Source organism: Silene latifolia, chromosome X (genome assembly GCF_048544455.1).
Source record: "Silene latifolia isolate original U9 population chromosome X, ASM4854445v1, whole genome shotgun sequence".
In the NCBI taxonomy this organism is placed as follows: domain Eukaryota; kingdom Viridiplantae; phylum Streptophyta; class Magnoliopsida; order Caryophyllales; family Caryophyllaceae; genus Silene; species Silene latifolia.
Genome location: NC_133537.1, coordinates 219,068,664 through 219,140,752, shown reverse-complemented (window position 1 = coordinate 219,140,752; position 72,089 = coordinate 219,068,664). Strand labels below are relative to the sequence as shown.

General features: G+C 38.1%; 1 protein-coding gene and 1 non-coding gene across 2 annotated transcripts; both read left to right on the top strand.

The window, feature by feature from the left end:
• The first annotated feature begins 32,268 nt into the window (after nucleotides 1-32,268).
• LOC141626012 (small nucleolar RNA R71) lies at nucleotides 32,269-32,375 on the top strand. The gene has a single exon (XR_012535746.1). It is a non-coding gene; the product is annotated as a small nucleolar RNA R71 (small nucleolar RNA).
• Nucleotides 32,376-49,626: 17,251 nt separating this feature from the next.
• LOC141619345 (cytochrome P450 81Q32-like) lies at nucleotides 49,627-55,109 on the top strand. Its single transcript, XM_074436368.1, has 3 exons — nucleotides 49,627-50,289; nucleotides 51,207-51,257; nucleotides 54,469-55,109. Exons 1-3 carry the CDS (start codon nucleotides 49,627-49,629, stop codon nucleotides 55,081-55,083), a joined length of 1,329 nt encoding a protein of 442 aa, XP_074292469.1. The 3' UTR covers nucleotides 55,084-55,109.
• The last annotated feature ends 16,980 nt before the right edge of the window (nucleotides 55,110-72,089 follow it).

The following is a 72,089-nucleotide window of genomic DNA, read 5'->3' as shown; positions in this document are numbered from 1 at the left end:
ATCGCATTATTGTCGGAGGACACATATTCCAACAATCTCCCACTTGTCCTCGACAAGTGTGCGTCACCAATTCTCTTGTCCTATTACTATCTCCCACTCAATGCAAGGTGTCTTTCAGGTCGTACTTGCAAGTGATCATATCGAGAGTGGTTTCCTCGATCTGGAGAATAACTGATTGACCGGATTTATCTACCATGGATACAATCCGAGGGTGGCCACGCATTTCCAGTTCATTACTCCTCGAGTGGCCCTGAGATATTGTTATAACCCTGACTAGGGGTGGACAATTCCTGTCGCACTCATTCCCTTCGACTAGCCACAGCCATCATAACCCAAAATATGCCCATTTGACCCCATTTACGAAGGTCGTAGTAACACAAATCAAAGTTAATCAAACTGTGCCATCTTAGGCGAATAGTCTTTAGTCAAAAGAATCGACTCATTTGAATACTATAGCAGCTCTCGCCACGACCAGGCTATATAAATTTGCCAGAACTCTATAAGCGGTCATTAGGCCCGACAAAATGTTCCTAACAGTCTGCCTATGTGATCGACTAGTCATCTCACATGACTCTATGGCACTTGAACTTGCCATCAATCGCATCACACTCTAGTCACTTCGAGACGTCACCTCATACAAGTGACTATGGGCAAATACTATGTTAATCCGTGTTCACTTTAACGGGGTTCAATTGTCATTACAACCCGTTTGGATGTAACAATGTATAAATTAAAGATAAAAGACAAATGTGATTATGAACATGAACAAAACAACACTTTTATTTCATTTCAAAATCTAACATAGACTTGGTACACGTTTAAGTCCCATGGACGCCATATGTCCATCATGTTTAGCCTGCGATAAAGGCTTGGTGAGCGGATCGGCTATGTTGTCATCCGTCCCAACCTTACAAATCGCAATTTCCTTTCTTTCAATGAAATCTCTTATTACATGATATTTTATAAGTACATGTCTAGATCTATTACTAGACTTCGGCTCCTTAGCTTGGAAGATCGTCCCACTATTATCACAATAGAGAGTGATGGGATCATTGGCGGTAGGTACTACTTTTAGACCTTCCGTGAATTGCCTGATCCACACAGCTTCCTTAGCGGCCTTCTTCTCGATCCGCAATGTACTCACCTCCGTTGTAGAATCCGCGATTCTGACTTCCTTGAAGCTTCTCCATTTACGGCACCACCATTGAGCATGAAAACGAAACCAGCTTGTGATTTCAAGTCATCTCTATCTGTTTGGAAACTTGAGTCCGTGTATCCATTAACACGCAACTCAGTGTCTCTTCCAAACACTAGGATAGAATCCTTAGTTCTTCTCAAGTACTTAAGGATGTTCTTGACGGCTATCCAGTGACTCTCACCTGGATTTCCTTGATATCTACTCGTCATGCTCAAGGCATACGAGACATCAGGACGTGTGCATATCATGGCATACATGATTGATCCAACAGCGGAAGCATAAGGGATCGTCTTTATGCGTTCAACATCATGGGGTTCGGAGGGAGATTGAGTCTTGCTCAATATCGTCCCAGTTACCATAGGTACCAATCCCCTTTTGGATTTGTCCATGCTGAACCGTCAAAGAATCTTATCAACATAAGACTCTTGACTTAGTGCCAATATCTTCTTGGATCTATCTCTATGGATCCGGATACCTAATATGCGTTGTGCTTCCCCTAAATCCTTCATTTGGAAGTGGTTACCTAACCACTTCTTAACAGAAGACAACATTGGAATATCATTTCTAATGAGTAGTATGTCATCGACATACAAGATTAGGAACACAACATTGCTCCCACTGAATTTCATGTATAAACATGGTTCCTCAACACTTCGAGTGAAACCATTCTCTTTTATCACATGATTAAATCGATGATTCCAACTTCTAGATGCTTGCTTAAGACCATAAATGGATCTCTTTAGCTTGCACACTTTGTTAGGATTTTTAGAATCAACAAAACCTTCGGGTTGTATCATGTACACCTCCTCCTCTAAATGCCCATTTAGAAAAGCGGTTTTGACATCCATTTGCCATATTTCATAATCATGAAATGAGGCAATCGCTAACAAAATCCGTATGGATCTTAGCATCGCTACGGGGGCGAAGGTCTCATCATAATGGAGACCTTGGATTTGAGTAAATCCTTTTGCCACTAGCCTAGCTTTGTAGAGATCGTCATGTCCTTCTATGCCATTCTTGATTTTGAATATCCATTTGCATTGAAGGGGTCTTGCCCCTTTAGGTAAATCTACCAAGTCCCAAAATTGGTTTTCCTGCATGGAATCCATTTCGGACTTCATGGCTTCAAGCCATAAGGAGGAATTTGGACTAGAGATTGCGGCCTTGTAGGTGGCGGGCTCGTCACTATCTATAAGCAACACATCGAGTGTTCCATCTTCTTTGATAAGTCCCACATATCGACCGGGATGGCGAATAACTCGGCCCGTTCTTCTAAGAGGAGGAGGAATAACCGCATTAGACGACGAAGGAATTTCTTCTTGCGCCTCTATCTCGGTTTGTGGCTCTTGAACTTCATCAATTTCAAAATTTCTCCCACTCTGTCTCCTAGAAATAAAATCACTTTTTAGGAAGACAGCATCGCGAGACACAAATACTTTGTTCTCTTGAGGCTTATAGAAGTAATAGCCTAGTGAGGCCATGGGATAACCTACAAAAATGCATTTTTCGGATCGTGGTGCCAACTTGTTGTCATTTTTAATTTTGACATAAGCATCACAACCCCAAATTTTCATATGGGATAGATTTGGAACCTTTTCTCTCCATATCTCATATGGAGTCTTTTCAGTTGCTTTGGTTGGACTTACGTTCAAGGATTTTATTGCGGTTTGAATTGCAAATCCCCAAAACGAGTTTGGTAACTCGGTTTGACTCATCATGGATCGAATCATATCAAGTAGGGTTCGATTTCTCCTTTCGGCAACACCATTGAGTTGTGGTGTTCCGGGTGGAGTAAGTTGTGATATAATACCACAACCTTTCAAGTGTGAATCAAATTCAAGGCTAAGGTATTCACCACCACGGTCAGATCGTAGTGATTTAATCCTTTTGTTCAATTGGTTCTCTACTTCGTTTTGAAATTCTTTGAATTTGTCAAACGCTTCACTCTTATATTTCATCAAATAGATATACCCATATCTACTTAAGTAATCGGTGAAGGTAATAAAGTAGTCATAATTACCACGAGCGGTGATACTCATTGGTCCACATACATCGGTATGTATGAGTCCCAATAGTTCACTAGCTCGTGTCCCTTTACCACTAAAAGGATTACGAGTCATCTTGCCAAGTAGGCAATATTCGCATGTACCATATGATTGATAATCAAATGGTGTAATCACATTAGTCGAAATTAATCTTTTGATGCGATTCTCGTTTATGTGACCTAATCGACAATGCCAAATGAACGCTTCACTTGGGTCACTTGATTTGAGTTTCTTTGATTGAATGTTATAAATATCATTAGTCGGATTTGAGGTCTCTAAAATGTAAATGTCATTGATAGAGGAAGCTTGGCCTATAACCAAGTCGTTCCTAGAAATAGTACAATGATTGTTCTTAATGACAAAACAAAAACCGTCCATGTCTAGCATGGCGATTGAAATAATGTTTTTAGAGAGTGTAGGCACATAAAAACAATTATGTAAATACAACTCAAAACCGTTAGGCAAAGCTAAAACATAAGTTCCTTTGGATTCGGCCGCTACCCGAGCTCCATTTCCAAGGCGTAGATCCACATCTCCCTTGCTAAGCCTCTTCACATCTCTTAAACCCTGTAAATGATTACAAAGGTGAGAACCACAACCGGTATCTAGTACCCATGTCGTAGTGGAAGTTTAATTTATATCAATAACATAAATTTCCTTAGGAATTTTACCTTTTGGAGTGATGATTCCTTCCCTTATATTTCGCAAATATACGGGACAATTCCTAAGCCAATGTCCCATGCCATAGCAATAATGGCATTCATCATTAACTTGCTTGAAGTTTTTGATTTGCTTTCCCTTCTTCTTGAACTTTTTGCCCTTTGAAGCAAGAGCTTGATTGCTTGAGCTCCCACTAGCTTTGGCATCTTTATCTTCCAGAGACAAAGATCCTACAGATTGTATGAGGTAGTCTTCCTGAGACGGGCTCACACGAGATCTAGTAGTAGTGGGGGGTTTAGAAGAAGTGATGAAGTTAAGGTTTCCATCCGAACCTATCCCAAAATAAAGTTCTCTAGTAGTGTCGAAATCATTGTTGGAGCAAACGTCGTCAAGAACATTGTGGTAAGACTCAATAGTTATCGGCGCGGTAGCGTTTGATGGATTCATTGTAATGAACTACAAATATGGAGGAAAGAAAATATTAACATTTTGTCTTTTTAAATCATACTTGTAATTAAATTTAACAAGATATGAGCATTTATATAGTGACCTCTACCCAACTATATGAAATGATTCCAAGACCCAAATTCATATCAACTTAGGGCACGGTGTGCCGAAATACCCTTTATTAACATAACTCGGTGGATTAACCTTTTAATCGATTCTACTTTTAGAACTCTTGGTCGATGATATTTACATTAATATTCATCTCTAGCCCGAAACACATCCGGAAATCGTCGTGAATACTTTCGTTGAGTACAACCCAAATTTCGAATAAATGTGTCCATAATCCAAACCCATATCAACTTAGGGCACGGTGTGCCGAAATACCCTTTATTAACATGAATTCGGTGGATAGACATTCATCACCCACTTCCCCTACGTAACAAGGTTTGTACCCCGGTGTGGCCGAGTGCACTCCCTCGCGAAATAGGTTTTCATGGTTTCTACTATTTGGTAAGGCTAAGTCTAATTGATTGTTTTAGCGAGAGGTCATGTAAATTTATTATCTATCACGTTTTAAGTGAACTAAAGCGGTGAAGTACGATAATTTTAATTGACACGGTCGATGAACTCGATTAGATGAGGATGCATGTTTTAGTTATGGCGATTTAGCGATGCATGTGACATATAAATAAAATGCAAAGCATAAAAATAAATCCTAGTATGGCCTTCCTAAAATAGAAAAACTATTTAACTATTACAAATTCGGAAACCAACTCCATTGGTCCCTTGAACTTCGGTTGTGGCACGCATCTCGAGGTAACACCGTCTTTATGTATCGCCATCTTGAAGAAATCCGTCTTTGGGAACTCCGAAATGAATAAAATTACATAACAAATTACATAATTTTCTATTATACATTTGTAACTATAATAAAATAAATCTATTAAATTACAAGACGGTGATACGAGATCACAATAAAAATTACAACCGAATCGATATTCCCATACATTTCGGGAAATACCAATTAAAAACTAAGGCCATACTAAGTAAAAATTACATAATTCAAAAATTACATAAATTAAAATTATGACAATCATAAAGAAAATGCAGCATTATAATATGTATGAACATGCCCAATTTATGCTAAATCGCCTTTAATTAGCCAATATCGTATATTACTCAGTTTTTACGGATTTGCGTGATTTCAACATTTTACAATCACAAAAATTACATAAATTCATATTTATGCATAAGTCAATTACCCTAACCTCTTAGGACTCAAAATTTAGTCTTCACTAATTATTTGACCATAATTAACTCATATTTATAAAATTTGTTCATTAATGGACTTAAAATTATAAAAATAAGCTATAAACTTCAAATAAATCACAAAAATTTCAAATAAATTCAAATTTTGAAATTTAAACTCATGAACATTCTGGAAAAATACCATGACACTCATAATGTTCAAAAACTTAGGTTAAAAATTTTGAAATTTATCCGGAAAAACAATGTTGCGGATTATCGGTTTTAACTAAATAATCATAAAAACATGAGAACAATTATATTCATTAACTTTTCAATTTTAGATCTGAAAAAGATAATAAAATGCAACATTGGACGTTTTTCCTTAGTCATAGATTATGTTTTATTAATTTTTTCACTAATAATGTCACTATTTATGCTATTTTTCTTCAAAAATCCATAAATCATGCAAAAAGACTTCACTATAGCCTATTATTTTACACACATCTTGTAAAATTGCATGTGACAACATACTAAATTTCTATGACCAGATTCGAAATTTATCTCATATTAACCTATTTTTCACTTAAATCCGAATTTAACAATGAAAAATCCATTTTTCGAGCATAAGAAGTCCAAAAATTATGGAAATTTACAGGTTATCGCAAAATAATATATGTGACAACATATCCAAAAAGCACTGGAAAATTCGAAGTATAGCTAATTTTAGACCGAAAATGACATTTTTACTCATAAAATCATATTTAAATGCCATTATTGTATAATATGAACAATAAAAATCCGTAAATTAACCAAAATATCCTAAAAATATTTTAGGACCAAAAATTTAACATGCATAAATTAATTTCGTGATATATCATAATAACACAAATTATACAAGTTTTATATGTTAATCTTTATAACTCAGAAAAACTTTTAACCGATTTGCATGCAAACAACCATGGCTCATGATACCGATTGAAGGAAAAGTAGATCTATATACTTACATATTCATATATGTTTTAATTTAATTTGTCATAAAATTAACAAGTGATCTTATGCATGCAAACTAATTAACAAAAATAAAGAAGAAACTTTCATTCTTACATTGGAATTTCGGTTTAAATGGGCACAAAAGAGATCTCCTTCTCTTTTGTTCTTGAGCTTTCCTTTTGGATGAACAAAGACCCAAGTATAGGATCTCTCCCAAGGATTAATACCCAAGACACACTCTTAATAAAATTAATATAATGTATACTAGATAATATTAATTTTGTAAGAAAAATGACCCAAAAATATTTGGTATCTCACCCAAAACCGGTTGAGAGAGAGGAATGATAGAGGAAATTTTTTCTCTTTCTAAAACTCTTGTTTTTAGATTGTATGAATGAATAATAATCACTAGTATTTTTCAAAGTGAATATTAGATAAAATAAGAAGAAAAATCACAAGGATTTCTCTTCCCAAAACCGGTGGGAGTGGAGGAAAAATGGAGCCAATGCATGCCCATGGTTACCTTCACAAGAATATGTAGGTGTGCATGGCTAGCAATATGTTAACATAATTATGTTTTCCATTAACTTTAATCAACATAATATATATGTTAAATCCTCCCACTATTTCGGCCAAATGGAGATAAAATGGATTCCATTTTATTTTTGTCAATTGTCAATATGTCACATGTCATATGTTACATAAATTTGTTATGTATTTTTAACACATTAAAAATCAACGTATTAATAAAAATACGTCATATACAAAAATTGACTTAGTAATTCATAATTACTTGTACCAAAATATTTTACCAATTATAAATCACAACAAATTGTATTTATAATAATTCATTCAAATTCAATTGTTTCTTTAAACAATAATTTCATCTGAGCAATGATATAATTCGATTACTCAGACCGTATCTCATTTAATCAAATTTCAATGTGATACGTAAATTTTACTTCCAAAATCGTCCGTCAATTTTCAAGTAATTTAATTAACTCGTAACGTTATACGATTAATTAAATGATCAATTAAGAGTGTTATCCTTTAGGTATGACCTAGGGGATCAACTGATCACCACCGTCGCACGACAGTAATGTCAAACTCTAGTCAGCCAATCATTACCGATATATGTTGATCAGTTGACAGTAAATATTACTTCCCAATTGTATTCTTTAAAAATGAGATTTAAACATGTGATCATCATGATCAACAGTCGTGATCGCATTATTGTCGGAGGACACATATTCCAACACAAGCAAGGAAAGCTCTTCAAAGTCACCACTGGAGAAGGAGAGATGTTCAAAAGAGAACCTGAAGACAACGAATTTGAGTCAGAATCGGAGTCGGGAGTCGGAATCAGAGTCGGAGTCTAGAGAAGTCCTTAGAGAGTCTCCTCCTGTCGTCACTCCCAATCCCCTTGTTTTTCCTAGCATAACATCGAGTAGTAACAGTAGCTCGTGAAATGCCCCAGCAGCTGTCCCTTTACCGCCACCGACTACTGAACAGATGGCTTCTTTTTTTCAACTCTTTTCAAAATTTAATATGAATAAATTAGATTCTGCTTACTCTTTGTGTTATTTTGAATGCAATTCTATTTACGATGATAATGAGGATGATCCTGACCCAGACTCAATCGAATTACCTCCCTACATAGCTAAAGAAATATTACAAGAGGGGGAAGGGGCACCAGTTATAGAGAACACTGAACCCATCAACGTAGGAACGTAGGAACCGAACTAGAACCCCAAGAACTTAGGATAAAGACAACCTTAAACCCAACTGAAAGGGCCAATTTCATAGACCTTCTACACGAGTTCACGGACGTTTTCGCTTGGTCCTATAAGGACATGCCAGGAATCGACAGGGATATTGCAGAAAACGGAATTCCAATCAAACCAGGTTTCAAACCTGTAAAACAGAAGCTTCGTCGAATGAGGACCGAATGGGCTCTTAAAATCAAAGAAGAAGTTATAAACAATTCAAAGCCGGGTACATCAAAGTTTCCGAGTATTCAGACTGGGTGGCTAACATAGTACCCGTGCCCAAAAAGGATGGGCGAATCCGAGTTTGTGTTGATTTTAGAGACTTGAACAAAGCAAGTCCCAAGGACGACTTCCCTCTACCACACATCGACATATTGGTAGATAATACAGCAGATCACGCGTTGTTATCCTTCATGGACGGATATGCAGGGTATAATCAGATCAAGATGGCCATACAAGACATGCATAAGACCGCCTTCGTCACTCAATGGGGCACCTATTGCTATACTGTTATGCCATTCGGGCTAATTAATACTGGAGCTACATATCAACGCACTGCGACCACATTGCTACGTGACATGATGCATAAAGAAGTAGAAGTGTACGTTGATGATATGATTTTCAAGTCAAAGGATAGGAAGGGGCACATTGACAACCTTCGTATATTCTTCCTAAGATTGCGAAAGTACAACATGAGGCTCAATCCCCAGAAGTGTGCGTTCGGGGTAACATCAGGCAAACTCCTGGGATATGTCGTCAGTCAAAGAGGAATAGAAATTGATCCATCCGAGATTAAGGCTTTAATCGAAATGCCACAACCTCAAACAGAGAAGGAGGTTAGAGGATTTCTAGGCAAGGTACAATATATAAGCCGATTCATATCGAAGCTAAGTATGATCTGCGAACCCATTTTCAAAAAACTCAAGAAAACAGATCATACCATATGGGACGACGATTGCCAAAAAGCATTTGACAGAATTTAGGAGATACTAGCCAAGCCATCAGAGCTCATGCCTCCTCAACGAGATCAACCTCTTGGTTTATATATCACAGTGACCGAAACAGCCATGGGGGTTATGCTAGCACAAACTGTGGGGAAAGAAGAAAGAGCTATCTACTACCTTAGTAGGAAGTTCTTGGAGTATGAGTGCAAGTACACACCTCTCGAAAAGACATGCCTCGCTCTTGTGTGGGAAACAAAGAAGCTACGCCACTACATGCGTAGTTACTCTGTCAAGGTGTATTATAAAATGGATCCCGTCAAGTACCTCTTCGAAAAACCCGTTCTCAACGGACGCTTGGCAAGATGGACCTTAATGCTCTCGAGTTCGATCTCAAGTATGTATGTCTGAAGGTTATAAAGGGGCGCGCTGTTGCCGAGTTCTTCACAGAAAATCCTATCAACGACACCCAAGCAATAGACACGTGGTCATTTCCAGACGGGGCATACTATAAACTACCGTAGACTCTTGGGACCTTTATTTTGATGGAGCATCGAATTTAAGAGGATTTATAATAGGAGTGTTGCTCATTTCTCCTGAAGGTGGGCATACACCACTCTCTGTCAAACTCAACTTCGAGGTGACAAATAACGCATCAGAATATGAAGCTTGCCATATCGGGCTACAAGCGGCAGTAAGTTTAGGGATCAAGAATCTTCGAGTTCACGGAGACTCATCCTTGATCATCAACCAAATTACTGGATTTTGGAAGATTCGAAGTGAAAGTATAGCACCCTATCAGGCTAGGATAGATCAAGTTGCCCAATTCTTCGATCAGGTCACTTATCTACACCTACCTCGCGAAGAGAATCAATTTGGAGACGCTCTTGCAAAACTTGCATCTTTGATTAATATGCCAGATGACATGGTAGAAATGCCTTTATGCGTTGAACGACGGTCAAGACCAGCCTATGTGCACCAAATTACAGATGAGGAAGAAAATCCAGGGGAACCTTGGTTTCAAGCCATTCTAAACTTCAAGCTCAATGGTACATATCCACCAAATACGGATAAGAGGGGACAACGTGCCATATGCCTACTAGCCTCTCAATACCTCCTTATGCAGGGAGAATTATACAAAAGAACACCTCTTGGTATAGTCTTGCGTTGCCTTGATCGTTCGCAGGCACAAAAAATGATGGAAGAAGTTCATGATGGAGAATGTGGCCCTCACATGAGTGGACCAATGATGGCAAAAAAAATCACGCGTCTAGCATATTACAGGACCACGATAGAGTCGGATTGTATCAAATACGCCAGACATTGCCATAACTGCCAAATCTTCGGGAATGTGCAACATGTTCCTCCTTCACTACTTTATACCATGACATCTCCTTGGCCGTTTTCTGCTTGGGGAATTGACATCATCGGGAAGGTCACCCCAGCCGGAACAGGAGGCCACTGTTTCATTTTGGTAGCTATCGACTATTTTACTAAATGGGTCGAAGCGGCATCTTATACTAGTCTCACCGCCAAAAACATGGCAAAGTTCATACAAACCAATATCATCTGTCGATATGGTTGCCCACATGAAATCATCAGTGACAATGGATCACATTTCCAGGCTGAGACTGAGCAATTACTAGCCAAATACAAGATCAAACACCACCATTCCTCGCCTTACCGACCTCAAACTAATGACGCGGTAGAGGCAGCTAACAAGAATGTTGTCACTATCCTCAATAAAATGATCGAAAATTATCGCGATTGGCCAAGCAAGATACCATTCGCACTGTGGGATTATCGCACATCAGTTAGGGCCCCCACTGAGGCTACTCCTTTCTACTTGACATACGGCATGGATGCTGTACAACCAGTTGAACTAGAAATCCCGTCCTTACGCATTTTGCTTGAGAGCCAAATTCCAGAAGCTGATTGGAAAAGGGATAGATATGAAGAACGCGTCCTCTTGTATAAACGAAGGTTGCGCACATTGCATAATGTACAAACATATCAGGCACGTATCAAACGAGCCTTCAATAAATGGGTTAAGCCCAGAAACATCAAAGAAGGAGACTTAGTCCTCAAATCAGTCAGAGCTCTACTACCTGTCGATCCATGTGGAAAATTTAAACGCAACAGGGCCGGTCCATTCTTAGTCAAGTACATACTCTCTAGGGGTGCGGTTAGGATTACAGACCTAGATGGGAATGAATTTGCTAACCCAACCAACCTCGACCAACTGAACCGATATTATGCCTAGTATAGGACAAGAAACGCGCCTCGCGTAACACTTACGTGCCGCTCTGGCGACACAAAATAAAAATGGCCCGCGGCCCGCTGAAATAAAGCTCATGTCAATTTGCTCTTGCATTTTGACACTTCGTCATCCTCATATCATCAAATAAATTGAGTTGTATTTTAGGAGTAAGTAAAGCTCATGCTTATTTTCTAGTTCACTATAAGCTCTTGCTTAGAACAATTATTCTTTTACATTTATTCGAACTACGTGCAAGGGTTTGATTTTATTTTTTTAATGAATACGTAGGCAATCCTTCACAGGATACAACCCATTATTTTAAATGTAAATAGAAAAACATTTGCATTTGCATTTGAAATTCGACAAGAATAATAAAAGAAAATCACAGTAGTTTCCTAACTAATTAATCTTTTATTCATTTGTTCCATAAATAATAATAATATGCCACATAATATAAAATACCGAAAAATAAATGCTAGGCTAGGATTCTAAAAACCCCGCCGTTAACCAAGTGGTGTTAGTCCAGTGGTAGCCGGGTTAAACCTTGAAGTTTGCATAAATGCAGGAGTTGAGAGGTCCCGGGTTCGACTATTAGCTGGGGCGATGATCACTTGGCCACTGCAGCCCCCGAAAGGGGTGACTTACATGGTCCATGTGGTGGTGTGGGAATGCATGGGCCCGGGGGGGATTCAACCCCCTCGTCAAAAAAATAAAAATAAAAACCCCGCCGTTTATTACAAATAATAATAATAATAATAAATAGTACTACGACTAAGCCTACTCTTCCATCTTTCATTTGCCTTTATCATTTCTGTCATACTTCTTGTCTCGACCACGAGTCGGGCGCTCTTGTGCTATCTTTGACCTAATCACCAATGGTCTCTCTCGCGGTCTAGCCTTACCATTTCGATCCACGACCATCTCTACGATAGGAGCGGTCTTCGGTTTCTTCGACGGATAAACAACTCGGAATCCAACCTCTTCCTCCTCCTCAGTCAAGTATTTCTGATTCTCCTTTGCTACTTCGCGAATCTTATAGTCAACAGGCTCGTGCTTCCTCAATTTCTCACGCTCTTCAGAAGTAGCAGCCTTCCTCCATTGCAAGTATGAATCGGATACCCATAAGGAGCCAATAGAAGAAAGTATGAACCACATGTTCCTTTGAGCCCACTTGAGGGCCCACTCTCGACGAATCTCTGTAGTATGTGCCAATGCAGTCTGAGGAACGGTGTCAAGCTTTGGAATCTTTTGCTTAAGGCCCACTTGCCTCATCAATCTCTCCGGGAAGATGCAAATCATGAATTCCAAGCTAGGGATGCGAACTGACCGAGTAGGGTCCAAAGATGAAACTCCAGTGACTGACCTGAGATGCCACCATGGCACAATCCACCGGATCAAGGTACCTCCTTCACTCTTCAACTTGTTCTCCCAATAGTTGCAAACCCGAGTGAAATCCACCATATAAAGCCTAGTTCTCATCGCAATTGATTGAGCATGGTATCCTGGAACATTAACTGGGGTCTCGATCAACCGCAGACGCTCCATAAGCCAAACCTGCAAAGAAGACGGGAATTAATGCCCATATGCTCAACCAAAAAAAAAACAACAAAAAAAAAGAAACGGTTGGCACATGTATAAAAAAAGGAAAGAGGGTTCTTACCTGCAAAATGATAGGACTTCCCAGATAAGGAAGCTCGCGGTTGGCTTTTCTGTTGTCCAGCCCCAGAATGATCTCTCTTAAACAAAGGCATGTGTGGACATAGGCCACGGGGGCGCTTGGGAACAAGCGTTTGCATTTGTGGAGTCGCCACCAATTTATTGTGGAAAATTGGAAACCGTTCGAATACCTCGTGCCATGTCAAGACACAAAGTAGTGACATGAACACCAAGAACTCGTTACCCTTAGCATTCTATGTCTAGAATGAGTCTCGTGGATGCCAATGAACACAGATGTTCACAGAGATCTGGAGTAAGGGGTGAGGGTACGTATTAGGAAGCTCTTTTGATCGAACACCTAATCCCGCCCGCCTCGATAGCGGCCTCTACTAATGATTAGGGAAAATTGTCCATACTCGATATATTGTCGATTTATATGCTTGCAATGCAACATTCATTAGATTAATCCTAACATGTGAAGAATTAGACTAAGTCAGTAAACACGTAATTTAACATGCATTAATGTCGAGATAGAAATTTAGGTTAATTGCATGTGAATGTCAAGTAAATAAATCATACATAATAAATACAAATACGAAATAAAGAAATAAATTATAATTGATAAACTTGAATTTACGTCATAAACATGCCCAAAAGTGTTTTAGAAATAAAATAAAAGAATAAATGAAAATTGGAAAATTGAAAAAAATAAGGAAATTGGAAATTGATTTAAATTAGGAAAATTGGAAAATAAGGAAATTTGAAGAAAAAGAAAATTTGGAAAATAAGGAAAATTTGGAAATTTGGAAAATAAGGAAATTTGGAAAATATGGAAATTTGAAAAATAAGGAAAATATGGAAATTATGGAAATTATGGTGATAATAAGGAAAATATGGAAATCATGGAAAATAAGGAAATTTGGAAAATATGGAAATTATGGTGATAATAAGAATAATGGTTAATTAAAATCTTAATTAGAAACCCTACGTCAAAACGAGAAGAGTTCAGAGGCAGAAAACACCTCAGAACAGGCGCAGCATCTGCTGCGTCCTCTGGAAGAGGCGCAGCACTTCCTGCGTCTGTTCTTGAGTTGGGTTCTAACTGTGAAAGTCAGACTCGCGGTTTGTTAATGATCGTTGGTTAATTTACATTGATTTATTGATTGGTAACTCGAGTATAAGTGATTAATTGATTTACATGCATCTAGGATCGTCATGAAGTAAAAGAAAACAATTTAAAACGAATTATTATAAGCTGGATATTATTTACGATGTTGGAATTGATTTATTTACAAACTTGAAGTTGATGGTGGAAACAAAAGATTACGAATTGATGAAGAAAACAGATTTAAAACATGTATCAAAGACGAAATCAAGGGACTTGATATGAACGAATCGAGTCTCTAAAATCCGAGTTTGAATTTGTGACGAAAACCCACAAATATTAATTATAAGGGATTTAAGTCGAAAATTATTGAAATGGATAAAAACTAATTTGAAAATTATTAGGTGAAATAAGGGAAAGAACGAAGAAAGAAAAATAAAAGACGAAAGAAACAAAAACCCGAGGAAGAAGAAGAAGTGCATCTTCCAGAAGGCGCATCAGTTGATGCGATTCTTCCCCACGTCAGATCTGTGTTACTTCCATAAAAAGGGTTTTAAAAGACGGTTTCGAGCATGCTTATGACATAAATTCTTTACATTAATTATAATACAGAAAATAAATACATTAAATAAAATACATTAAATAAAATTGTGATTTTACACCCACGGACTTACATGTTAGCGTCGCGAGATTTAACTAAATCGGTTTTTAGTGGTAACTCGACTCGATTTATAATGCAGATATGAAAGTGCCCTTGAAAAAGGATTTAAAAGCAAATTGAATTGATTAATTGATTATGGTGTAGTGGAGTTGGTCAAATTGGTAGGTCATGCAAAACGAGGCTGGTACTCAGAAAGATCCGAGCTTGCGTGGTCGAAAGTTCAAGCACGTAGGCGCCAATAAGCAAGAGCGTGGTCTTAGAATGCAAAGGGAGAAGAGAAGGGCGGACACTCGCGGGAGAAATATGTGAGACCAAAGGTCTCTATTTATACTAATCACACGACGGAATTATGGTAAGACTAGGATACGGACGGAAAGATCCGGAAACAACCGACTTAGGTTAAACACGGAAACTTGGACAAAAAGAAAACCTTGAGGAACAGGCGCAGCAAGTGCTGCGTCCCTTGGGAGAGGCGCACCACCTGCTGCGTCCTTTCCTCAGCGGGTTCCTCCTGTGCAAGAAAGCGCGTTTGAGAGCCTGTCGTATTTTAGGCATAACTTTCTCTACAAGACTCGGATTAAGTTTATTTTTGTGGCGTTGGAAAGCTAAGAAAGAGATCTAGAACTTTCTGTGAAATAGGCCTGACCTAAAAAAGTCGTTATCACCTCGTAAAACGGGCCTAAAGGTCGGGTTGTCATTTTAGCTAAATGAAATGCACATTTTGTAATATAAACTTTAAGTTTAGCCCAAAGAAGTGACATGTGACTCAAAATGAGATATACCCACAACATTTTATGACATCCTAACCTTAGGTAGACAAGCCCATTGCTTTGACTCGGGATTTGACGGTTTTAAGAAATAAAGACAGTTTTTGACCCGGACTCCAAATGTACCCTAATTACTGCCAAAACGACCGTAATGACACCTAGATGACGACCATGAGGTAGACACAAGTGTTTGAGTTACCTTTTATTAACCGATTTATGAAACGTCATAAAATCACAACATATGCTAAACATGCGGCCCAATCATCACTGGGTATTTGGCGGGAGGTGCAGAAACGAGGTGTCTACAGAGCCCCCACTTTGACTGAGGCTTGGATAAGGCGAAAGTCAAATTATAGCCATCAGGTCAATCGAAGATTACAACCTGACGACTATGGCGACACGAGGCGGTTCAAGAGGTCTGAACCAAGGACCTGTCGTCGGGAACATTTTAGAGTCTGTCGACTACCGGGGAGGGTCGTTTAAAGTCCATTAGACTACGTAAGGAAGCTCGCCAGCCATAAGAAGAGACCATACCTTAGACTTCTTTCTCGAGACGTTTCCGGAGTTACGTAGGAGCTAAGGTTAAGCGTAAGAGCTAAGGTTAAGCGTAGGAGCTAAGGGTAAGCATAGGAGCTAAGGGTAAGACATAAAAGTTATGTAAGGATTTGTGCTAGGGTGTGGGCCCTAAAGGAAAACATCGATGGGAAGGAGGCCAAATATAAGTTCAACTTAAGGGGTAATCAGGGTTTGAGTGTAGGAACTCTAAGGAAGTGATGATCCTAAAGGAATATGATCCTAAAAGGAAGAGGTGATCCTAAAGGAATATGATCCTGAAAGGAAAAGGTGATCCTAAAGAAATATGATCCTAAAGAGTATAAGTATATGAAATCTAGGGAGTTTGGGAACCTAAAGAGCTAGGTTTATGAACATGGGTATATGAACCTAAAAGGACGGCTGGTATGGGAACTTAAAGGCTTATGAACCTAAGAGGAATTGGGATCCTAGGGTTAAGTTTTAGGAACTTACTGGGTTACTAATTCTTGTTTTAAACGCGTGCGCTTAAGCTTTTTGAGGTATGAGAACTCCAACAGAATTTATGGGTTTTTGAACCTAAGGTCGTTGGTGTGGGAGCTTAAAGGTTTATGAACCTAAAGGAAGCCATTTTGGGATCTAAGAATCTAGGGAGTAAGAATCCTACTTTGGGTTTACGAACCTAAGGAAGGAGGCTCTGGTTTGGGAACTTCTAGAGAATGACACCTTTGCCGAACTCTGTGAGGAAACAAAAATGTTGAGGGTAGCAGGACGTCGGTAGAAACTGCCGGGAGAAATCTGCTTGGGTCGTCTTCAAACAAACTTTGATAAGCCTTGGGGTTGATGTTGATCTCCACGTATTGAGAGGGATGATTGTCTGTCCGTGTACTCTCGCTGAGGGAACATAATCGGGAACTGATCTCCATGTCTCGAGAGGGGCGATTGGCTGTCCATGTACTCTCGCTGGGGGAACATAATCGGGAACTGATCTCCATGTCTCGAGAGGGAATGTCTATCCGTGTACTCTCGCTGGGGGAACATAATCGGGAACTTGTCTCCATGTCTCGAGAGGGAATGTCTGTCCGTTTACTCTCGCTAGGGGAATAGAATAGAGGTGTGTTGAAACACCTGTCAAAGAATATTCGCTCGTTGTGGCAAGCGTGGTCTTGATAAAGTACTGCTTCTGATACTTACCTGCATGGTTAGTAGCCACACAAGAATGCAATCTAATATATGCACGTAAGCGATTATCACGTGGACACATAGGTTTTGCAAAAGTCGTTTCTTTTATAGAAGTTATTTAAAACTTGTTCAAAGAAGTTTGTCGTTTGTAATGCGTTATGCATATTCAAATGGGCTTTAGACATAGGACTTGACATGACACAGACCTACTAGGACGCGACGCGAAATGTAGACTTAGGTTTGACGCGACACATAGATGACTTTGACAGACTTTGCTTAAGTATGCACAACCCCCAACCAAGTGTGGATGACAATGCGTATCTGTTCCAAAAGGTAGAATAATTGCAAGAATGATGAAGGAATATAAAGGCAAGGCATGAGGCATAGACCATCTATCTAATAGAACTTCTTTCGCCACCGATTGCTATAAAAGAGAGCCCTCTTGAGGTACGATAACTTGGAGAATCGATCTAAGACCTTGCCATTGTCCGGACCGAGCACTAGCTTAGACTTAAATAAGAGAGGAATAAAGGAAGGGTGGCATCTCAGAAGAGAAGCCCCCAGGATGAGAAGATGACTCTGGAATTTTGGTAAAAAGGGAGACTGGGCGACAATAAGGAGCCCCCAGTATAGAGGTGTTGGTTGTGTAAGGGATGTTAATTGAGGCTGGAAGGTTGAAATAGAGATTGAAAGTTGATGGTTGATAATTGAGGTTGAAAGTTGGAAGTGGGGATGGTTGTGTCCTTGAGGAGTGCCTACGTATTCACGTGAAGTGAAATCAAACCAGATCGTAGTTCTGAGGTTTGATTAATTTTGTTTGGGTGTTGTGGTTGTATCCTTCTTGTGTAAGAAAGGACTGCCTACGTATCCACCTGAAAAGGTGAAATCAAACTAGATCGTAGTTCAGGTGTGTGCCTAAGCTTATGATGTTAGGACCTTAAAGTGCATGGGTCAGGAGAGTATATTCCTTTGGTGACTCGAAGAATCGATTTGAGATAACTCCCTCTGATCATAGACCAAAGAGGTATAACTAATTTTGTATAAATTCTCTTGTCATGTGAGCACACCTAAAAGTGGACCCTAAGGATGAATATGGGTATGTCCCGTTCTCGGTAGCAAAGTATTTGAAGACTCCGTGTATGGGTCAAGGTGAAACTGGATTGGATATTTGGAATGTGGAGCTCGGTAATAAGAGACTTTTATGAACAAATCTCTGGAGCTTGATTTTGTGGAGTTAAGGCTTAATGGGGTTATGTCTTATAATATGGCTTGGAAATGGAGTCTCTTGGCTTGATGTAGCCTGAGCACATAAAGGTAGGTTAAAATGACGTGGGATCAAGTTTCCATGTCTTGGCCCTAACGGATGGGTATACTTGACGAGCTTAAGAGGATTCTCAAAATTCCTAACTATCTCCCTATAACGGTCTCGAGAAGGAGTTAGGGTGTATGAAATGTGAAAGGCTAAGTGAGGGTGCTAGCTGACCATCTTCATTGATGTCTTGATTCTTTATAGACTTCAGCAGTATTTCGTATTTGATTTTAGGTTTGTTCTTGATTCAGATTCAGATTCTTAGTCTAGAACATATCTTGGATTTTTGCTCATATTTTTGATTCGGTTTTTTGAGGATAACATTGACTTTCGATATTGACTTGACTTGCATGATTGAGCCTTCTTCTTTTGACTCTTTTGTCTTGGATTACGGGCATAACCGCGCCCATGGATATTGATCTCAGTTTCTCTTGATTGAGCCTTTTGTCTTTCATCATAGCTCGTATCGTCTTGGAAGGACTTGGGTCAGACTAGCACCTTTAGTGTGAAACGGGTTGGTCTTTAGTAACACGGGTTGTCTCGTCCTGGGACTGTGCCAGCTCGCGCTCCAGGTCTCGCTCCCTCTGCAAGTGATAAAGAAATGCCTCATTTCAATCATTTCAATCAATCATTTCAATCAACCATTTCAAACAAACGCGAGAAATTGCAACAAAATTCAAAGTAAAGGGAATGAGGGGTTTATACCTGTCGTCCTCGGCCACCCGCAAGTGCCTCGATGGCCGTGGCCCGTAGCCGGTTGGCCACCCTCCACAACGCCACATGCTGAGACGGCGCCACCATCTGAGACGGCGCCACCTGCATTTCAAAAGGTCTTCAAAAAGAACGAATGCATTCTTATGCAATGAAAACAGCGAAAGACAGCCGAAGCTGGGGGCTTACCCTCCTCACTAAGTGCTGCCACTCCTCCAGGCCAGCATCCGTCACCTCCTCGCCGAAGTCACGGATCTCGGAGATCGACGTCATCCCCGCCGCGTCAGTGTACTCAAAGGTCTCTGGGTAAGCTGGGGGCTTGACGCCTGCCACCTCGATCTCCTGCAAAGTTCAAATGAATTCTTTATTCGACGATCATTCGTCAGTTTGTCAAATCAATTCAAAAAAGGAAAGTAAAATACTTACCACGATCGGCCAGTACGTCAGCCTCCGGCGAACAAACAGAGAGTACTCCTCACCAGGAAGGAGAAGGGCGTCGCCACCAACATCCGCCAAGTCAGCCTCTCTCTCAGCATCCGAAGGCTCCCTAAACATCGTTCGGGGAGGATCGACGGGAACTGTGAAAGTTTCACGAGAGCATTGACGAGTCAAACGCTCGCCTAGGTACCACTGGTCCCATGGACCTCCACAACAGCAACCGACTTGAGCTCCTGGGTCGAAGGACCTCATCCACAAAGGCCGGAGCGTCGGGGTAGTCCACCCAAGGTCTGGGCACCCACTAAGACAATCAAACGAAAGGTCATTCCTATGATCGGCTCTAAACGGGAAAGGGGATCATTCCTATGATTGCTCCTAAATGAAAATAACAATGAAGAAAAGTAATTGAAGATACTTACATCGCTCAACTTCATGGCATTCACGCCCCGTCGACAGACGTCGTAAGAAGAACGCTGGCTCTTCTTACGACACACCACCCAGTCCCTCACGACCGGGTAATCCCTCGGCTTAGGCTCCGTCCTCTTGGGCGCGAAGCCCGGAAAGTAGGAGTACACCCACGCCTGCAAAACAAGACAATCGATAATGATCTTTCACAATTCGATAGCAAAGAAGAAATAATAATCTTTCATGATGCAATAAAGGTTCATACCTCCAACAACAGTCCAGGACCGACAGTAGTAGGAGAAGTCCCCTTCTCCATCAACTCAGGACGAACCATGGCCCTCATGTAACGAGTGAGGACCGCAAAGCCAGGAGTGACCCAGTCCCACCGACCCAGGTCACTCAAGTAAGAAAGGAACGGAAGAAGCGTCGTCGACAGCCTCTCCCCCTTGTCTCCGAGGTAAAGCGAAGACAAGAACCACCAGAGCCACAGACGAGCCCTCTGCTCCGCAGTACAAGCAGGAGGAGCCATCTTTCTCCCATCCATCATTACCATCGCCGGGGTCCTACCCGCAAAGTAGTCCCTGACATAAGTACTCGGCACCAACCCGGGAACGGTGGCAGCACCCGCTGCCAGGTTCCAGCCGATCAGCCTCCTCGCCTCGGCCGAGTACACTCTCATGGTCGTTAACGGCCACACCACAGCCACCTCTCCATACGGCAGACCAGAAATCATGCCGTATTCCTCCAGAGTAACCCCGACCTCCCCGAAAGGCATGTGAAAGGTCGAGGTCGTATCCCAGTACCGATCGAGGAAAGCTCGAATCAGGCAAAGGTTAGCCCGAATCTTCCTCTCCTTGATCACCCTCCACGCTCCCACCAAGGCTCTGAAGGCTCCCAGCTCGATGATGGCCTTCTCCTCCTTCATCAGTCTCTCGTAGGCCTCCATCATCGTCGTATAGCCGAAAAAGGACCTCATGTTCCCGGCCTCCTGTATCTATTCGATGCAAAGCTATCTTTAGCACGAAGCAAACGAGAAATGAAACGGCAAGTGAATAAAGAAAGAAAATGGCAAGTTCGAAATTTACCAAACTCCTCGCCGTCCTGTAAGACAGGTGGCTCTCTGCTGCCCAAATGAGATGTCGACCATCCTATTTCTTAGCCCACTCAGGTGCCCCCACTAGATGGCGTCCACCTCGTCCGACGTTGGCCCACCTCGGGACCTCCTCGACGACCTCCTCAACAACCTTCTCGACCACCTCTTCAAGAATGAGAGAAGGGTCGAAGTTGAAGTCCACGTCTATGGGAGCCCTCCTCGATGTAGAAGCAACGTCACCTGCAAAATTAAAGTAAATTAGGCCGCGTCAAATGACGACAAGCCACGCTGAGGTTTGTTTCAAGCCTTTTTAGCCCCGAAAACGGCCTTTTCTCGCCATCTTTGGCCATTTCTTTCGAAACCTGACCACTCATGTGGTAAATTGGGCCAAGTCAAGTCTAAGCCCAAGCCTAATCACGCGTTTGAGTCGAAATTTCGGCAGCATTTCGCTATAATGGCGATTATGCCCTAAAAAGTGTCCTAAAAAAGCTGTCACAAATCAAAAATCCGACAAGTTAGGAAGTTCACCCATTACACAAGGATTCCAAAAACCAAGTTTCATCAAAAATAGGCAATCCTAAGGCCATTTTCGAAGCAATTTCGAAACAGCTGAGAAACCGTCTCAATTTCACTCAAATGCTCAATACTTGACGAAAATTCAAAAAGAATACATGATTATAGTCCTAACATTGCCAATTATCCATTTCTAATGTCAATTTTACAAGGCAAATCCGTTTGGGGGAAAAGCCCCAAATTTTCGAAATTTTGGGTATTTAAAACCCTAATTTTTCCAATCAAAATCAAGAAAATACAAATATAAAAGCAAGAATGTGACACATATCTCGATTTAGTCATGATTAATGGAATTATTTGATCAAATTTTGATGGATTTTGGTTGGAATTTGACAGTGTTTAAAAAGAATTTGTGTTTTGTTATTATGAATAAAACACGAATTCTGTCGAGTTTTTACTCAGACAGGGACGAACTCGGAAAAGGACGCAGCACCTGCTGCGCTTCTTAAAAGAGTCGTGGCTCTTGCTGCGCCTCTTCCCCAGCTTCCCTCCAGCTCAATTTTCAAAAGTTCGTTATAAGCTCGTTATTTGTGGGCCCATCTTTGGTGCGCCTCTTCTCCAACACCATATATCATATATTTGGTCTATTGGGCATTTATTTTTCTCCGGACCAGTATTTTATCTTCGAGCAGACTGCGAACCGTCGCAGCATTTTATCTTCAAGTAGACTGTGAGCCGTCACAGTATTTTATCTCCTAGCAAGGATCTTTCATGAGGACTTCGCTTGCAGCAACGAGCGAATTTCCGAAGGTGTTTCGACACGCCTCCATCAAGACCTTATTATTTTCCCAGCGAGAGTTCATGACAGCCGATTGTACTTCTCGATAGATAAAGTTCGCTTGAGACCGACGCAAGCAGATCTCTCCAGCAGTTTCTACCGATGTCCTGCTGCCCTCAATATTTATTTTGTTTCCACTTGGAGTTCGGCAATGGTATCGTTCTCCGGATGTTCTCATATCAACCTTCTTTTAGGTTCCCAAACTACCCTAGTCTCCACCTATAGGATCATAATCCTTTAGGACCACCTTTCTCCGGGTTCATACGCCCAAACCACGGTTACCCTTAGGCCGCCTTCTCGCTGATGTTTTCCTTTTAGGGTCTCACACCTTAGCATAATCCATACATATCTTTTAGGTCCTAGGCTTAGCTCCTACGCTTAACCTTAGCTCTTACGCACCTCCGGAAGCATCTCGAGAACGAAGTCCAGGTATGGTCTCTTCTTATGGCTGGCGAGCCTCCTTACGTAGTCTAATGGACTTTAAACGACCCTCCCTAATGGTCGACAGACTCTAAAATGTTCCCGACGACAGGTCCTTAACTTAGACCCCTTGAGCCGCCTCGCGTCGCTATAGTCGTCAGGTTGTAATCTTCGATTGACCTGATGGCTATACTTTGACTTTCGCCTTGTCCAAGCCTTAGTCAAAGTGGGGGCTCTGTAGATACCTCGTTTCTGCACTTCCCGCAAGCTACCTAGTGATGATTGGGCCGCATGTTTGGTACGCGAAACGATTTATGACAGTTCATAAGTTTATCATCAAGTGATAGCTCAAATACTTGTTTCTACCCCTTGGTCGTCATCTACGCGCCGATAAGGTCGTTTTGACAGTAATTAGAGTTCATTTGGAGTCCGGGTCAAAAATAACTTCATTTTCTAATAAACCATTTTAATGTCGAGTCGGAATGTTCTAGAATATTCGGATATTTTTATTCCATAAGATAATTTTATATCCTTTTGGTAAAATATATCCTGAAAAAATCTTATTTTAAGGAATAAGTGATCGGAGCCATTTGGTGTTCACAATTAAGCATATGTGGTCGTTGGTCAATGGTCGATACAAAACACAATTTATACTTCACAAACAACTCTACAATTAGTAAAGAGGCAAGTAAAGGTCGGATCCCAAGGGACGGGTATTGAAATGAAGATTCTATTGTAACTAGCGGTGTCTAGGGGTGTCACAAATTGGGTTGATGTAGAAGGTTACTAAACTAAAATAGCAATGAAAATAAACTATTAAGGTGAATGAAATAAGGGTGTAAACAATTGATTAAAAGCACTAGGGTGTCATGGGTTCATAGGGGAATCATGGGATATGATCATACAAACATGTTCTCAAATTATAAGCAAGCAATTATTGTTGTGATGGATTGAGTTGGGTTATGTCTTACAATCCTAGGAAAGTTTGGGTCCCGGAGCCGAATCTCTTGGATTGTACAACACCTACAAGTCGACTTAATCTTCCCTACTTAACACATGCATGGTCTAACAAGACTCGAGTTGGGTTATGTCTTACAAGTCAAGTTGAAAGGATAGAAGATGATAGTAAATGCAAGGATTCATAGGCTTAGCATTTCATCAAATATAACATGTGCATGCATTAAGATCAAAACAAGCAAGCAAATAAGATATGAAAGCATATTAATTTAAGCATGAATCATTCCCATGTTGGTTTCCCCTAATCACCCATTAAACCCTAGCTAAGAGACTACTCACTCATTATCATATTGATCATGCTAGAAAGGTTGTCAATCATACTAACATAATGAAACATGATGAATAAATGAAAATAATTAGCAATAATTAAAAAGGGATTAAGAGATTATACCTACTAATGATTCCAATAATAAAGCAAGAATAATAGAAGTACTTGAATCCTAGATTGAGAGGTTGTCAATCTCCCAATAATAACCCAAATAATCTTCAATTACCCAAAATAAAGTAAGAACAAGAGAGAGATTAAGGAACTAAAACTTGGATTAAAACTTGATTAATATTTGATTACAATATTGAAGAGAGATTTTATTGATATTAACTACACTAATTATTGATAAGAAGAACATGCTCCTCTAATTAGACTAATGGGGTATTTATAGTGAGAATTAGGGAGGATGCATTAGGGTTAACTAAGGGCTAAACTAGTAATTACACTTTTTAAGTTGAGCAAGGAGCCTCCGGGATTGTCCGAGAGAAGGGCTTCTTCATTTCGTAGCTTGAAGAACGAAACTGTGCTGTGCTGTGATCCGTGCGGCTGGGAGTCGGGACGGCCGGATCTGGGATGGACAATCCGAGCGGATCAAGGAACAAGACGCACGGACTGGGCATGGGCAATCCGAGCGGATTCCTGGTGAGGACGCTCGGATCGGCGCGAGGACGGACGGATTCTCTACAATCCGTTCGGATTGTAGCTCAGCAGCTTTCCTTCTTCTTTTTCTTCCCTTTTCTTCATGAATTCCTTGGGGATTTCCTTGGGGACTCAAGGATCCTTTTCTCAACAATGCTCTTCTACTATGCTATGTACAAAGGCCTTCTAGTCTTGTCTCTCCTTGATGCTTGGTCATTGAATATGATCAATTTAGCCTTGTTTTGCCATGAAAATGCAAGATTCTTACTCCTTTCCTACCAAGGGATCAAAATCTCAAAGAATATGCAAAACAAAGATCTAAAGATAAGAAATGACCCAAATAGGCACTAAAAAGCATAGAAACAATGGTAATTCGGGGGCTAAATATGCGCCAATTATGGTCGCATCAAATATCCCCAAACCGAACCTTTGCTCGTCCCGAGTAAAGAGGTGACAAAGACTAGGACCAATACTAACCTAACCTAATAATAATAGCCGATATGAGACAATTAGCGGGTCTCACTCCGCCCCTTCAACTCACAACAAGACAACCATGAGGTAGGATGCCTTCTTGCAAGGCAAGGTGGGTCTTGCCAAAATGGCGACACATCCAAACATTAAGCACACAAAATCACATAATGGATGCATCTACAAAAATAATAGCCACTTTCCTCATCTAAGTGGCGGAAATTATCTACAAGGGAAGCAATTCAAGGGTGCACAATCCTTCATAGATGCAATTTGTTCAAACTACTAAGCCTAGAAGGATACCAATAAATCACCTCCAAGTTGTGTCAAGCTAGGGTACCTTTGTCCTCAATCGTTAAATGCTTTTGTCAAGAATAGACTCCCTATGGTGTTAGAAACACTGGAGGATCGCGGAATTCCCCCTCTTGCCTAGACAAGAAGAAGGGTCGTCCCCTCTCTACCATGCACAAAAATGGATACGATGGATAAAGGGATCGATAGATATTTGAGTTTCACTTTTGGGAGTTTGCTTTTGTTTTTGTTTTCCCCCCCAAATTTCTTTGGCATTTGATTTTTTGAGAACACTTTCTTGCCATTTCTTTTTGATTTTTGGCATTTCAATACTTGACAACTTTTTGCATTTTCTTTTTGAACATTTTCAAAGTCACCCCAATTAGTAACGAGGGTGCCTTGTATTTGAAGCTTTAGGAGTTCTATTTTTGCTCCTCTTTTCTTTTGATGCATTTTTGCAAACTTTCTTTCACTTTTCATTTCATTGAACTCAAATTGATTTCTTTTTGTGCCCATTCCCTTTGATGACAAAAATGTATGGTAGAATATGGATGAATGATGGAAGTATGCATGGTTTCAAGGGTCACCTTGGAATAAACGGTAGCCAAGGAGTTATCACACCACAAGGTACTCTTGACTAGGCCTTAAACCATGGGTCAAAGGATACTAGCATGACACATCCTAGGGTGTTTTACAAGCATTCTAACAAGCAAAGTCTTAAGAATAAAAAGCATCTACTAGGGCCTATATACACTTGTCAAGCTTCCCAAGTAGACGGTTTCGCAAAATTTTTCTAACATGCAAACTACATGCCATGATGCAACTAACATATAAACATCCTAATGCAAATGATTCTACCAACTAATATGACATATAAACTAAATGCAAGTCCTAAGTTCACATTGTTTTACCGCATCAATCAAAATAAAGCCACATAGTCATTAACATAAAGAGGAAAAAGGAGATTGGAAAGATCATACCATGCGGTCTTCAATATCCTCATGTCTCGGATGTGGCGTAGTCAATCAAAGTGAACAAGGATGAAACAAACACAATATATACAAGACAATATATACAAAGGAAATGAACTTGTTTTTGGTTTTTTTTCAATTTTTCAAATTTTTATGATTTTTGAAATTTTTCAATTTTTATGGTTTTTGAATAAAAGTTAAGAGTTAGAATTCCCATCCCCACACTAATATGGGCATTGTCCTCAATGGCCAAAATGATGGAAATTATGCAAAGAATGATGCATGATTTCTATGCTAAATGCAATTCTACACTAAGCTATACTACATGATGCATGGTTTTTGTTATGACGGAGAGGATAATTTAAATTACCTCCCGTTGCGTATGCATTAACTTCCCCAAACCAAGCAAGACACTATTGCTAATGTCAAAGCATGGGGGAGTTCATGCACATGCAATGCTATGCATGAGACTAGATTGTCATTTTGGATTTTACAAAAGTGGGAACAATAAAGAACACCTCAAAGGAACCGAGGTGTGAGTCCTTTGATGTTGCTAGGACTAAACCAACAATGAGCAAAATGAAAATAAAATACAAAGAGATATAGACAAACCGTGGGAGAGTAGGAATCTCCAAGGCTAGTCTTCCATCATGCTACTATCATCACCACTTCCCTCATGAGAAGTGGTCACATTGCCACTTTCCTTGGCACTTTCTTCTTTGCTTTCTTCATCATCATCTTCCTCATCATTTTCTTCACCATCTTCACCATCTCTTTCTTCATCTCCACTTGCTTCTTCCTCAATATTATCATCAATCTCCTCATCGTTTCCAACAACCTCATTGTCTTCCACCACGTCCCTAGATGCACCCGGAAACAAGGCTTCTCTATCCGCCCAACTAGGCAAAGGACAAGATGGATCAAGGAGTCCTTGCCTAGCTAGATGTAGGAGGGGAGGATATTGAGCCAAATAAGCATTCTTCCGATCTTCATGAGCTTGCTTGTGCATGGCTTGCATTAGAAGAGTTACATAGTCTTTCCCAATTTCAACTCCTTGTGGTTTGAACTCTTCATAATCATAGGGGTAAGGTGGTATAACAATGGAAGAGGAGGGGGTTTCATGATTACCCTTTTGTTGTTGAATGATGTACTCGGCTTCTTCGGATAGGGGAAGTAAATAGTTGGTCCGGTGGACACTAAGACGGCAAATTTTTGCGGGTAAAGTGAATGATCGAGCCTCACTTGTAAGCCACCCATACTTGGTATCAAGGGAATTGTGAACAACCCACTTAAACTTGTTAATCAAGGTGGACATATCAATGAGATGGCCACCATCCTTAGCCTTGTACTTGCTATCCTTATTGAAATTAGGATCAAAGTGCTTGGCTAGGACCGTGACAAGGCCGCCATTAACAATTACGGTTTGACCCTTCTTCCCACTATCTATATGGAGCCATCTATCAACCAATAGCCTCAAAGAATTGTAAGGCTTGGTGTGAATTCTTCCAATATTCAAAGTTGATTCAAGGAGAATAAAATCGAGTCCCGTGAAATGATTGGTGTCTTTTCTAGCAATTATGGTATTTCCCACAACTTTGTGCCATATTCTTATGCCCGGATGATGGACCAAAAGAGCACGACAAGCTTTAAAATCTTCAAATTTCTTCCCGGAGATTGCCTCCCAAAGAGGCTCGGGATCATACTTCCCATATTGCTTATAGAATTTATGTTCATCGCTAAGACCCAAAATTGCACCCAATTAGGAAAGGAAATGCGTCTACTAGTGTTAGCTAGACGAAACTCAATATTTTCCCTATTCTCAACTTTTGTCACTTTCAAGGAACTTAAGAATTCCAAGACAAGGGAGGGGTATGTTACTTCCTCCATTTCAAACAATTTCTTTAAACCCATGGCATTGAAAAAGACTCTTGTTTGTTCAAGAATACCCAACTTCTCTAAAGCATCTTGGCATATGAATTTTGTGGATTGAATTTGTTTCATAGCAAACTTGACAAATGTATTTCTATGGGAGTCGGAAATGAATGTTACCTCCGGGTAATGCAAGAGTTGATTAATTACCGGAGTAGAGGGTGATGCTTCCATAGAAATTTGTTGAGGTTGTTGCACTTCCAAGTTTGGTGTTGATACCACCATTGCCAAAGCTTTCTTCATTTGTAGAGCTTTTTGCCTTTGAGAGAGAGTTGTAGTCTTTGGTGCCTTTGTTGCCTTTGCCTTTGCTTTTGTTGCTCCCTTTGTTCTTGCCATTTGATGAGCTAACCAAGAGAAAGATCAAAAATCTTCAATTTGTAGAATGCCCAAATCGATTTTGAAAGTGAAAGGCTTTGCCTTTATGAGAACAAAAATCAATTCAAAGGTGAAGATTTTGGTCTTGGTTTTGATTATTAATGAAGATGGAGTGATTGATTTGTTATTTGAAAGATGGTTTGATTTGATTTTGGTGAGTTTTGTTGAGGGTTTTTGTTTTTGAGATGGGGAGGATGAGGGTTTTGGTGGTATGGGTAGTGTTTATGAATGAATGAATGAATGAATGAAGGTGGGGTGGGTATTTAAAGAACTCGACAATGTTAGGACGCAGGGACAATCCGTGCGGATTAGGCGCAATCCGCTCGGATTCTTGACTTCAAATTTTCAAAAATCCCGCCTAGAGACGGGCGGATTCAGGGAATCCGTTCGGATTCTCTTTGAGACGAGACGGGCGGATTTCACTTGAGACGGACGGATTCTTGTCCAGAGATTTTTCTTAGTTTTTCTTCAGCTGCAAGACGGGCGGATTGTCCACAAGACGGACGGATTCTGTGAGACGGGCGTCTTTCTAGGAATCCGCTCGGATTCTTCAACAGTCAAGAATTTTGCAGTTTTCAGCTCAGCCCAAGACGGGCGTCTTCTCGCAGACGCTCGGATCCTCTCGTAGACGGGCGGATTCTCGGGAATCCGCTCGGATTGGTCCTTGTGTACACGGATTCAGGTCCATCCGTGCACCAACGCATTCCCTTATCATTCTTTCTTTCTTTCTTTCAAATCTTGTGTTCTTCATTGTGGGGGCACTACTAAGGCATGAATAGCCTAGGCAATTGCCATTCCCACACTAAGGTAAATCACTACACATTAATTAAAATCATTAGTCCCTCCCTCACTTCTCTCTTTTCATGATAATTATTTTGATCAAAGTAAAAATAAATCCAAAAATGACAAAAATGCAATGCAAAAATTAAATGTAAGTTAGGGAGTTAGAAATATTTACAAATGGTGGTTTAGGGAGGACTCCACCAAACTCTCATTCTTGATGAGATGTCAAGGAGGCATGTTCAAGGTGTTGTTGATGTTGCTCAACACCTCGAAGAAGTAATTAAAAGCTTGTTCGTTGTTATGGTAGAGGTCCTCAATAGACCGTGGTTCTTGTTGTTGATCATGATCGATGGCATGCCCAATGTAGGGATTAAAGATCCCTTCAAATTCGTCGTCCCAAAGACCACAAACTTCATTGAGTTGATCATTGAAAATCTCTTGCTTGGATGGAGACAACTCTCCCAAATTCTTCTTTTGGCCAATGAGGCCATCATCTTCTTCCTTGGTTGATTTTGATGAGCTTTGCAAGCTCTCCTTGTCACAATTCACTTGCTCTTTGAATGGAGCATCTTCAACTTTCTTCCTCCATTGGAGTTCCGATCTCTTCTTCTCATCTTTACGGCTATAATGATTAATCATGAAACATGGCTCATGCAAACGAGGAGCTCTCATGGTCTTGTCAAGATTAAAAGTTATGCTTTCATCTCCCACTTCTAGAGTGAGCTCTCCATGCTTCACATCAATCACCGCACCCGTGGTGTGTAGGAAAGGTCTTCCTAAGATGATTGGAATGTTGGAATCTTCCTCCATATCAACAATGACAAAGTCCACCGGGATGAAAAACTTCCCGATTCGCACGGGGACATCTTCCCATATCCCTAGCGGTGTCTTCGTCGATCTATCGGCCATTTGAAGAGTGATATTGGTACATTTAAGCTCTCCCATTCCCAACCTTTTACTTACCGAGTATGGCATGACACTCACGCTAGCCCCTAGATCACATAAGGCTTTGTTGATCGTTGTGTCGCCAATTGTACACGGTATTGAGAAGCTTCCCGGATCCTTTAACTTTGGAGGTGAACTCCCTTGAAGTATGGCACTACTCACCTTAGTGAAGGCGATAGTCTCAAGTTTCAGGATCGACTTCTTCTTTGTGAGGATATCTTTCATGTACTTTGCATAGGCCGGAACGTGATTGATTAATTCCGTGAAAGGAATTGAGACTTCTAAGTTCTTCACAATTTCCATGAACTTTCCAAGTTGATCATCAAATTTAGGCTTGGCTTGACGACTTGGAAAAGGAAGTCTAATCACAATGGGCTCCTTTTCTTTGGCTTTATCTTCATTTTTCTTTGAACTTTCTTCTTTTGATGATTCCCCTTCTTTGGGACTTTGCACCACAACTTCATTCTCACTAGCTCTCACAACTTCATCCTCAACTTGCTCCTTCGGTGCTTCATACCTTGTACCACTTCTCAAGTGAATGGCACTAACCGTTTCATGTCTAGGGGATTACCTTGAGGTGGTAATTGCCCCTTTTGTCTTTGTGAGCTCGAAGATGCTAGTTGGGTCAATTGTGTTTCCAACATCTTGGTGTGAGCTAGAATGTTGTTGATGGTGGTGTCTTTTGCTTGGCTATCTTTTTGCATTTGGGTGAAAAATTCTTGTTGATTCTTTTGCATTTGAAGGACCGCTTTTTGGACATCAAAACTTTGGTCATTGTGGTGATTGTATGGATTTTGATTTTGGTAACCTTGGTTTTGATTGAAAAAGGGTCTTTGGTTTTGATTTCTCATGGGTGGTGGAGTGTATGTTGTTTGAGGGTTTTGGACATTTTGGCTTTTGTATGAGAGATTTGGATGGAATTTGGTATTTTCATTGTAAAAATTTGAATAAGGGGTACCGTTTTTGTAAGCTTGGAAAGCATTGACTTGCTCGGTTGTTCCCCTACATTCACTTGAGTCATGACCTAAGGTTCCACAATTCTCACATATCCCGCTTGGGATTGATGAGGATGCCGTCATGGCATTGACATGGTGCTTTGATGATTTTGAGCTTTCCTCAAGTCTAGCCATAGCTTGTTCAAACTTCAAGTTGATTGTGTCAATGTGAGCACTAAGTTGAGCACCCAATTGAGTAACGGTGTCCACTTCATACTTTCCTCTAGTAGCCTTGCGAGGCCTACTATATTGCGAATTATGGACCGCCATTTCCTCAATCTTGTTCCATGTTTGATTGTCATCAACTTCGGTGAACATTCCATTTGATCCCATATTGAGAATGTTCCTTGAATCTTCGTATAAACCATTCCAAAATTGTTGCACTAAAAACCATTCGCTAAGTCCATGGTGAGGACATGAGCGACAAATACCTTTGAACCGCTCCCAAGCTTCATACAAAGATTCTTCATCCCTTTGCTTAAAACCCGTAATTTGAGCTCTTAGCATATTGGTCTTTTCCGGTGGGTAGAATTTTTGGTAGAAAGCTGGAGCTAGCTTCTTCCAAGAATCTATTCCAAGGGTGGCCTTATCAAGGCCCTTCAACCATTGCTTTGCGGTACCGATTAACGAAAAAGGAAATAAGACCCATCTTATTTGGTCTTGAGTCACGCCCGTTTGAGAGATAGCTTCACAATAATCACAAAATGTTTCCATATGAGAATGAGGGTCCTCACTAGGCATTCCCCCGAATTGGCTCCTCTCAACTAGTTGGATGAAGGCGGACTTGGCAATAAAGTTTCCGGTAAGATGTTGTGGGGTAGGAGTACCGTTTGGTAGATCCTCCTCGGTGGGTATAGAGTGAGACGAGAATTTAGGCATTGTAGGTGGATTTTGTGTGGTATTGTTTAATGGGTTCTCTTCCCCTTCTATTGCGAAAGGATTGACAAACTCACTAGTGGGTTGAACAACTTCACCAACACCTCCCAAATTCCTCCTAACAAGTCTCCTATTATTCGTCAAGGTTCTTTCGATTTCACGGTCAAAAGGTAACAAATCTCTTTGTATCCTTCTAGACATGCAAAATATCAAACAACTCAAAAACAATTAGGACAAACCTTGAGGAGTTTTACTTCCCCAAGGTGAAAAAGACACAACTAAAAACAATAAAAGAAATCTTAAATCAATTAAACACGAGTCCAACAGGCGCCATTTTTGATCGGAGCCATTTGGTGTTCACAATTAAGCATATGTGGTCGTTGGTCAATGGTCGATACAAAACACAATTTATACTTCACAAACAACTCTACAATTAGTAAAGAGGCAAGTAAAGGTCGGATCCCAAGGGACGGGTATTGAAATGAAGATTCTATTGTAACTAGCGGTGTCTAGGGGTGTCACAAATTGGGTTGATGTAGAAGGTTACTAAACTAAAATAGCAATGAAAATAAACTATTAAGGTGAATGAAATAAGGGTGTAAACAATTGATTAAAAGCACTAGGGTGTCATGGGTTCATAGGGGAATCATGGGATATGATCATACAAACATGTTCTCAAATTATAAGCAAGCAATTATTGTTGTGATGGATTGAGTTGGGTTATGTCTTACAATCCTAGGAAAGTTTGGGTCCAATCTCTTGGATTGTACAACACCTACAAGTCGACTTAATCTTCCCTACTTAACACATGCATGGTCTAACAAGACTCGAGTTGGGTTATGTCTTACAAGTCAAGTTGAAAGGATAGAAGATGATAGTAAATGCAAGGATTCATAGGCTTAGCATTTCATCAAATATAACATGTGCATGCATTAAGATCAAAACAAGCAAGCAAATAAGATATGAAAGCATATTAATTTAAGCATGAATCATTCCCCATGTTGGTTTCCCTAATCACCCATTAAACCCTAGCTAAGAGACTACTCACTCATTATCATATTGATCATGCTAGAAAGGTTGTCAATCATACTAACATAATGAAACATGATGAATAAATGAAAATAATTAGCAATAATTAAAAAGGGATTAAGAGATTATACCTACTAATGATTCCAATAATAAAGCAAGAATAATAGAAGTACTTGAATCCTAGATTGAGAGGTTGTCAATCTCCCAATAATAACCCAAATAATCTTCAATTACCCAAAATAAAGTAAGAACAAGAGAGAGATTAAGGAACTAAAACTTGGATTAAAACTTGATTAATATTTGATTACAATATTGAAGAGAGATTTTATTGATATTAACTACACTAATTATTGATAAGAAGAACATGCTCCTCTAATTAGACTAATGGGGTATTTATAGTGAGAATTAGGGAGGATGCATTAGGGTTAACTAAGGGCTAAACTAGTAATTACACTTTTTAAGTTGAGCAAGGAGCCTCCGGGATTGTCCGAGAGAAGGGCTTCTTCATTTCGTAGCTTGAAGAACGAAAAGCTATTGTGACATTTTGTGATGTGATCCGTGCGGCCGGGAGTCGGGACGGCCGGATCAGGATGGACAATCCGAGCGGATCAAGGAACAAGACGCACGGACTGGGCATGGGCAATCCGAGCGGATTCCTGGTGAGGACGCTCGGACTGGCGAGGACGGACGGATTCTCTACAATCCGTTCGGATTGTAGCTCAATGACTTTCCTTCTTCTTTTTCTTCCCTTTTCTTCATGAATTCCTTGGGGATTTCCTTGGGGACTCAAGGATCCTTTTCTCAACAATGCTCTTCTACTATGCTATGTACAAAGGCCTTCTAGTCTTGTCTCTCCTTGATGCTTGGTCATTGAATATGATCAATTTAGCCTTGTTTTGCCATGAAAATGCAAGATTCTTACTCCTTTCCTACCAAGGGATCAAAATCTCAAAGAATATGCAAAACAAAGATCTAAAGATAAGAAATGACCCAAATAGGCACTAAAAAGCATAGAAACAATGGTAATTCGGGGGCTAAATATGCGCCAATTATGGTCGCATCAATAAGGAAGTTGAGATCTACCACAATTCCATAAAAGAAACGCGGAAATCTTTCTTCCGCAGGAGGAAACCTCTGGGGAAAGAACGCAACACCTGCTGCGCCTCTTCGAAAGATCTCAGCAGCTGCTGCGCCTCTTCCCCAGCTCTTTTCTGCGGATTTTCAGATTTTTTCGAGATTTTTTCCAAAGTTTGAGTCATTCCATAATTCCTCCGTGTGATTAGTATAAATAGGGACCTTCGTTCCACATATTTCTCACACGAGTGTCCGCCATTCTCTTCTCCCTTTGCATTTAAGACCGTGCTCTAAGCTTATTGACGTCTACGTGCTTGATCAATCGACCATGTAAGCTCGGATCCTTCTGAGTACCAGTCACATTGTATGACCGACCAATTTGACCAATGACACCTCAATTAATCAATCAATTTAATCTAAATCCTCTTACGAGGTCACTTTCATCATACATTCGAGTCGAGCAATCACTATACGTTAACTTAGTTAATCTCGTTTCATCAAACATGTAAGTCTGAGGGTGTAAATCCCATCTTTTATTATTGTATTTTTTTTTTTTACCAATTAATATAAGATTTGCGTCAAAAGTATGCTTAAAACCGATTTCTAAAACTCTTTTGTTAAACTATTTTTACGGATTAACAGTATGCAGACGTCGAGAAGAAACGCAGCAGCTGCTGCGCCTCTTCCAGAGGCTGCCGCAGTTCCTGCTTTTCTTCTTCTTCATCGCTTCTCTGTAAATCCGTCCTCTTTTGTTTTCTTTTTCTTATTTTCTTCTCTTTCATTCATATATAATAATTTTAACATGTATTCTTAATAATTATCGCCTTTAATTCCGACTTAAATCCCTTATAATCGATATTTGCGGGTTTTTGTCACTAAATCAAACCCGAATTTTTAGAGACTCGATTCATTCATATCAAGTTTCTGAAGTTCGCCCTTGCAGATATTTTTACCGTTTATTTCCAGTTTGCATAATTCGTTTCCGTCTTAATGGTTTAACCCTAATTAATTAGTTTTAACTCGTTTGTAATCCGTTTTAATTCGTTTTTATCGCTTTTATGACGATTTCATATGTTAATAACACGCTAAATGTAACACCCCCATAATCTGAGTGCCTTACCAGGACCACCCAGGTATAAAGATATTACCATCTCGGATTCCCGAGGCAATGATAATCATAAGACAATAACGAAACAATGTTTAAATAGTATAAAGTTAAGGGATTACAATTCGAAAACCAACAAATAAACATGTGAATACATGTTCTCTAAACCAAATGTCTAAAAGCTAAACATAATGTCTGACAACAGCGGAAGACTCTTCTAACTGCAGTGATGACTCATCCCAACTAGCCCAGGTATCTCTACTCATACCTGCCCAACAACTGCTCACCATCCCCGAATGGATCACCACAGTTTTTAAAACAATAAACGGGGTCAGTACTAATCACACAATTTATATAATCCAACAACACAACAAACAACACAGCTCAATCATCACAGATATACTCCGAACTCCATCACCAACTCCACAATACTGACTACACACTAAGGTGTGTAGCCCTGCCAGAGTGCCCATCGCAACAGGTCACTCTTTGCCGCCAGTGGGGGACCGCAGCCGTTCCCACCTAAGCCCCGCTCATCTCTGTCGAGCGATAAACTCAAATCCATTAATGTGCACATCCCTTCTATGGCGGGTTCCACAGAAGGCGAATAATGGGCGTGAAGTCACTCCCGCAAGTGACCCCACTCAGCCAGGGACGCACCCTGAAGAACACAGTCAGATACAAACAATCACAGCTACTATCAACAATCAAAACCAACAACCGTCACAATACTCGTATGATAATATCCAACAATCACAAATCACAACCAACACATTATGGGACTAATACTGAGTAGGGAAACCCTACCTGGAATGCAATACAGTCAGACGATCTCAACAGCTGTTATCAAAAAGCCTCCTCTACGAATCCTCCTTCTAACATAACATCACATATATCACAAACCACACAAAACTAACACAAATCCCCCAATTCCCAAAATTAGGGTTTAACTAACTTTAACAAAATACCATAAAAACAGTACGTAGATCTTACCCTCGACGTAAGGATCACAAAGATGTAAAGAAAGGTGAATTCCGACCTTCCAAGCTCCGGGATTTGCCAATAATGCGATGAATGCGAAGAACGTAGGTTGAAATCTCTTTTGAAAGTAATTAGGTTTGTAAAAGTGTATTATGAAAGTGACGGAAGTGTTTATATATTAAATCGCATTATTAACAAAACCCGACAAATCATCCCCCCGTAAACCGGCTACTTGATCGAGTAACTGACGTACTCGATCGACTGCCGCCTACTTGATCGAGTACCAAGGCTACTCGATCGAGTACCCAAGAGGTCAGAAACTATTTTAAATCGCAAAACACCCTTACTCGACAGAGTAAGGCCCACTCGATAGAGTACCCAGAGACTCATAAAACCGTAGTATTACAGTCTTCCCTCCTTAAAAATAACTTCGTCCCCGAAGTTCAAACCACCACAAAACAAAGACACACACTACAACACTCCCGACACAACAACCAAACAAAACTCAACATAAAACATGTTACTAACCCAAACTCAACCACCACAAACATACCGACACATACCGACGCAACATAAAAAGGGTATAAAAGCTCTTAAAAACTCTTTGCGATCATCTCCTACCCCCCCCCCCCCCCCCCTTAAAAGAAACAAGGTTACGTCCCCGTAACCATACATACCTGATCAAAAAGGAAAGGGTAACGCTCTCTCATGGCCTCCTCTGCCTCCCATGTGGCTTCCTCAGTCTCGTGGTTAGACCAAATGATTTTGAGCAAAACTGTCTCCCCACTCCTAGTCTTCCTAACCTTCCGGTCAAGAATCTGCTTAGGCACCTCAAGGTATGACAAGGACTCATCTAGCTCTAAGCTCTCTGCCTCTAACACATGTGACGGATCACTCACATACTTCCGCAGCTGAGATACATGAAACACATTATGCACCCTCTCTAACGCAGCTGGTAAAGCCAAACGATAAGCAACCTCTCCAACCCGCTCTAAGATCTCATAAGGCCCTATGAACTTCTGACTCAACTTGCCTTTCTTCCCAAATCTCATAACCCCACGCATAGGAGACACTTTCAGAAGAACCTTATCCCCAACCTGAAACTCTATATCCCGGCGATGTAGATCTGCATAACTCTTTTGTCTATCCTGAGCCGCTCTCATCCTTTCCCTGATCATCTTAATCTGCTCAACCATCTCATGTACCATCTCTGGTCCTAGAACCACTGCCTCAGCACTGTCGTCCCAACAAATCGGACTCCTACATCTCCTCCCATATAAGGCCTCAAACGGTGTCATGCCAATACTAGTGTGATAGCTGTTGTTGTAAGAAAACTCTATCAAATCCAACCTTTGTTCCCAGCTACCACCAAAGTCCATCACACAAGCTCGTAACATATCCTCAAGAGTCTTGATTGTTCTCTCAGTCTGACCGTCTGTCGTAGGATGAAATGTTGTACCCATCTTCAACGTTGTTCCCAAAGATTCCTGCAACTCTTTTCAAAACTTTGAGATAAATCTCGCATCTCTGTCAGATACTATGTCCTTAGGGACTCCATGTAACTTTAGCACATTCTTTCGATAAGCCATAGCTAATTGTGCCTTAGTCCTTGTATCTTTAATTGGCACAAAATGAGCTGACTTGGTCAGTCGATCCACTACTACCAATATCATGTTGTTACCCTGTTGACTCTTCGGTAAACCCACGATAAAATCCATGGAAATGGATTACCACTTCCACTCAGGTACCTCTAAGGACTGAATCTTACCTTGTGGTCGTCGCTGTTCCCCTTTAACTCTCTGGCATGTCAAACAACGGGCCACAAACTCAGCTGTTTCTTTCTTCATCCCAGGCCACCAGAACATGTTCTTTAAATCCTTGTATAGCTTGTCACCACCTGGATGTACTGAATATGGTGTACAATGTGCCTCTGTCATGATTGTCTTTTTCAGCTCCTCATCATTAGGGACACACCACCTCCCATCAAACCTCGGACTACCATCTGTATGAATAGAGAATTGAGACACTGTCCCTTTCTCTACTCCAGCTCTCCACTCAACTATCTTAGGATCCAACACCTGCTTACCTCGAATATCATCATAAAGATCAGGCTGCACTGTTAAATCTCTCATGGCATCCCCTCTCTGTATCATATGTATCCCAAACTTCCCCACCTCATCTCTCAACCTCATCAAAGATAAAGCTGTACACAAGGAATGTACACTCTTCCTACTCAAAGCATCTGCAACAACATTGGGTTTCCCTTCATGGTAGATAATATCCATGTCATAATCGCCAATCAGCTACATCCACCTCCTCTGTCTCATGTTCAACTTCTTTTGAGTGAAGATGTACTTGAGACTCTTGTGATCAAAAAATACCTTAAAGGTCGCTCTATAAAGGTAATGTCTCCAAATCTTGAGAGCAAACACCACTGCACCCAACTCTAGATCGTGTGTAGGATAGTTCTCCTCATAAGGCTTCAATTGCCTAGAAGCATAGGCAATCACTTTACCGTTCTGCATCAACACACATCCCAACCCATTCTTTGAGGCATCTGTATAAACCTCAAAGTTCTCGATCCCTTCAGGCAATGCTAAGATAGGAGCTGTGGTCAAACGCTCCTTTAATGTTTGGAACGCCGTCTTACAACTCTCATCCCAACGAAACCTGTTCTCTTTCCTCATCAAAGTTGTCATAGGTCTAGCAATTTTGGAGAAATTCTTCATGAACCGTCTGTAGTATCCAGCTAAACCCAAGAAACTCCTGATCTCAGCAACATTCTTTGGTGCTTCCCACTTTGTCACTGCCTCAATCTTTGCCTGATCCACAGCTACCCCATCCTTGGAGATCACATGCCCCAGAAAAGCAACTCTCTCTAACTAGAACTCACACTTGGACAGCTTAGCCTATAACTCATGCTCCCTCAAGGTCTACAACACAATCCTCAAATGCTCCTCATGCTCCTCCTTAGTCTTGGAATAGACTAAGATGTCATCGATAAACATCACCACAAACTTGTCCAAAAACTGTCTGAAGATTCTGTTCATCAAGTCCATAAACACAGCCGGTGTATTAGATAACCCAAAAGGCATCACCACATACTCATAATGGCCATACCTTGACGAGAAAGCTGTCTTTGGTATGTCCACCTCTCTAATCTTCACCTGATGGTACCCCGACCTCAAATCAATCTTGGAAAAGACTGATGCACCACTCAACTGATCAAACAGGTCATCTATCCTTGGCAAAGGATACTTGTTCTTCACCGTCACTCGGTTCAGCTCCCTGTAGTCTATGCACAACCTCAAGCTCCCATCTTTCTTCTTCACAAACAGGACTGGTGCTCCCCACGGTGATAAACTAGGTCTAATGTATCCCTTCTCTATCAGATCATCCAACTGTTTCCTGAGCTCCTCCATCTCCTTAGGACCCATCCGGTATGGTGCCTTAGAGATTGGCCCCGTCCCCGGTTTCAACTCAACCGTGAAATCTATCTCCCTCTTCGGTGGCAACCCCAGAATCTCCTCTAGAAAGACATCTGCAAAATCACCCACCACTGGTATCTGATCAACTGTCGGACTCTCCATCCGGTCATCTCTCACATGGCACAAGATCAAAGGGAATCCCTTCCTCAGATAGGACTTCAAGGTCACAGCTGCAATCAACTTAACTTTGGGTTTGACCACAAACCCACGATAAGACACGCTAACACCCGTAGGACCTCTCAAAGACACTTTCTTTTGATGACAGTCTATCTTAGCTTTGTACTTTCCCAACCAATCCATCCCGACTATCATCTCAAAACCGTCTAAAGGAAACTCTAGCAAGTCTACAGGTAGATCAACTTGCCCAACTATCATCGAGACATCTCTATACAACCTCCCACATGATACAGACTCACCCGAAGGTATAAAAAATTTCTCACTTACAGACGCATATACCCTCAAACCGATACAAACGACTGAGACGCCCCCGAATCAAACAAAACAAAGGTATGAATACCGTTAACAAGAAAAGTACCAGTGATAACATGTGCATCGTCCTCAGCTGCTTTCTTGTCCATCATAAACAACTTTCCACTGGTCTTCTGTCCACCTCCCTGACAGTACTGGCTTATGTGGTCGGCTTAGCACCCGACCCCTGATTGTTGTTGTTGTTCGTAGCTGGTTTCTGATAAGAATTACCGCCATTGCAGTTACCTCCACCCTGGTTGCCCTGACCTCCCCGGTTAGACCATGACCCGGTCGGTCTGTTACTCGCATAACTCTGTGCCGGGCCCCTGAGAATAGCTCCCCTGAGCCGATCTCTGAAAAGCTCCAGGTACACTCGTGCACTCATGTCTCTTGTGGCCTACACCGCCACAGCCAAAGTAGGTCATCCCCCAACTACCACTACCGCTTCCACGGCCACGCCCAAAGGAAGCCCCAACACTGAACCCTAAACAAGAAGAAAACGCTCTAGCCTGACTGCGGTTGCCTTTCTTGTAGTTAGATTGGCCACCACCTTCACCCTCAGCCTTCCTTTTCTCACTACCTCTCTCCCGGGCCATCTCCACCAACCTCTCAGCTCTCCCAGCCCTCTCATAAGCTTCCTTAACATCAGTAAGGACTCCCACGGGTAACTTATCCATGATCCTGGGAGTCAACCCCCTCTCAAATCTCAGCACTAGGTTCTCCTCACTCAAACCCATGTCCTCAGCATACCTAGACTTCTCATTAAAGTGCTTGTAGTACTCAGCACTGACATATCAGACGTCATCCTAAACCCATCAAACTCCTCCCTCAGCTTACTCCTCACATGCTTAGGTACAAACTCTTTCCTCATAGCCCTCCGGAACTCTTCCCAAGGTATAGCAGGTAAGCCCTGCTTAGTATACATCCCTCTAGCACTCGCTTTCACCTTGTCCCACCACTCACCAGCTGCCTCCCTCAAGTAGAACACAGCTTGTACTACTTTCATCTCATCAGGACAGTGTACCAGGTCCAGTATGTTCTCCATCTCACGATGCCAATTGTCAAGAAGATTGGCTCCCCGGTCCCCTTTTACTCTTTTGGGTTAAACCTCGCTATCTAAAGGCTGATCTTAGAGTGATCAACCTCCTTATCCTTTCCCACTCTCTTTAGGGCCTCCGTAAGAGCATCTTGATGCTCCAACATCTTAACTATATCATCGATGTTCATGCTCTCAGCTCTCGCATACAACGCGGTTTTCTTGGGCGGCATCTTGAAACTATATAAGAAAAGGTAGATATGAACATACGCACTATAACCCCAAAACACGAAAACAGACTGCCCAGAACACACTCGATCGAGTGCCTAAACCTACTCGATCGAGTAGAGGCTACTCGATCGAGTGCCCACCATACTCGATCGAGTGCCCCGACTTCAGACCCAAAATAGACCTTCTGATCTCTAACATACTCAACCGAGTAGCATAGCCACTCGATCGAGTGCCCCCTACTCGATCGAGTGCCAACATGTACTGGATCAAGTACCCAAAAACACGCTTCTGATCATAAAAACGTCAAAATACCCACTCGATCGAGTCAGACCCACTCGATCGAGTACCTCACCTACTCGATCGAGTGCCTCCTACTCGATCGAGTCATGCTGACTCGTACATACTACCCGCATGTTATCTCTCATAACCCGACATATTATGCAACTTTATAAGCTCAACATTATAATATAACTAAGAATGCAATTCTACACAACTTCTCATATGATCAACAAATTACACTACTTCATGTTATCAAATGCAACATAGTAAACAATCATCATTCTTCTTTATGCAACCAACATACAAACACACCCCACTAAATTTTCAATCACATTTTCCATCTCTACTCCCAACATCAAACAACTCGCAACATATATCGCTACATCACATACAAACTAGTAAACACCACATACAACTTTGATATATACCCCCCCATGTGGCCGGTTCAAAATTGTAGGGCGAGTTCGCGACTTTAGGACGTCTCCCAAGCCTTTGCATTAGCTCCTACAACCTTTACCCCAGGTTCATTTTAATTGACTCCCTACATTCATTAGATTCATTGGTTGCAGGTTTCAGGATCGTCACTCTAATACCATTTTGTAACACACCCATACTCCGAGTGCCTTACCAGGACCACCCAGGTATAAAGATATTACCATCTCGGTTTCTCGAGGCAATGATAATCATAAGACAATAACGAAATGATGTTTAAATAGTATAAAGTTAAGTGATTACAATCCGAAAACCAACTGATAAAAATGTGAATACATGTTCTCTAAACCAAATGTCTAAAAGCTAAACATAATGTCTGACAACAGCGGAAGACTCTTCTAACTGCAGTGATGACTCATCCCAGCTAGCCCATGTATCTCTACTCATACCCGCTCAACAATTGCTCACCATCCCCGAATGGATCACCACAGTTTTTAAAACAATAAACAGGGTCAGTACTAATCACACAATTTATATAATCCAACAACACAACAAACAACACAGCTCAATCATCACAGATATACTCCGAACTCCATCACCAACTCCACAATACTGACTACACACTAAGGTGTGTAGCCCTGCCAGATGCCCATCGCAACAGGTCATTCCTCGTCGCCAGTGGGGGACCGCAGCCGTTCCCACCTAAGCCCCGCTCATCTCCATCGAGCGATAAACCCAAATCCATTAATGTACACATCCCTTCTATGGCGGGTTCCACAGAAGGCGAATAATGGGCGTGAAGTCACTCCCGCAAGTGACCCCACTCAGCCCTCGAAGAACACGGACAGATACATACAATCACAGCTACTATCAACAATCAAAACCAACAACCGTCGCAATACTCGTATGATAATATCCAACAATCACAAATCACAACCAACACATTATGGGGCTAATACTGAGTAGGGAAACCCTACCTGGAATGCAATACAGTCAGACGATCTCAACAGCTGTTATCAAAAAGCCTCCTCTACGAATCCTCCTCCTAACATAACATCACATATATCACAAACCGCACAAAACTAACACAAATCCCCCAATTCCCAAAATTATGGTTTAACTAACTTTAACAAAATAATATAAAAAACAGTACGTAGATCTTACCCTCGACGCAAGGATCACAAAGATGTAAAGAAAGGTGAATTCTGACCTTCCATGCTCCGGGATTTGCCAATAATGCGATGGATGCGAAGAACGTAGGTTGGAATCTCTTTTGAAAGTAATTAGGTTTGTAAAAGTGTATTATGAAAGTGACGGAAGTGTTTATATATTAAATCGTATTATTAACAAAACCCGACAAATCATCCCCCCGTAAACCGGCTACTCGATCGAGTAACTGACGTACTCGATCGAGTGCCGCCTACTCGATCGAGTACCAAGGCTACTCGATCGAGTACCCAATAGGTCAGAAACTATTTTAAATCGCAAACACCCTTACTCGACAGAGTAAGGCTCACTCGATAGAGTACCCATAGACTCATAAAACCGTAGTATTACACTAAATCACTTTCAGCCGAGTCAAATATCAATAATCAACCATTAAATCCACCAACGAGCATTAACGAATAGCAGTTCTGACTTCACAGCCATAACTCATCTCAGGAACAGGCGCAGTGACCACTGCGCCTCTTCCAAGAGACGCAGCATTGCTGCGCCTGTTCCGGGTTGATTTCTGTCTCTGAACTTCCGTTCTTGCTTTGACCTAATTCATTAGTTTACGTATTAAACGACTATTAACCCTAATATCACTAATAATCTGTCCGTACTTTCTAATCTAGTTTATTTTCCCTTATTTTCCTCAAATTATCCGTCTTAAATATACTTTTGACGTAAATCAATTAATTCGTTGTAATTATTGTCATTTTAATTATTGCATTTATGTATTTATTGTATTTTATTTTGGATGATTTCTTCACTTGTTTTCACATGTAATTAATCTTAAACCCTACTTCGACGTTAATGAGTGCTAATTATTTGTTCACCGACTTAGTATTAATTCACATGCTAGGGGACTAATTTGTGAATGTTGCATTGCATGCATATAATCGACAACATATCAAGTACAAACGATTTCCCAAATCATTAGTAGAGGCCACTATCGAGGCGGGCGGGATTAGGTGTTCAGTAAAAGGACTTCCAAATACGTACCCTCACCCCTTACTCCAAATCTCTGTGAACATCCGTGTTTATTGGTATCCACGAGAGTCATTCTAGACATAGAATGCTAAGGGTAACGAGTTCTTAGTGTTCATGTCACTACTTTGTGTCTTAACATGACACGAGGTATTCGAACGGTTCCAATTTCCCATAAAAATTGGTGGCAACTCCACAAATGCAAATGCGTGTCCCAAGCGCCCTCGTGGCCCGTGTCCACAGGTCATATCTTACATGTATTTATATTTTTTAATATATTGAGTCGTATGGTCAAACAATTAATAAACGGTGCACGTTGAAGTTAGAACGTCACGATTGACAATGGTTGTAGGTGAACCGTTGTTAGTGAACAAATTTACAACGGTTGTAATTGTAGGTGAACCGTTGTTGATGAACCAATTAACAACGGTTGCAGGTGAACAGTTGTTGATGAACCAATTGACAACGGTTGTAGGTGAACCGTTGTTGATGAGTATTATGTAGCAGCATTCTTGATCTTGATTACTCACTGATCTATGGAGTTCGAAAAATGGAAGCAAATCAAACAAGCATAACTCAACACTTTCAAAATGATCATTTCATTTAATTTTAAAGCAAATACATTACAGCATTTATCAGAAATCAAAAGATGTATAATAAGCCGGAACAACCCTGGTTAAGAGTAAAAAGCGCTTCTCAACCTGCCACCAATTACGCCACTCTGGTACACCGCTAACTTCCGGGTCATTGGCTTCATATTTTGCAATAACAGATTGAATATATGCAAGGACACGACTTGTATGTGGAGATAAGGTTGGAAGAGTACAGCTCAACATATCTCTGGCTGCAGCCAAGTTGCGAGTAATAGGCCGACGAGGGTATGAAGATGATGATGATGATGATGAGGCTTGGTTGACAAGCCGGACTGCTTCACGTCTCTTAATCCAATAATTCCGTTGATGTTCAAGGGATGCTTTGATTAATGGGTGTTGATCGGTGGGAAGCCCGGCGAGAACCTTCCCATCATCTACAATCGTTTATGTAAGCCATTCTTCGTTGTTGATAATATTAGGGTTCATTGCCATGTTGTTTTAAATTTGTGTAATGGGGATGAAATATTATGTTTTGATTGATGAATGTTAGTAAAGGATGCTTTAACATTTAAAGTCACATTTATAATTTTTTTCAAAACCGTTGGTAATTAATTTAATGTAAAAGTTGACTTATTAACAAATATTTTAAACCTATGTAACTTGCAATAAATAATTAGAAAATAAAATACACTACCACGCATATATTCAAGAAAAACACATATATAACAAGAAATTAAAAGACGCGCGGTTTTAATAACATTAATTAGAATAATAATAATAATTAATCAACATAATCATCTTGTAATTCCCCTGCGATTGAGATAAATATTGGGAATTCAATATGTAGATTATTAGGAGGCACTTATTCTGCGTCCCATGAACGAGGCACAGTGTCAATATAGTGTCGATATGTTCTTAATAGATTAATGTCACAATCGGTTGCAATCCATAAATATTGCGCTTATAACACATCATCCGTATAATAATTTTTCTTCTCAGCATCATGATCCTCGTATCCTGCCTGGAGTTTTCTCGCTTGACGAAAAGATTTCAGCTTCTTCCCAAAACCTTCAAACTCGATCATTGTGTAACCAAGAAAACCATGAACTTTAGTCCAAGCTGGGTGGACCTTTTTAACGTTCGTATAACCACCTTGACGAAGCATATCTCTCATCCAAGTAAAACTTCTCGAAAAAGTCTTACCATTGTCATCATATTTGATTGGAAGGCTGTGTATAATACAGGTAATAGGATGGACATAGCGGGTATTTGATTGTGATTCGGCGGGTGTAGAAGACGACGACGACATGGTGATCGAAGTGTAATATTTTAAATTAAATTATAGACTATGATTAATTGAACTTTGAATTGGTGAATATGGTTAATTGATCACATTATAAGTGATATTTATAGGAAAATATGTATGCATGTGTGAATATAATAATAGACTGATAGTAATAATGGTCAAACAAAACAATCCATGCAACGGTTCATTATTTATCATACATGCATCGGTTGAATATTAAACATTGAAAAAAGGATATAACGGTTATTTTTAACCCGTAAATGATAAATGACAACGAGTACAGAGGAACCGTTCTTTCATAATAGAAAATGATAACGGTTACAAGAAACTCGTAGCTATAACATAACAACGGGTACCAAAAACCGTTGTTGGTGTTAATTTAGTAACGGTTTTCGAAACGCCGTTTTCTTAAACTGGTAACGGCTGTCTAACAACCGTCTATAAGGGTGATTCTATAACGAGTTTTTGGAAACCGTTAAACCTTTTTGATAATGATTTGTTAAACAATCGTTGTCACATTATAATAAGAACGGTTTTCGACGGAAACCGTTATTCTTATTAGGGCGGTCTAGGTTTCCACCAATATTTTGAAAACGGTAATCTAAGTGTCGTTATTAAATGCATTAAACCGTTGTGATACGCTCCTTATTGATGGTCAGATTTGGCGTAGTGCTGGTTTTGTGTGTTCCTTCAGTTACTGACCTTGGGTGGTGTTGTTGTGTTTTCTTCTTGTGTTGTGTCTGCCGTGATCCACTATGGTGAGCAGTCGATCTTAGCAGGTTGATATCTGGATCGTAGCTGGGTGCTTGGAGGGACGAGTCTACGACGAGACATGGCAGAGACAGTGTCACGTAGTTGGTAGTTGTCACGCGCAAGTTGTATCTTTCCTTTTTGGTTAATCACTTGTAAATAAACATAATTGTTCTTTTATCGACATTTGATTATTACAGTTTCTCGGGCGATCGAGATGGTAACGCCCTTATCTGCTTGGGAAGGTCTTGTTAAGGCTACTTGGTAGATGGGGGTGTTCATGTTTGCTATAAGTTCTTTGGAGTATAATGTGTTTGAGTCATTAACTGCATTTGTTGAAATGAATGAACACACCTTTACATTATGCCATTTTATCGTCAACTTTTTCTTTGAGATGGGGAATCAATTAAATCAGTGGCATAGTGAATTCGGGAGTACATATTGAGAATCTATTATTTGACATTGTTCATACGCTATGATGCTCCTCTTAGATTTTTGTTAGGGAGAGATAATGAATTAGGGTTAGGGATTGAGGGATTGAATCATTGAATGAATGAATATGGGGAAAGAATGAATTTTCAATAATCTGGGGAAGAGATAAGGAATTTGGGGATTTAGTCTTCTTAGTGTTATTGAATTGGAGGAAATAAAACAAAATGTATATGTGTGTAATTAGTGTTTTAGTATTGGAGGGTAATTTGGTTAATATGAGCAAGTCGTCATTTAACGAAATGGAAAATAAGAAAAAATGATGCTCTGGTAAAAAATACGGTGGTGATTGGCGAGTATACATGAAAGTCAACGCAAATAAAAGGTGATAATAATTTGTAAAAAAGCGCAAATACGTGATGATTATTTGTAATTTATCCTAAAATATATACATAGCTTTGTAAAAATGACGAATTTTACAAATATAGTATGATATTTCAATATGATAATAAGAGAAATAAATAAAATCAACAGGATTTGGTTCATGCATGACATACACGTGGGATTCAATGTCATTTTATAAATTCGTGTTTTATGTATTCATATTATCATACATCCAGGGGCGGACCCAAGTACACCCTTGGTGTAGCAAGTGCTACACCATAATAAAAAGAATTAAGAGAAAATTAAAGTTTGCTACACCATTAAATTTCATGATTTGTCATTAATTATCTTTATCCTTCCCGTAATACTTGTCCACATCTCCTAAATGACTCTTTTAATTACTCCCTATTTTGCTCAAAGTATTTATTTGCTTATTTATTGACAACACAATTTTCATAACACATTGATTATTAATTGCTTAATTAATCACTTTAAACTTTCCATGTAGAGAGTATGTTGTTAATTACCTAGCCTAATTTTTTATGTTCTTTTTTTTTCCATAAACTTTTTTGTGTTTGTGTTTAAAATTTGATTCATTGTTATTTTGTTTTACCAATTAATTAAATATAAGTCAAAGGACAACAATAACTCTTTAAAGAAAAAATAGTAAAGAATTGTAATTTATGGGCTTATTAATAGGCGATATCGTAAATTTGGAGCGATAAAGAATTTGTTTTGAGAATTGTGTTATTTTATTTTTTTCCACAAAATCTCATTCAAAACGACATTATGCATCTCAAGTTTAAAACTTGTCAAATTATGACAAAAATAAAAATGCTTATTATTAGCAAAAGACTTGTGTTATCTATGCAAGTGGTAGATTTTTTTACCCATTTTTATCTTAAGACGGATATAGATATATTCGTCTTACATATTGATTTTTTTTGCTACACCAAAATCTAAAGTCTGGGTCCGCCCCTGCATACATCCAATCAATCTAATAATTTTTATGAGAAATACAGTCAAAATAATACTCCGTATTACTCCTCGCGTGCATCAAATTGTTTTATTGTGATTTTCAAGCAGTAGTAGAACATATAAACAATGGAACAACTAAGATGGGTAGATGTTATAGCATTAACATTCTTGGGGCTCTTGTGGTACTTCATCTCATCCAAACAAACCAACAAGCAGCATCAACCACCACCACCATCGCCACCAAGTCCTTCATCTCTTCCAATAATTGGTCACTTACATCTTCTCAACACTAACCAACCTGTTCATCGATCCCTTCATGAACTATCCTCCAAATACGGTCCAATTTACTCGCTAAAACTCGGTCGCGTCATGGTAGTTGTTATATCTTCTCCATCTCTAGTGAAAGAATGCTTTATAAAAAATGACGCCATTTTAGCAAATAGGCCCTACAATCGCACCTCTGTACACTTTCACTATAACGGAACTACCCTAGCTGCTGCTCCCTACGGGTCCTATTGGCGAGAACTTAGAAGAATCACGAATTTGGAGTTTTTCTCAGCCACGCGACTCAATTTGTTCACTCACGCAAGAGAGGAAGAGATTAAATCGTTAATCAAGGATTTCACATTAGAGAAAGAAAATCTCCATGCTTCTTTTGTTAAAGTAGAAATAAAATCTGAATTATTTCAATGTTTTTTTAACATTATTATGAGAATGTTGATCGGGAAAATATACGCCGGGAAAGAGTTAGATGAGATTTTGAAGGAGATATTTGAGTTAAGTGGGGCCGTAAATCCAATTGATTTTTTACCTTTTTTAAGATGGTTTAATTATGGGAATATAGAGGGCAAAATGATAGGTGTGATGGCCAAAATGGAGAGGTTTTTAGTAGAGTTGGCAAACGGGTCAATCGGATCAGTTTCGGTTCGGGTTCTTTCGGATCGGGTTATTTCGGTTTATCTTTTTTTTCGATTTCAGTTCGGTTCAATTCAGGTTGGATTCAGTTTTCACTTTTAATCGGTTGTAGATATTTCGGGTTGGTTCAGGTTCGAGTTGGGTCAATATCGGTGCAAATAAGGTTCGAGTCGGGTCAATATCAGAGCAGATGAGATTCGAGTCAGGTCATAATCGGATCGGATGTCAAGGGATTAGGTCTTTATTCAAAAGATTGGATATAATACGAATAATTTTTTTTAAAAAAGTAATAAATAATGTTTTTTTGCATAACTACGATATAATATTAATTCATTGACGTCAAAGGGGTGACACTCATGTACAAAAAGACACCCTAAATGTGAGGCCTAGGTACATTCGGGTCATTTCGGGTTTCAATGTTGGGTTTCTGTCATCAATGTACGGGTTGAAATCGGTTCAGGTATATATCGGTTCTGATTAAAACAATTCAGGTTGAAACTTGATTCGAGTTCATTCGATCTTGGGTCTATTTTCGGATATTACAAATTCGGTTCGATTTCGAATCAATTCAGGTCGATTCAGGTTTCGGGGTGAAGTTTAGTTATACCTTTCGGATGTACGGTCAGGTGTCGATTCGGGTATTTTCGATCGATTTTTCGGGTTCGGTATATTTTTGCCAGGTCTAGTTTTTAGATGGCATACTAGAAGAATGCAAGAAATCTAGAAGTGGCGATATTTACTGGGAGGTTGGAGATAAGATGCCTATGATTTATAAATTGTTTGATTTGCAGGTACAAGACCCAAATCAGTACTCAGATCAAACCATAAGGGGAATTATACTGGTATTGGTACTTCTATTTGCTTTTATTGTAGTTGGTCTTTTGCAATATGGTTGTACTAGGTTTGATGCTCCGGGCTACCTTTATTTACCATTTTATTTTATTTTCTATGAAATACGATTTGCTAAATTTGGTTCAAACATACATTTACAATTTATATCTTGAAATTATTATGAGATGTAAAATTAATCAACAACTAGTTTAGTTCTCGTGCACGATATATATATATATATATATATATATATATATATATATAGAGAGAGAGAGAGAGAGAGAGAGAGAGAGAGAGAGAGAGAGTTTTACTTTTTTTTTTTATTGTATTATATTCATGATATTTAAATTAACTAATTTTTTTTTAACGTTTCTCATCGTTATATTTTGATTTGAAAATCAAAGTCAAAATCGTATTAATCATGAAATGAGTATTAGAGATTAGTGGTGTTATTTTATAAAATTTACTGATAACATATTTTTAGCCGTAACTTTTTATCATAGAAAATCAATGAATTTTTTTCATATGATTTTTTAAACAAAAAAAAATTCCTTTTTATATCATAAAATGATTGGAGATAATTTTGTGTAGAATGTAAAATACTAAATGACATAAATATATAAATCTGAAAGATTATGTGTAACTTATAGAATATACTAAACATAACCAAACTTTGTTTTAGGAAATATGTTTAGGCAGGAAAATTTTAAATCTGAAAGATTCATGAGACGCGTTCACCACTCGCGTTGTTAATATTATTACTTTCACTACATCCCCGGTTAATACTATTACATTCACTACTTATTCGATTACTGTTGTTTCTTTAACTACTCCTGCTATTTTTTTACGGTTAATCAATTAGTTTTCTCAAACTCATATATTTAAATAAATTAATATTTTCCTAAAATCGGAATTGTTAGTTAATTTTTCATAATCTCTACGCTGTTTCTACTGTTACTTTCATTACATGTGTTGTGACTATTATTACTTCCACTTCTCTCGCCGCATTATTTTTTCTTTCACTACTACCGCATTCATTATTGTTAATTTTACTACTCCCGTTGCTAGTATGACTTTCACTACTCCCGTTTCTATAATTGTTGCTTTTAGTACTCACATGGTTAGTTACTATCATATTAGTTGATTATCTAGTTGTATTAGAGTTATATATAATTAAATAAATCTGAAATATTAGATTAGAATATTAATTAAGAGCAATCATTATTATTTACTAATTAAATTACAAATCAAAATAATTATGGAATATTATATTTTTTTTGGAAATCTAGCTTCATTTATTTATCTTTTAATAGTTACCAAAATATAACATACTTACATTATATTCATGTATGTTAAATAATTAAAATCTTTTTTTATACTAATTAATACCATAAGTGTAACATGTTTATTTTAAGGAAAATCACCATATTATGGTATTCTCTAAATTTATACTTCAACCAAAACTATATAATATTTACATTGAAGTCCCTTGTTCAAATCCATCACACAGTGCTGATTAAAACTATATAGTATAATTAATTTGTATAGATTTATTTAATTGCATTGAAGTCCCTTGGTTTGTGGAATTAATATATAGTACTAGGTTTGGTGACCGGCTACGCCCAGGCTACCTTTATTTACCATTTAAAATGTTATTTTCTATGAGATATGTTTCGCTAAATTTGGTTAACACATACATTTACAATTTATATCTTGAAATTATGATGAAATGTAAAATTAATCAACAAATTATGTGACACGTTCACCAATCCCGCTATTAATATTATTACTTTTACTACATCCCCTTTTAATACTATTATGTTCACTACTTATTCGGTTACTGTTGTTTGTTTAACTACCCTTGTTATTTTGACGGTTAACCAGTTAGTTTTGTCAAACTCATATATTTAAATAAATTAATATTTTCTTAAAATCGAATTGTTAGTTAATTTTTCATACTTTCCCCGTTGTTATTACGGTTACTTTCATTACATGTTTTGTGACTACTATAGTACTATTACTTTCACTTCTCCCGCCGTCATCATTTTTTCTTTCACTACTCCCGCATTTATTATTGTTAATTTCACTACTCCCATTACTGCTAGTACGACTTTCACTACTCCGGTTGCTATATAGGTTGCTTTTACTACTCACATGGTGGTTACTATCATATCATAATTGTTGATTATCTATCTAATTGTATTAGAGTTATATATTTAAATAAATCTGAAATATTAGATTAGAATATTATTTAAGAGCAATCATTATTATTTACTAATTAAATTACAAATCTAATGATTATGGAATATTATATTTTTTGAAAATCTAGATTAATTTATTTACCTTTTAATAGTTTCCAAAATATATACAGTATATATTTATATTATATTATATTTGTGTATGTTAAATAATTAACATCTTTATACTAATTAATACCATAAGTAGGGCATGTTATTTTAAGGAAAATCACCATATTATAATGTTCTCTAAATTTATATTTCAACCAAAACTATATAATATTTACATTGAAGTCCCTTGGTCGGGTCCATCACACAGTGCTATGATTAAAAACTATATAGTAAAATTAATTTGTATAGATTTATTTAATTAAATTGAAGTCCCTTGATTTCTGAAATTAATATATAATATTGATTGATTGATGGGATGAGCTCAGTTAGGATCTGGTAAATACATTTAAATATTTGTGTCCAAGAGTCGAGAAATAATATCAAGATTAAAGTATCACGGATTCACGGCTTACACTAAACAATATCACAAAATTTTAATCTCCCTTGTTTTGTTTTTGTGTTTTCGTGATATTGTTTACTATATTTCGTCATATTATTTCATATAGCATGTGATATATTTTGCTGGACTCATGGCTCAAAAAATATAGGGTATACTCACATTTGTGAGCATACTCTATCATTTTTGAGGACTCCTTCAAATAATAGAGGCTCCGCGATGAAATAACACTGGTTTTTCGATGAAATGACACGACTCCTGCATATTTTTTTTTTTGCATTAGGGGTGGTGTGATTTTTTATGCTATTTTATCGAACAAACTGTGCTATTGTATTGAAGAACCTCTGCTATTTCAAGGGGTCCTCAATTCTCAAATATTTAGGCGTCCTCACCTTATCCCAACTCTCTCTCTAATATATATGATGATCTAAAATTTGTGCTATATGATGATTTAAAATTTGTTGTTGATGACTGTAGATAATGTTGTTAGGAGGAATTGACACTGCCATTATTACAATGGAATGGACACTAGCACTATTGCTGAATAACCAAAATGTACTTCACAAGGCACAATTGGAAATAGACAGTTGCATTGGAAGAGAGAGATTAGTCGATGAATCTGATCTTGACAATCTTAAATTTATCCAAAACATCATCAATGAGACACTTCGACTTTTCCCACCTGGCCCGCTTCTTCTGCATGAATCTTCAGAAGATTGCAATATAGCAGGGTATCAAGTTCGAAAGGGTACAATGGTGTTGGTCAATACATGGGCTGTTCATAGGGATCGAAACGTCTGGGATGACCCATTAGCTTTTACACCTGAGAGATTTGAAGGTTTCACAGTTAATGAATATCGAAGTTCATTTATACCTTTTGGGCTTGGGAGAAGATCATGCCCTGGAACATCTCTTGCAAATAGAACCATGACCTTGCTTTTGACAGCATTGATTCAATGCTTTGATTGGGAGACTAACGGAGGAATGAATGTGGACTTGATTGAAGGATCCGGGCTAATGCCTATGGCTACACCACTTGTCGCAATGTGCATAATACGATATGGCATGAGCCATCTTATCTCAAATCTCTAAATAAAGGTTCTATATTTATTTTATGATGAAACACTAGGGACGTGAATTATGATAAAAAGAAAAGATGGAGATTTAATTTGATAATGCGATCTATTTTTTCTAATACTTTATTTTAAAATGATTGGAATTTTTTTCTAATAAATAATGATGAAGACCCGACGACGACGATGAGGACGACGACAACATTCTATATGTATATATATAAAAACGGGGAAGTGGTGATTGACACCCATAACTTTGTACAATTGTGAAATTAACCCCCATAACTTTCAATTGGAGTGATTAAACCCCATAACTTACATAATAAGTGAAATTAAACCCCTTTATCAAAATCTCACGAGAAATTCAATTTATCATATCACAAAAATAAAAATGGTTATGTTCTTATGAAAAATACGAAATAAAATTTTTAAAAAGTTAATAAAAAAATTAGCGTAAATTAGATAAAATAAAATTAAAAATATTTTACAAAAATCAAACTCAATTTATTATTTTTATATAATATACAGATTTTTCAAATTTTTGTTATATAAAGTACAGATTTTCCAAATTGTAAAAAAATTTCAATTGCAAATTATTTTGTTAGGTAGTTGTGTTAAAATTAGAAGTTGGAATAAAAGATTTTCATGACAAAAAATATAAAAACTATAATAGAAGGGTAAAAAAATATTTAAATTTTTTATATTTTTCAACAATTAGAAAAAGTTTATACATAAAATTGTTAATTTTTTTTTTCCAAAAAATCACACCGAATTTTACTATTTCGTATTTTACATAAAAACATAACCATTTTTACTTTTGTGATATGATAAATTGAATTTCTCGTGAGATTTTGATAAAGGAGTTTAATTTCACTTATTATGTAAGTTATGGGGCCTAATCACTCCAATTAAAAGTTATGGGGGTTAATTTCACAATTGCACAAAGTTATGGGGGTGAATCACCACATCCCCGTATATAAAAAAGAGAGATTTTTTCGAGCGATTTGATAGCGTCCACATCATCAAAAATTAATTTAGGAAAGTATCATAAATAATAATTTTTGATGAAAAATAAAGTGGAGAATCTTTTAATTATTATAATATACTTCCTCCTATTCATAATAACTCTCCCCCTTTCCTTTTTCGTCTATTCATATAACTCCCCCTTTTCTTTATTTAGTAAAGTTTTATTCTTATTTTAATCACCTCACCCCACAACAATACCACACAATACTCATACTTTATCTTATTTTAATCACCTTACCGCACAACAATACTTATTTTAATCATCTTACCCAACAATAATACCTCCATTCTCTCCAATTACCTTACACCACCACAATACTTTACAATAAAATAACCCTCCCCTTAATTTGCGTACCCTTTTGAAAGGGGAGAGTTATTATGAATAGGAGGGAGTATATATTTCTTAAATTATATTCAAGTGATATTTCCAATTTTTATATCAAACTTTTACATTTCACTTGGCAAAAAAGTATCGTTAAAAAAATTATTAAAATAATATAATTAGCTTCGTGGTAAAAAAATGTTATCATTAGAGTATAGAATTCATATTATTTGCACATATTAAAACTTTTTAGTATGTAAAATTGTGTAATTTTTAGTATGTTTTGTCCCACATTGGAAAATAACGCAGGTGTGGTGAATATATTACATATAAATAGCAGAATTGTCCCACATCGAAAGATTAATATAAGGTGATGGATCCTATAATTATAAATAGAAGGCATATTTGGAACTTATGTATCCACCCAAAAATTTTTGAGTCTCATAAATATTGTTTTAAAGAGCTCTTAAGATTTTCTATCATTATCTACGATATAATATACTCCCTCCAATTTCCTATTATCTTCCCTCTTTCCTTTTTCACACAAGTTTGATTATCTTCCCTCTTTCCTTTTTTGGTAAGTTTCATTCATTTTTTATTAATTTCTCTCTCCTAAAAAATCACAACTCTCATTACTTTATCTATTCTTTATCCATCATTCATTCTTTATTATTTTCTCTCACCTATAAATTTCACAACTTACAATACTTTATTCTACTTTATTCCTTATTTCTTCCCATTTCTTAATTTTTGTGCCCAAAAAAAAGGGGAAGATATAAGGAAATAGGAGGGAGTAAAAAATAAGTGGAAATCGTTGGGAACTACCTGGGAAAGAGTTAAGAACATGAACAAGAAAAATACAAAACTTAAGGTTTTACTAATGGTAGTCTCCTGACACGGTACAAAACTAAAGATTTTACTAGTAGTTGTCTTGTGAATACAGTAATAGAGCGTTAATGAGTCGTTATATGTACGATGTAGAGATCCCTATCTAATGATCGAGACTAAGTGGTTGTACCTTCAATGAAAAATAATATGTATACAATAGTGGTTTTTTTAAGAAGAGACATGCACTTCTTGGTATGTTATATCTTTCACATTGAAAAATAATGTAGGCATGATAAACATACTACGTCTAAATAATTAAATTATGTATGTCACATCGAAAGAATAGTATACGGTAGCGTGATTCTATGAATATAAATAAGAGGCATCCTTGAAACTTAGGTACTAACCCAAAATTTCTTGATATAAAAGATATGTACTTTTTAGTATGTTATATGTCATACATTGAAAAATAATGTAAGTGTGGTAAATATATTATGTATAAATAATAGAATTGTCCCATATATATACATTTTCTATATTATATTAAAGTGATGTTTATAATTTTGATATAAAAACTTTATATTTCATTTGACAAAAAATTATCGTATGAAAATTATATAATTAGATTGTGACAAAAAAATGCTATCATTAGAGTTTAGATTGTATTGTATTTTTTCATTACACTACAAGAATTTTCTGCTCGGGCGACCAAAATAGGCGACTGATTTTAGTCGCTAAACATGAATTGGCGACCGAAAGTAGTCGCTCAAATGTAGTAGCAAAGCCTAGTCGCCTAAACTGACTCGGGCGACCGATTATAGTCGCCAAATTGGCGACGGCTATATTAGTCGCCAATTTGCGACCGCTCTACCCTTTAGTCGCCAAAATGGCGATCACCATTAGTAGCCAATCAGTCGCCATTTTGGCGACGACTCCTTCCTTCAGTCGCTAATTGGCATTAAAAAAACAAAAAAAACTACAAATGCGCTAACTTTTAATGATTAAATCTGGTCATTTTTATACAAAATCTAATGGCGACTAAAAAGAACCCACAAATCTGCTCATTTCTATACAAAATTTACTAAATACACATTACATTAAATTTACATTATAGTACAATCAAGTTCAATATAAAACTACCATCATCGACACTAACAACAATTCCGAATAACACGAAAAAACAAATTACCGTCATCGAATAACACAAAAAAACCCAAATAACCTCCCTTTCTTTCTCGTCTCTTCTCCTTCTTCCATTGCATCTCACCGCGCCACCATGTCCCATGCCGTCATCAATTACCGTAATCAATTTTTGAAAAAAGGCAAAATTATGAGGAATAGTAGACAAAAGAGCAATTAAACTTGAGATTTGATGTATTAGACAAAAGAGCAATTAAACTTGAGATTTTATTAAAGAAGAGAGTTAAACGAGATGTGAAGTTGGGATTTTTGCGGGTTGTGTAAGATTTGATAAAGTGTAAATATGTGTGTTTAAGATGCTTGAGGAATTGTTAAGTAAGAAAAAGAGGGGATTTGGTAAAATAGGTGGGGGATTAAAAAAGATGATAGAGATGGGAACAAATAAGATGATATAAATTATAAAGTGGGTGAGTTACTATTTGTCTAAAGGTATTAAGTGAGGGAGGTGGGAACTGTTTTGGTGAAAACAAAAGGGCGGGTGAAATGGCGACCGAAATTTTGGTCGCCCGACCTTTACTTTCAGTCGCCAACGTCAATTTATGTACGGAATTGCGTGGTCGCCAATTTGGCGACCGAGGACAGTCGCCCGACATTTATTTCAGTCGCTAAATTGGCGACTGGGTTAATCAGTCGCCTATTTTGGTCGCCCGCGCATAGAATTCTTGTAGTGTTATTAAATCAGGTTGATGTCAAAGTAGGTGCGAAAAAAATGGTGTATTTAGTATGTTATTTGTCCTACATCGAAAAGTAATGTAAGTGTGGTGAATATACTATGTATAAATATTAGAATTGTCCCACATATATAAAAGATATGTACTTTTTAGTATGTTATATGTCTCACATTGAAAAATAATGTAAGTGTGGTGAATATATTATGTATAAATAATAGAATTGTCAGAAAGAACTCTTAAAAGAGTTTGTATTACTGTCTCTACAATAATGATTTCTAACCTAAGTTAATCTTTGGAAAATCTTTTAGTTATTATAATATAAACTCTGTATTTCTTTTTTTATATTCAAGTGATGTTTCTAATTTTTATATAAAAACTTTTACATTTCATTTGTCAAAATAATATCGGTAAAAAAAATATGAAAATAATATTATTAGATTCATGGTAAGAAATGCTATCATTAGAGTATATATAAGATTTCATATAATTTGCACATATTAAAGATGATGTATTTCATAGTATGTTATATGTCTCACATTGAAAAATAATATAGGTGTGACAAATATACTACCTATAAAAAATAGAATTTCCCACATCGAAATATAGCATAAGGTGGGTGATTCTATGATTATACATAGGAGGCATCCTTGAAACCTAGGCATCAACCCAAAATCTTTTACGTCTCGTAACTATTGTCTTGGAGAGTTCTTAAAAGTTTATATCATTATATTTTCTACCTATAGATTTTATATGTCCCACATTGAAAAATAATGTAGGTGTGGTAAATATACTACGTTTAAATAATATAATTAGAATTGTGTTAAAAACAAAATTCTATCATTAGAGTATAGGTTCATATCATTTGCACATATTTTAATTATGATAAAAAAAACGTATGAATATTAATAGATAATATAATATTTGCTTATTATTAAATCGGGTTGGATGTCGAATTAGGTTCAAAAAATATGGTGTACTTTTAAATATGTTAATCGTCTCACATTGAAAAATAATGTAGGTGTGATAAATATATATTACGAATAAATAGTTGAATTGTCCCACATCAGAAGATTATCATAAGGTGGGGTGATCCCATGATTATAAATATGATTTATCCTTGGAACTTAGGTATCACCCCAAATATATTGAATCTCTCAAAGTATACTTATTATATAAGAGACTTTAAACATAATCTTGAATTAAATGTTAAATTTTTAAAGGTGTAACATTTTTTTAGGTGGGAGAAAGAGCGATAAAATGGTCAATATTATAACGCAAAAATTTTTCATGGTACCCTTGAATTTTGGTAGATTACACATAATACCCATAATTTTAAGTTTCTACATATAATAACCTTGTGTTTACTTTTTTCATAATGCCGTTACTCCTATGAGTAACTAGATGAGTAATTGAGTATGCTATGCTATTTGTGTTTTGTTATTTAGGTATTAAATTTTAGTTTATTAAATAAAATACGGATTTAGGAATTACATGATGAAGTGTTTTTGTAATAGATAACAAAAGAAAAAGGCGTCACAAGTCATAGGAGTAATGGCGTTATGACGGAAGTTGTGAAATGGTATTCTGGGAAAGAAAAAGGTGAACACAGGGGTACCATTTGTAGAAACTTAAAATTAGGGTTACCATGTGTAATCTATCAAAGTTCAAGCTTACCATGAGAAATTTTCAATATTATAATAATATAGTTAATTAAATTTTCATTTAAAAGAGAGAGATATCTGTACCAATAAAACAATAAATGGGGTATTATTTATAAATTGTTATTTTATTGCCATGCCATCAAACTTAACGTTCATTTAACAGCCTTTACATTAGGGGGTACCATGGGAAAAAAATGGAACCTCAAGGGTACCATAGGCGGATTCTTAAAAGTAGGAGTAACATGGAAAATCTGACAACATTAAGGGATACCACGAGAAATTTATGTATCTCAATTATGATAAAAGAAAAAATTGAAGAAAAACAACGTACAAATATTAATGGAGAGTACTTGATCATATTATTAAATTTAAATATAACTGTTAGATATAAAGAGTATCAATTGTCCGTATTCGATATTCGGGATCTGGTTGGATGTCGAACTAAGTGCAAAAAAGATGGTGTAATTCTGAGTATGTTATTTGTCCCACATTGAAAAACAATGCAGGTTTGATGAATATATACTACGTATAAATAGTAGAATTGTCCCACATCAGAAAAATAATCCAAGTTTGGTGAATATATTACTTATAAATAGTAGAATTGTCTCACATCGAAAGATTAGTATAAGGTGGAGTGATTATATGATTATAAATAAGAGTTAACCCACGTATATATTAATCTTTTATTTTTTTTTGAAAGAGATATTTTAATAATAATATGTAAACAAATCATTAGACATAGAATTTAAACATGAAACTCTTATAACGTTTTTTTTTTTTTTTGCATTATAAATAAGTTAATTACCCCGTTGCAACGCACGGGCATTCAAATTAGTACCAATAGTATTAAGTTCTTTGGAGTTTGAGGTTTATGTAAACTTTTCTGAGTTGAATTGAATTAAATTAAATTGAGCTACACTGAACTTAATTAATCTAAACTAGTATGGATCCCGCGCATACATGCGCGGTATTCATAGATCTTTTACTTACTTTATAATGTATTATTTAAGATTTAAAATTGACGTATTATTAATTTTTCATATTTTAATATGAGGATAAAAAATTAAAATGGAAAATTAATCAAAAGAATTAAGTAAATTCAGAAATGTATATTTTAATGAAATTTTTCATCACAAAACTAATGATTTCAATTTATAAATTATCTCAAATAATTTTAAAGTTTTTTTTTGTCAAGAAATTAATAATATAAGTTCATAATTTTTTTATACGAACTAAATACTCGTACTTGGTAAAACAAATTATGCGAAACTAATAATATCAAATTTTTCGGTTTTTCATATACGAATTTTATATTTATACCAGTTTTGTTTTATTTTTAATTAAAAGATTATAATTTAATTTTAAAAATATATCTTAACTAAAAGATAATAATTTAATAAAAATAGAGTTTTGTTTCCTTATTTAGCCAACTTCTTTTTGGAGGGAAAATGTAATACTCCGTATTTATGAGTCTTTGGGTACTCTATCGAGTAGGCCTTACTCTGTCGAGTAAGGGTAAGTTGCGTTTTATAAAATAGTTTCTGACCTGTTGGGTACTCGATCGAGTATTTGGGGTACTCGATCGTAAGTAGGTACTCGATCGAGTACCTTGGGTACTCGATCGAGTGTCCCGTTTTACGGGGAGTTTTCTCGGGTTTTGTTAATTATGCGATTAAGGTATTTAAACATATTCGTCATTGTTTTAATTCACTTTTACAAAACCTAAAACCCTGTTTAAGAGAGAAAGCGACCAGTTCATCTTCCTAATCGCATTCTTAGCAATTCCTGAGTTCGACGGTCGGTTCTTGTCGTTTTTCGTGTCGTTGGATTCCTTGCGTCGAGGGTAAGCTTTTAATATAGTTTTTATAATGTGTTGTTAAGATTGGTTAAACCCTAATTTAGGAATTGGGGGTTTTGGTGTGTAGTTTGTGATGTGTAGTCTTTATGTGTTATGTATGATAGGAGGAGAATTCGTAGAGGAGCCGTTTTGATACTGTTGTAGATACCGTCTGCGTGTTGTGCTTTCCGGGTAGGATTTCTACTCGTATTAATCCCATAATGGGATATTGGTGATGTCTTTGTAGTTAGTTGTTTGATATGATGATTGTGATTGTGATTGTGATTGTGATTGGTTGTCTATGGCTCTCGAGATGCGTTCTCGGTTGAGTGGGGTCACTTGCGGGAGTGACTTCACGCCCTAGTTTCGCCCTTCGTGGAACCCGCCACGGGAGGGGATGTGCACATTAATGGGATAGGGTTATCGCTCGGTATGATGAGCGGGGCTTAGGTGGGAACAGCCGCTGCCCCCCATCGGCGGCGGGGTCCAAAGGGACGATCAATGATTGAGATGATTGGAATTGGTTGGTTGTGTGTGTGTGTGATTAAGATGTCCGTTTATCTTATTGTTGATATATGTATTGAATTGTGTGATTAGTATTGACCCCGTTTAAATGTTTTAAAAACTGTGGTGATCCATTCGGGGTGGTGAGCGGTTATTGAGCGGTGTGATATGACGCGTATGGGATAGCCGGGATGAGTCATCACGTGGTAGTTAGAAGTCTTCCCGTGTCGACTTAAGTCTAGTAGCTTTGATAGTTTTAGTCGTAGACCGTATGAGAACCTTGGAATTCCTTTTATTAGTTTTGGTTTGAACATGTAATCACTTAATCTATAATTACTTTAAAAGTACGTTTCTTTATTGTCTTATGATATTCAAGACCGGCAACCGAGATGGTAGTATCCTTATACCCGAGTGGTCCTGGTAAGGCACTTGGAGTATGGGGGTGTTACAAATGGTATCGAGCGACGATTTTGGAACTGTAACAAATGAACATAATGAACATAGGGAGTCTAATAAAATGAACCCGGTGTATGTGTAATGGGAGCCCCAACCGATGCTAGGTTTTGGGTGAGTAGGCGCCCTCACTTCAAAATCTTGGCCCCATGATACTTAAGCCAGCCACATGGTATGGGAACGTGGAGTCCGTGTGTATATGTGCGACGTGTATGTTAATCAGGTGTATATGGTTTGTTGAAAGCATGTTGCATGATAGTTGGTTGACATGTTGGTTGGAATCGTTGGAACAAGATATGAGAATGATGAATGATATGGTAGAAAAAGAAAGTAGTTCGTATATGATGATGTGTGATGAAGTGGATTTGTAATGTTGTTGTATTAGCAACATGGGAATAGGATTTGTAGTGTATGGGTGTGGTTTGTGTTATGAAAAGTTATGAAAATTTAAAACATGCGGGTAATACATGATTGAAAGTTGAATGTTATATGAGCATGATAGATGGTAATGTTTGGCTTTTGGTGAGTAGTAACATGAAGAATAGAGGTTCAATGATATGTGTTTTGTATAACGAATTGGATGAAAAGCATGATGGCTGTTTATAACGTGGCACTTAATAACACGAAGTAGATTATTTTATTGATTGTATGAGGAGTCGCGCAGATTTGAATGCGTAGTTGTAATCATAATGTTGAAATAATAATGAATGCATAGTACGTTGGGGTATGTGAGATAACATGCGGGTAGTATTCACGAGTCTGCATGACTCGATCGAGTGGGTTTGATTCGATCGAGTGGGTACTTGTCGTTATTTTGACCAGAATCGTGTTTTTGGGCACTCGATCGAGTACCTCGGGCACTCGATCGAGTATGGGGTCACTCGATCGAGTAGCCGGCTACTTCGGCCGAGTAAGTCGAGAGATCGAAGGTCCGTTTGGGTTCTCGAGTCGGGCACTCGATCGAGCATGTTGGGCACTCGATCGAGTAGCCTCAACTCGATCGAGTAGGTTCCGGTACTCGATCGAGTGGGGTCCGTGCGTGTCATATGCGTATTTCGGGTCATATGTTTGTCTCTTGACATTCGTTGCATATGATGTTTAATTCAAAGGTGTTGTATTACTTCTTTATGTATTGTTTTACGTATGTGTTGGTCCTGAAGCGTAAGTTGCCCAATCTTATGATGTAAAGAGTGGCACTATGATGAGTATGAGTTCGGTGGGGAGGACATGAGTTATATGTGATTATGATAGATGGTGGAAAAAGAAAAGGAAGATTGGTATAGTTTATTGAGGCATGGCGCACGTTTTGCGAGACGGGATGAGTGATATGATTGTGTGTTGAGTAATGTAAAAATAAATGAATATAGACAAGGGATGATGTGAGTATAATGAACGTGAGAATGAAAAGATTGAAAGTAAGAATGTGGATAGTGGCAGCTTGAGATGTGTAAAGAGTTAAGGAGGGAAATGGTTAGGAGTCGTGTGGGTTATGGATTTATGTAGTGAAAGTTCGTTTAAAGGGGTTGAGAAGAGTAATATATAGTGAACTTTGTGGAGACATGTCGCGAGGTGTATTTGTAGACAATGAGTGAGTTTGGGAGGTTTGGTTTATTAAAAGATGAAACTATTGTGTGATTTCCTTGGGTAATTAACGGTATTAAATGAATTCTGATTTCTAGAGATGTAAAAAGGGGATGCAATTGTTTGAACATTAAACGTTGGTTCTATGGATAGATTAGTGGCAAGTATGAGTGATAGCATAATAAGAGAAGATCCATGGTAAGAAAGAGTGAGATGATGTCGGTAGAAAATAATGGAATTAAGTTTTGGAGCAACGAAGGGGTAACCAAATTTCTAAAGAGTTAGCTAGAAGGAATAAGGAGTTGAACTATTAATTGGTATTATTGAGTGTAAAGAGAAAAGAAGGATAAAAGTAAGCTGAGGAAAATGTTCACCGAAGCTATGTGATATAAAGATAAGGAATCATCGAAATGTGTGATGGTATCACGAGGATGTTAGCTAAAGGTTATATAGGAGTTTCAGGACAACATAATTGGTAATGAGTTTCGAGGAATTAAGGGAGTAAGAAGTTGGTGGAGCATTGGCACGATACGAGATATTTGGTGGAGAGTTGGATGACAATACAAATAAGATAGCATTGGGAATAATGTTGAGGTAATTTTGTGGATGGGTTTGATGTTCGTTATTTGCAATGTTAACCAAAAATGGTAGAAAAACCATGTTATTTTGATATGAGTGTAAGAGATTTGATATACGAGCGGCGGTGGCATTGTGGTGTTATCACTAATGGCTAAGAGTGATGGAATATTAGAAAGGTAGCAATTCTAAAGAGGTTGATTTGGTAGGGACCTGATTGTTGTGTATGATTGTGAGAGGGTATAAGATGTGGTTAGATGAGGCGGACGCTATTAGTTGAATAGTGAAGGTATGGTTATATTTGGCAGGAAGTGATGGTTGTGCGAATGGGGGAATATGTTATGAGGGGCATATGGGTTAAACTCGGGCAGCAGGTAACCTTTTTCGAGTGGTAACTTACGTGGTCAGGATTGACTAGCTGGTTGTGATTACGGGTCTATGATATGTGTAAATGTTTGTGTGAGGTTCTGACCTCACAAGAAGTGGTATGGTGTGATAATTATAAAGTTGTTTTATGAATGTTCTGTAATATATATGTTGGACACGGTAATTTAATTTAATGATATCCAAAAAGGTAATAATTTGATTGATTTGACATAGCTAGTTATAATTTTATGTGTATTGATAACACATGTGTATCCCGGGAAATGGTAGAGATGATGTTCATGAGATGCTTATCTGTTTATCCATATAATATGTTGCGTGGTGATTTAATAAGGTGGATTTGAGTAAGTTTTTCTTGTCTGAGAAGTTATGCTCACCAAGATTTATGGGAATTGTATGCAGTTGTGATGTCTATCGGTGTGGTTGTGGTGCCTCGGGTGGTGATCCGGGCACGGTACATAGTGCTGTGATGCGGGTATTTTCGCACTACGGTGTGGCTGTTGGTGGCGGTGTTGTGATGCCGTCACCGGTTGTGGTGGAGTAGGCGGGATGATTATGATTCGGGTTTCGAAAGTACATACCAGTTATACATAGATTGTTGTTTTGTTTGATGTTGCTCTGCGAGTGTCATTTGTCTTTGATAGACGGTTGTCTTGCTTATTCATGTTTTCTTTACCAAGTTAAGTTGGGAATGAGGTAGAGCATGATGTGAAATAGAGTTGTATATGTTTCGTTGTTGTCATGGGATAGTGATAATCTGTTGATGGGACACGGTTGTGAGAGGTTGTTACGGTAATTTTGATCTTGTTTTCAGATGAGACATCGGTAGACATGGTAATGGAAAATGATTCGTGGAACATGTGTTGTAATGAGCTGAAAGCGGCAGGTAGTTCATAATCTTTTGTTGAGACAGTGAGTGTAGGGTGTTGGGGAAATTAGTGTCATGTTAAGTTGTGTATGAATTTTGCGGTAATGAAAGAAAGAACTTGAGGATCTAGTGTGCGTGTACGTAACGAGTGCGGACCGTGAGTTATGCTTTCCGGGAGATAAGTGCCTTACGTAGAGAGGTATGTTGTTTGGCAAGAATAATGAAGAGTGGGTATGGTGATTTGCTACGATTTTATGGTATAGGTTAGGTCTTGTTGCCGAATGAGTTGAGGAATGGGAAATGTTTATGTATGGGAGCCTTGGATATAAGAATGGTGAGTGTTTGGGTTATAGACGGTTATCTTTGACATGTGGTGGTACAGAGGGTAATGAGATATAGATATGGTTTGGTATTAGTGAGTTACGAGGACGTAACATTTGTCTTAAGAGGAGTAGCTAGGATGCGATAAAACAGATTTTGATGGTTGTACATATGGTAATATATTCGGAAGTTGAGTCTTGATGTAGAATAAAAGATCGATTCGTGTTGTGGGTGATTTTATTAAAGGTCATGACCGTGCTTGTAGTAGCGTGATGTTTAGGAGTGTGAGAATATTTCGCTAGTATTGATTGGTTGGATGATGAGGTTACGAGTGTGAGTAAACTTCGAGGACGAAGTTCCTTTTAGGGGTGGTAGAATGTAACATCCCGTTTGATGTCTATGAGTGTCTTGGTATTGGATTTGATAGTTGATGATATTATGGAGCTAGCAACATTAGAGGATGGTAGTTGGTTATGTATGGAGTTGGTGTCGTGAGAGATATATATGTGGTAGATACGATATAGTAAGTCATGTTGTGGAAGTAAACATAGTTGGTGGAGTGGGTGTTAAGAGTTCATGTTCTATGTTCGGTCGAGTTCTTGAGTCCTTAGCTAAGTTGTTGTGTCTTGGTCTAGTCAAGATGGTTGTTTTTTTTTATGTATGGGTTGAACTTCGGGGACGAAGTTCTTTTTAAGGAGGGAAGACCGTAATACTCCGTATTTATGAGTCTTTGGGTACTCTATCGAGTAGGCCTTACTCTGTCGAGTAAGGGTAAGTTGCGTTTATAAAATAGTTTCGACTGTTGGGTACTCGATCGAGTAGTCGGGGTACTCGATCGAGGGGTACTGATCGAGTACCTCGGGTACTCGATCGAGTGTCCGGTTTTACGGGGAGTTTTCTCGGGTTTTGTTGATTATGCGATTAAGGTATTTAAACATATTCGTCATTGTTTTAATTCACTTTTACAAAACCTAAAACCCCGTTTAAGAGAGAAAGCAGCCACTTCATCTTCCTAATCGCATTCTTAGCAATTCCGGAGTTGACGGCCTCGGTTCTTGTCGTTTTTCGTGTCGTTGGATTCCTTGCGTCGAGGGTAAGCTTTTAATATAGTTTTTATAATGTGTTGTTAAGATTGGTTAAACCCTAATTTAGGAATTGGGGGTTTTGGTGTGTAGTTTGTGATGTGTAGTCTTTATGTGTTGTATGATAGGAGGAGAATTCGTAGAGGAGCCGTTTTGATACAAATTGTAGATACCGTCTGCGTGTTGTGCTTTCCGGGTGGGATTTCCTACTCGCATTAGTCCCATAATGGGATATTGGTGATGTCTTGTAGTTAGTTGTTTGATATGATGATTGTGATTGTGATTGTGATTGTGATTGGTTGTCTATGGCTCTCGAGATGCGTTCTACCGAGTGGGGTCACTTGCGGGAGTGACTTCACGCCCTAGTTTCGCCCTTCGTGGAACCCGCCACGGGAGGGGATGTGCATATTAATGGGACAGGGTTATCGCTCGGTATGATGAGCGGGGCTTAGGTGGGAACGGTGCGGTCCCCCATCGCAAAAATGGTGGTCCAATGGACAATCAATGATTGAGATGATTGGAATTGGTTGGTTGTGTGTGTGTGACAGTTTAAGTTGTCTGTTTATCTTATTGTTGATATATGTATTGAATTGTGTGATTAGTACTGACCCCGTTTAAATGTTTTAAAAACTGTGGTGATCCATTCGGGGGTGGTGAGCAGTTATTGAGCAGGTGTGATATGACGCGTATGGGATAGCTGGGATGAGTCATCACGTGGCAGTTAGAAGTCTTCCGCTGTGTCAGACGAAGTCTAGTAGCTTTGATAGTTTTAGCTGTAGACCGTATGAGAACCTTGTAATTCCTTTTATTAGTTTTGGTTTGAACATGTAATCACTTAATCTATAATTACTTTAAAAGTACGTTTCTTTATTGTCTTATGATATTCAGTACCTCGGGCAACCGAGATGGTAGTATCCTTATACCTGAGTGGTCCTGGTAAGGCACTTGGAGTATGGGGGTGTTACAGAAAAGCTATTGAAAATTTTTATTCTCTTAGTAGTAAATAATAATAAAGGGGAATGTAAGTTGAAAAAATATTATCCCCTTTTTAAATGTCATAAAATTATTTATTGTATGAAATAAATCAGTATGACCTAGTCAAAGATAGATATAATGAAGCCCAAAGCCCAATATAGAGCAACTCATTTAGGCGGGAAAATTTGAGAATCTCTTATTCTTTTAGTTTAAGGGGGATTGAATTTAATTTATAAGAACTAAATTTATGTCCGAAAGAATAGTGCCAAATACTGCAATCACTAGATTCATGTGTGTATCCACCATGGTTCTTGTAAAATGGCTACAAATGCTTTCACTGTCTTTCTCTTATTATTTTTAATAATGGTCTTAGTTTATCTGATATTGAAGAGTTTCACAATTCTTGTACTTAAAGAAAGCAAGTGTGAATTAAGTAGCATTTTAATACCTTTGTCAACTTAAGATGATAATTACTGGCAGTGGCGGACCTAAAACTTTAATAATGGGGACTCACAATTGAAAAAAAAATATATATTGACTAATATAACAAAATCTCCTTTAAAGGGTTCCTTGGAATGAACAAGGAAACTCATTTGGGTAAGTATTTTGGTTGTCCGATAATTGACAGTCGGTCACGAAAAACATATTTGAAAGTATTATTGAATCTTCTTGCTCCCAATTATCTAAATGGAAAGCAAATTTGTTGTCACAGGCCGGTAGACTTGTTCTTATTAACGCTAACATAGCATCAAAGGGAACTTTTCAAATGCAAAGTTTTTTTCTTCCTTCTTCTGTACACAAACGTTTAGACAAAATTCATAGAGATTTTCTATGGAATAAGAATCCCTCTCAACATAGTCCTAATCTTGTTGGTTGGCATAAAGTTTGTTTACCAAAGTCGATGGGCGGTTTAGGAATTAAAACTTCTGAAGCGGTTAATAAGGCTTTGCAGATGAAACTTCTGTGGAAAATTCTCACCGAAAAAGAAAACATATGGGTCAAGGTAGTAACTAAAAAATATTTGAGAAATTGCTCGCTTTTTTTTATCATAAGCCTGCTTCTAGTAGTTCTTGGCAATGGCGCAAACTCATGAGTCTTCAAAATATTTTTAGAAAGGGTTTAAGATGGCAAGTAGGCAACGGTAACAACATTAGATTTTGGTCTGATAATTGGATTTTTCCGTATCCTATTAGTAGTTTTATCAATGCCCAATTTATTCATGAACCTAATATTTTGGTTAAAGATTTTATTACTCCTTCTAAGCAGTGGGATGTTCTTAAGTTATCTACAATAGTCAATTCCGACATTGTCAACCTTATTACTGATATTCCTATACCTCGTAATGAGATTCCGGATAATCTATTATGGGGATTGTCAAGTGAAGGAAATTTGTCTACCAAAATAGCAACTTGCGTGGAATAAGGTTTGTAAGATGATAATCTTACAAAGTGTGAGTTTCACTGGATTTGGAAATTAAATATTACTCCAAAGTTAAAGTTTTTCCTCTGAAAAGCTTGTATTGATGGATTACCTACTAAAAGCAGACTGATTAGAAGTCATATTGATGTCCAAACACATTGTGTTTTGTGTAATCATCATTTTGAGGATTTAAATCATTTCTTTTTCAAATGCCCTTTCATTGCTTCAATTATTGAAGATATGGGTATCTTCAGATATAGTGACTTCTCTGAAACAAGTATTCCTATTTTAAGTCAAAATTTTGTAGTAAAACCCAACGCGTTAAAAGACTTCTTTTTATGAATTGATTTCATTACAATTATTTTTATTTGGTGGAATGCTTGGTTTTTTCGAAATGACTTTATCTTTAATAATGTTAATGTGAATGTTAGTAAGCTTACTCTTTTTTGTAAGAATAGTATTGAAACTTGGAATGAGACTAAAAGTTTAAAGATCTTAATAATCCTGATATAGGAAAGTCGGCTACAAATCATGTGAAAGATAATGAAGAAATTGTTTGGGATAAACCTCCAAAAGACTTTTTTAAATTAAATTTCGATGGATTTAAGTTAGTTGACAATAAAGTTTCTTTGGGTTACTCTATAAGAGACCATAATGGTAAAGTAATCTTGTTAAGAGCTAAAGCATGTGGTTTTAATTGCATTCTCGTTGCAGAAGCTCTTGCATTAAAAGAAGGCGTAGTAGCAGTTAAATACTTAAATCTTTAGGAATTTCCAAGCTCATTATTGAAGGAGATAATCTTTGTGTTATTAGCTCTACTAGAAATACTTGGCAAATTTCATGGGAAATTTTGAGTATTATCAAATATGTGAATTTAGATCTTAATTTTTTCGATGAAGTAATAATAAAACATTGCTTCCGTGAGGCTAATAAAGTTGCCGACTTTATGGCCTCGGTTGGACACTCTTGTCCTTTTTTTTCGAGGTTATTTGAAAGTCGGTGGCTTCAACTCACCTCTATCATCTGAAAGGATGAAATAGGTTGGTCTTATCCAAGAGGATCAATCTAGTTTTCTTACGTTATCGAAAAAAAAGATAACAAAATCGTTAATGATTCAACTTTATCATCGTCAATATGTTACATCGTAAACACGTAAAAAAAAAAAATCTTTCTTTAACTATGCAACTAAGCAACTTTTCTTGGTCATTTTCATTAGTTCGATCTAAATAGAATTTAATTTATCGTAATTTTCATTATTAATCTTAGATACACTTTAGACTATTATAGGTACGATTTTTAAACGAATTGTAGATACAT

What these genes read in the sequence shown, in the direction of transcription:
- LOC141619345 (XM_074436368.1), top strand. Translation starts at nt 49,627, where the DNA reads ATGGAACAACTAAGATGGGTAGATGTTATAGCATTAACATTCTTGGGG. An exon ending in TATTTGAGTTAAGTGGGGCC is followed by an intron (nt 50,290 to 51,206) that starts GTAAATCCAATT and finishes TTTGATTTGCAG; the next exon opens with GTACAAGACCCAAATCAGTA. An exon ending in CCATAAGGGGAATTATACTG is followed by an intron (nt 51,258 to 54,468) that starts GTATTGGTACTT and finishes TGATGACTGTAG; the next exon opens with ATAATGTTGTTAGGAGGAAT.